Genomic DNA, 72,089 nt, shown 5'->3' with positions numbered 1-72,089 from the left:
AAAAAAAAGTAACAAAACACGTCAATCATGGATATTACAGTGCTTATGATGACTATATGGACGCTAGGAAAATGTAAGTTGTTCACAATAACCAATAATTTATAAATCGTTTAACAGGACAAGAAGGTTAATTAAATTAGTATACAACTATGTTGCGCTTGTTTTAAATAAAACTTCAATATTTTGTACGCATTCAATTAGAATATATGTCACATTTTGATTTGCTAATTTTTATTTTTTGATAACATTCTTAACAGAAATTTTAATGTCAACTACAATTTTACTTTTATTTTTAAACAACGTGCAGATTTACAGTCACGGTCACAATACCCCAAAACGATAAAACATAACAGTATTCAAACAAAAAGCCAGCAACATTAATCTGCTACAGAGTTTAAACGACGAGAAAATTTGCAAACAGCTTCGATAGTGACAAAAAAAGCTCTCGCTCGTATCGCACGTGCAACTCATATTACCGTAATAACCCCTACACCTACAGTAACATTCATTTGAAATGTAATCTCCGTACGAGCACTTTTTCTCAAACCGGCCGATAAAACAAACCTCAAAATCCTTCAGTGCGCATCGTATCGATGGGGCCGGAGTAGGATGGAAGTGGCATCTCAAGCACTTAATAGCTTCCTTCTTTAGCAACAAGGTCTCGAACCGGTCCAGGAACAACCTTTATCTTATGCCCGGTTCACCGATAGCACCGTTTTTGTGTGTCTATGTGGTTAATTATTTCAATCGTTACCTTCTGCCGGTTGAAGTTTTTACGATTCATTTTGCAAATGCTGATCAGCTCGGGCTGAAGCATAAGTCCCACACGGTGAAAGTTCACTCGAAAAGAGTATTGCGGTGAGGCTGTTGTTGTTCGCTGTAACCGCAGGCAACCCGTAGCAGGCGGTGAGATTGGGCAAAACTCTACCGGCATATGCCGGAGAAAAAAAAACACATCCCTCCAGCAAAAATAATACCATTTTAATGAATGAGAACTTATTTTTGTTGCCCTTTTGTGTATGTGTGTGTGTGTATGTGCGTGTGTTTTGTTTCCCTCTTTCCACCCAACTGTCCAAGTGCTTTCATATTTCGTGCTGTGCCGAGCACTTCTTGGCCGTGGAAAAAAGTGATCCAATTTACGGATCCAGTATCATAAAACTGCCAACCCGTAGTCGAGCCGACCCAAAATATGGTAACAAGTGACAAATTTGCAACTCAAATTGATTTAAATCTACATCTCACTTTTCCATTGCGATAAAACAAAAGAAACACACCCGCTACTGTGCATTATGTGCTTCGAATTGAGTAAAAGTTGGTAGGATAAGTGTAGGGCGTCGACAGAGTATAGCAGGATATGTTCCAGTGCGTGTCGGTATAGAGAAAAGAAAATTAAAAATAAGAAGAAAAAACCGTCGGCACAACATAACGAACTCTTTACGGGGTAATAACGTTGGGCATATGACGATGGCAAACAGAAACCAGCCCACACACATACACGCTGCCAGCGAGAGCTTTTTGAGCCGCGTAAAAATTACGTTCCTCGCAGCCGTACAACAAAAGAAACAAACGCGACTAACAAAATAAAGCAAAAATAGGCACGGAGCAAAGTAACTGCAAAACAGCAAACCCTCGAGGAACCCCCGGTAAGATAAAATAAAAATCATGTACATAAAAACATTAGCTACGATAAATCATTAAATATTTATGAGTATTGCGCGTGCAGCGGGCGAGAACCGGGCAGCACAACCCGGGGGTCAGCCAGCCGTGTGGTGGCGAGGTAATATTATGTACGCACTCTCCTACTACTATTACGAATCTTGAACGCTTACGGCCAAGCGGTATCGAGTGTGCACACGGACAAACGAAAAAAAAAAACCCTCCGAAAGTAGCACAAGATGGAGCAGCGCATCGAATGATAGAAGCGGCAGCGGCCAAAATCAAACAGCAAACATAATGAAATAATGTTTGTACCAGCCTGGGTAGGTGGTAGCTTTTTCGCGCGCCCACGTTACCCGGTGGCTCTGTGCAACGGTAAGCAAGCGTGATGCTTTCGTAATCGGCATCCACGGCAAACCCAGCTGCACGCAAACACGGAGCGAAAGAGGAAAGCAAAAACATACCAGCCCACCGGGTGAAGTGAAACGGTCCGAACGGACCTCTTTGTGTTTGGAGTGTTTTTGTTTGCTGCGCCAGTCGGCTCAATCCCCGACAAAACGTTAGATTGTCCACACGGGTTACTTACCGTAAAAACCTTTTCCGCCCAGAAAAGTATATCTAAATATTGCTTTCGTTCTCGCGCGTTGAATCATTTCGTGTGCGTGAGCTTTCGTTTTGTTTTTCTGTTTGCCAGTTCATCATGCCATCGTCATGCACAAAACAGTGCCCGGTGCCCCTGTATGGCGATGCCCGACTGCCACCTTCATTAACCCTACTTCAATGGGCCACCGGATTAGATCATATTTTTCGACTTATTAATTATTGTTTCCACTAAAAACGTAATATAACAGAACGTTCCGTGAAGAAAAGCTTACAGGCGTTACGCAGATTCGGCAAAAACTGTTGACTTGGGTTGAAGTGGTGGAAAATACAATTAAATTAATTAAAACCAGTAGCTTGCGAGGTGGTGAGGCACAATGGGCGTAAAATCCGGGATTTTTTCCGGTGGAAATTGATTTACGTTTCACCGTGTTCCCCGTTACACACCGTTACACATCTAAGTGTAAGCGGGTGAACGTCTTGAGTGCGATAGGGATGTAGAGATGACACAAAGCAGCAATACAAAAAAAAAACCCTGTGCATCATCGGTCTCGAGAGATTTCCACGCGCCGTTGATTCCAAGATGTACGTTCCTTAGCACATCCGCATCACATCCAGGCAGGCTTTGGTGCATTTACGCAGCACTCCGTTCGGTCGCTAAATTGTAGCAACCTTAGCAAGCTTTAAAATCGAACGCTTGTCGTTTACAGTCACCAGTTGAATGGTTGGGATCGGGTGAAATAGCCGGAGGGAACCGAAAGAAGTTTGCCGAAATTCCCATCAAACTGCGCTTCAGGCTTTTACTGCAAACAAAAAGGGAAGTTAAAGCCCTGTTTTGCAGTGTAACTGAGTCAACATTTGCGCGGCAACGGTGGAAAGTATGCATGGGTAATGTACGCAGGAAATTTTAAACCCCGCTCAATTATTCAGCATAAAGTTCGTGGCGAACCAACCCGGTGTCCCGGTGAATCCCGGATGGTAAAGTACGGCCCAAACACTGGCCAACCGGTTTTCGGCAATGGTCGCTTGGTCGGTCACACTTCCGTGTTGCCTAATGTTACCAAAAGTTTCATCTAACTGCTGTAGTTCGCAAAACTGATCCAACGCTTTAGCGGAACCCAGGGCTGGGACCGTAGAAGCGCGTTGCAGTGGGATGGGAATGTTGAAATGTGGTAAAATATTACCTTTTTGTGTTTTGCTAAGATAATTTTTGGGCTATGTATGATTATGGGTGAGTTTTGCAATATGCTTTACCTTTTACATTCGACAATTGAACTATACAAATCATAACATAACGGAATGATTCGTAATGAAGATGAGCTGGATGGTTTAACACCAGAGCGTCCTGTCAGGCATTTTGACTCGTGCATAATTTTGGGACACACATGAACCGTATTACGATACTACAAATCAAATATTTTTACAAAGCACTAGCCTTCAAACACTTCACAACCAACATAAAAGATCCTGTATCCTAACTACTGCCAGTACCAGGCAAAGTGTTTTTTGTGTTCTGGGAATATCGTGCGCAGAGTATTTAAATTGGCATATAGTGAAATTTTGTAACAAGTACCAAGAATTTATTTTCTATTATTTAAGAATGATGGCCCATCGCAAGTACCAAGAATTATCATCAGTTTAGTTAACGTTACTTGACCACCGTTACCTTTGCTGGTGAACCATTTGGTCATCTAATGGACGTCATTCGACAGGTTTTCGGTTACCTGAGCAGTCTGTGGAATTCCTGGAAAAATAATTAGCAACATGCACATTGAACGTACTTGCCCTCGAACACGCCATTTTGAATGATCCGGTCAAAATGGTAGCTTTGTTATTTCCGATCGATACAGTGTTAAATTCCATGAATTATAGCAAACGAATTATAACAGTTGTATTCAAAATCTATGGTGAATTTATTTACTACAACGTGTAGTATGTAGCTGCGTAGCATCTGATAGGTTTGAGCAATGAAGATTCACATTCATGATTGTTATTTGCGAATAATATTAGGGTAAAGAGAGTTGCCTTGAGACACTATAAGTATTACTAGATTGTTTTGAAAAAAAAAACTAGGCCTAAATACTCATGAAAGAGTGAAAATAGATTTGAAACAACTGTTGCCAGTGTGCAACTGAGTAGTTTATGGTTGCAGCTTTGGGAATGTGTCACACTGAAACGAAACCGAAAGGTAATTACAATTCATCTCTATTGATATCGTTTCATATGAAGGAACATTTCAACCGTTTTGTTGGAATTTTTCAATTCATTGGGGAATATTTTCAGTCAATATGGAATATTTGAAGAAACAAAAAAGAATAATTTATTCAAATATCTCTACATCGAATGAAAATATTTCCCAATGAATTTAAAAACTTCAAAAATTGCAAACGGTTGAAATGTTCCCTCACTTGTAGCGAAGCCCTGTATCTGTCAGATACAGAAGGTTCTCCTGTTCTGGAGAGCAGAGAACTTAGTGATTCTTGGAGCACTGACTATACCATAAGGACACTAGAGGGTTATTGGACTTAAGCACAAACTCGTATTTGTCATAGAATAAAATGGATAACACTAAGGATAAGAGAGTTTTTGATATTTTATTTTGTATATGCGCTTCGATGACTCCACTTGCCGAATAAAAGAATTGTTTTTTATGTCCTTCCTTTCTTCTTGTAGAACGTCATAGGGGGTTTCACCATCATCACACCATCATTGCCATCATCAAGTCATCTTTTTTTTACCATTTTAGGTGCTCCATGTATGTATGTCTTTCCTTAAACATATGTACAGCATCAACCTGATTTTAAGGCCAAAACTATGCTAAACTAAACTGAACTAACTAATCTAACAAACAAACCCTAAGGTACCTTCAGAATACTTCCTTTCCAAGAGCGAATTAAACTGCGTTTGGATTCACCATCTCATGGTTCATCAGCATGGCCGGTAGCCTTTCCTTGCATCTGTCATTCGAACTGGCCTGCACAGCCAAGCCAGCCTGTACACGGTGCATCAGGCTTACGTATTTGTTTGCAGCTAATTATTTGTGCGGTCGATGAATGCACAGACCGTTTGCATCCTGCGGTCATTTCAGAAATCCGGCCAACGACCGACTGCACCACGGAATGTAGCTAACCTTTACGTTACGGTGTATTCTGTCGGGAGGAAAGAGCAAAAAAAAAACAGCCCCAGATTAGAATGCGCTTCGTGAAGCAAATATTAAAGCATACCATGCCCTTGTATATGGAAACGAGCGGTTAGCTAAAAATGTACCAAACCATTTTTTGCTTGTTTTCTTTTTGTTTGGGAGACAAAAAAAAGCACACACACACATACACAAATGCCGCACACGGGATGGCCAGGAAGGCGTACAATGCATACTGTGGGGTGAAATGTTACTGTCCGCCCCTTTTTTTTCTCCGGAAAGGTCGAAGCAACCGAACGAAAGGAAGCTAATGGTGGATTCGCTTGGAATACACATCAAGCATGCGAATGTTCGCTTTTCTTTTGCGCCATTTCGGTAAAATAATTCTTCAACCAGCGTTACCCGGCTGTCCCCGTTCCATTACCCACCGTGCTGGCTGGTCCTGTGTTTTCGATTCGTTATCCGGCACCGGAACTCATTATTTTGCATCGTTCCCACGATGGAAGGGGCGCGTACGAAGGGACAGAAACCTGGAAAGCGCACCGACTGGTGTAGTGTGTTGGTCCATGATAATTTAAGCCCGCGCTTACCGCCGACAGTCGCGTTTCCTGCCTCTTGGATTAGGCTGTCCTCTGATCCTTCAAAGCAGCAGAGTAGTACCAGCAAACAAAAAAAAAAAAACAAAGGCCACACTGCTTTATGGCAGCTAACAAACACTTGCATGCATGGGAAACGAAACGGAATACTTAAAGGAAAACCGATCCTTCAGGATGATGTTTCTAGTCTTGTTTTCCATCTCGGCTGCCGGAAGATTATCATCATCAGAGAGTCATCGGTTTCCGTGGCCTACCATCGGAGCGAATGAACATCATCCTGAACGGAATCAAACTCAACTCAAACCACCTCAAGCTCTTCATCGCGTTCCGACCCGCAAGCACTGTTCGGTTCGCTGTACACGATTTTATCATACCCACTGTACCGCGCGGGTGAAGATGTGGAAGAAGTGAAGGAGGCCGCAGACGAAAAGGGAATGTTTTATTCATGGCTTACTGGTGCATTGGAAATTGCAGAGAGAAGATGAGGAGAATGGAAAAAAAAATCACTCACACACACTACTGCACCATCCTGCCGGACCTCCCCATAACGTAGGCGGAAGTTATCTTCCCTGCGAAAGGCCGCCCGGGTCAGGCGCGCTCGCGCGTTTCTTCTTTCTTTTCTCCCGTTGTTCGTCCTTCCGTTATGCAAATGCGGGCAACTAGACGGCGAACGTTACGGCAGGGCATGATTGTTACCCATGCCGGCGACCATACACGGCTTCCGGTCAAAGATGCCAAGCATTATTCGAGGTATTAAAATGTGAACAATGTGAAACACTTTTTACCACTCTTGCCCACCCTAATGCCATCCCATTCGCACACACGGCGCGGTTTGTGGCGGTGGATCACATGTTTACAAAAAAAGTTAAGCCGGGAAAACTGCAGAAAGCGTATTAAGCTATGCAAAGTTAAACATTGTCGGTGTGTGTGTGCATCCATATTTATGCCATATGTAAACGCAGTTGTATGTTTGTAAAGTAATCGAAAATTTACTGCTGGTTTGTAATATTACATTTGCAATTTAGCCAATGTAAACTGGGATGCAAAAATTTCAAGCACTCCCCCGAAGCACAGGGGTTGTAATAGATGGAAATGGTGACCCCAGGAAACGAAAATGTATGATGTTTTCCCTCCACTCGAGCGATCTTTGCCTGGCGAACGAATTTTCACTCGTCAACGCCGACGAGAACGGCTGGTTCGCTTCGCGCTTTGCGATCGATTACGGGCCGACCGGGCACGGGATCGCGAACGAGACGATGCACGGCTGCGGGTACGTCGCCGCGATTGGCTTCGGGTACCAGCCGCTGCCCGACGCTTGGCAGCTGACCGCGATCGGCTTCTTCCTCGGCGTTGGCGCATCGGTGATGTTTCCGATTCCGCTTCCGGTTCCTGGGCGGCCTTAGCCATCCGACGGCCACGGGACTGTGACCGGCCCGAGGGCCGACGAGAGCGACGCCGTCCCATTGATTCGTTCGGGTCGCTCGGTTTTTTCATACCCTGTCGATGGGGAGCACTCATCGCCATGTTCGTTAGCGTGTCGGCCGGAAAGGAGAAAATGCTCGGCAAATTGTTCTGATCAGGAAGATGGGCCTGTACGGAACATTATGGTAAGATGAGCACGGTGCATCAAATGGCGGTTAAAACTTTCAACAAGTGACAACTTACATCCAGATCTTCGATTACGGGATCCATGTTGGTTTCCAGTGTGTGGTGAAATGGACAACTGATAAATTCCAAAATAAAAAAAGGACGTCTTGCACGGTTGTTCTTCTGCTGTAATTCCGATAGAGTTGACTGGACGGGGACACACTCACTCGGAAGCTTCTGATTGATACAGCACACGTCTTTACGAACCAAGAACTGCTAGCGTAATGAATTGCGGTACCAATGCCGTGCTGTACTATATTGAAAGCAAATGTGTACTATGATTGATTCGGACAAAATCCTTGGTTGATTCGATTCGGAAGGCCTACTGAGATTTGAAGGTTGTAAACTATTGCCATGGTTTTTATTTTTTCTTGTATTCCTCTTTTTTATTTTGAATTCTTATGAAGTGTGACAGCAACGAGTAAACTTTACGCCAAAATTAATCATTGTAAATTGTTTGTATAATCGTTTTATTGTTAAGCATTAACGAAAAATATATCAATACGGTCAGAATCTTACAGAAAACCGATTTATAATAATCTATTTTAGCAAAGGATACGGGTCCTAAAATATCAAAAATAAAAATCGTTCAATTAAAAAAAAAAAGAATTGCATAAAACAGCTGCATTAGCTTTCTTGAATAATATTAATGTTTTTTGATCCATTTCAGTAATGGAGGTGGTGAAAAAATGGACAAGATAAATAAATTTAAATTAAAAGTAATGAATTGGTGTAATCGTCAATGTTTGGTGTAACAATATTAAATGCAAAGTACCATGACAGTACGAGTAAGTCTGTCTTTGTTAACCATGGACGTGTAGATCGTTCCGTCCATTGACATCTCGAAGGCGATCTTCGTCTAAATGATTTTTTCAACAGTTTCTTTGTCCGCGATTTCTACGTGCTAATGGGTGGCATGAATTGAAAACAGAAAACAGAAACTGAACAGTTTTCAGAAGGAAACGTTACTAAAACGAGATTCGAACAGTGCGCACGTGCACAGTGCGAGCAGTGCGAACGAAGCTTCGCGTACAGATGCCTGGTACCTGGGCTACCTTAGGAGAGCTAAAATAGGCGATGCATAGCTGAAATCACATCAATGCATCAAGGAATTCGCAAGAAAATCACAACAAAACAGTTCATATTTTGAATGCATATCAATTAATGTATATTAACTTGTAGTTTTGAATGCATAGCGAATTACTTACCATTTATTTAAATCATCGTTCATCTCTGCATGTTTGTTCGAAACGCAACTCTCGTATTTGTTACTTGTTTATATAGTTTATTCGAATCTGGTTTGGTTTGACCCATCGTGTACGGTAATGTTATTTAATTACATCATATGTTACAACTCACCTTTCCCATTCATTCGTTCTCCCCTGTTACATTGATTCACTAGTTACGCACGTAAATTGTTACGAAACACACGCACTATATGCGCTTCCCGCCTGTACCGTGTCACCTGTTTGCAAAACCATTGTTTCACGGAACTCGCCCCACATCTCTCGTGCTAGGTTTGCCTATTTTCCGTTCTATCCTATCTGTGGCTCACAATGTTCCTGCTTGCTGCCCACTGATCGTCAGGAACACCGGGCTCGGTATCTATGCGCATTGCCTTAAAAGTCTTATGCTCCCATGTCTCGCGGTAGTTCACTAGGGCCGTGTGTGGCCATAGTAGTGTGGAGTCGGTAGCATTTCGGCCCCAACAAAACTTTGTTCCGAATAAATTGGTGCCGTAATGTGTTTTGGGTGTGAGTGTGTATGCTTGTGGCCAGCTTAATGTGAAAGTTTGGAAGTAACATTGAACGCTGTGATGGGTTCATGCTAGTTTTTTTGGGATCTTGTATCATTGCTGTGTATGTTTAACCTTTTACATGAAGCTAACGCTATGTACAGTGTATCGTTTTGCTACCGTATCGTGTCGGCGATACTGAACATATGTCTAACATTCGAATGATCGTGCGAAACGAACAGGACACATGCTGTACATCGCTTCACAGAGAAAAAAAAATCGCCTCTCTTAACTTTCACTATCGTACCGTCCGAGCGAGCGTCATAGTGACCTCCACCTTCCACGAAGGTATGTATAATGGTTACCTTTTTTATACTATACTATAGTGTGAATTAACAACGGTCGTATCAATCCTGTTCGGTGCCGGTTTTGTCAAAGCGCTAGTTTGACATTTTGCGTGCGCATCAAGGGATGAAGTGGTAATTGAAGAATTATCCTACACATTACAATGTACAACGATTTGGGTTACTATTCTGTTTGTCCCCGGCAACATCCGGCTGGAAAATGTTGCGCACATTCTGCCAAACTACCCATGCTCGTGTGTGGCGACGCATGTCGACACGATTCTGATGCGGTTCTGATTGCATGTGATTTTTTGTTTGTTTTGCGCTCACAATCGGGGCCTATTTTTTCGTCTTGCAACTACATAACAATGTTGCGAAACGGTGTTCTGTTTCGCATAATGTTTCCAGTTAAGCGGCATTAATAAAAAAACAATGGGACGCAAATAATCAGCGGCATGTGTGCGGCAGCAAAGCAAGTGTTTGTTTCCGTTCAGTTGGTTTAATTAATGTGTTCAGTGAATAATTCGATTAAAAATGACCGTTTTGAGTTGGTGGTACTAATTGGCTTGAAGGGGTCCTACACAGTGTGGACGTTGGAAAAAACAAATTGAAATTATTGTTTCCCGAAGCATTAGACCCCGGCAATACGCTGGTAAGTAAATTAAATTGGTGTGTAACGAAATTAGTAAAGGTACCAGGATTAACCCACATGAAAACAAACGAAACATAACTGCTCAAGACAAAGTGAGCAGGCTGCCTTGAATCCTTCATCTCGTGTTCTTTACAGCATTTTGTTTTTAAGACCTTTTTTTCCTTTCGAAAGATTACTTTAGATTGATTATGGCCGACATCCAAACATTTAACATATTTTTATTTAACGGAAGTATTGTTTCAATTTTGAAATGTGGTCCTCCTTTTTGTGGTGGATTGAACATTCCATCAAGCGGGTTGACAAATATTAGAAGGACATTCAAAATATTATTACATTTTGAATAATCAATAGTTTTAGGCGAGACGACCAAGACGTTCTGCAATAAACACTCTTTTGGAAGTAACATTCCATAGGCTTTTCTGCTGGTCAATGCAAAATATACTTTTTGTTTGAAAATTCTCATTTTTTGTAGGAGTGTCTTGAGATCGTGTCCATCTACCCAAATTTAGGAAATTTTTAATTTAAGAATAAATTTTTACTATTTGGTGAAACAAATGTATTCTCAAAATTAGTTACAGCATATAACGAATGACATGTAACGCAACGTTTCCGTGAAACGAATGTTTCGAAAATGCAACGAATTTGGTTTCAAAGAAATCGATACAACAGTATAGTTATTTCAAATTTGACAGTTGGAAAGCATAGAAATCTAAATATATGTGGCTTGTATAAACTATGCAACAAAAAATGTTGACAAAACCAATTATACGTGTGTTACGCCGAACACGTTCATTCTCACACTCTCAAAACTACCTCAATTCGATTGAAGAGTTGTTGTCTAAGGAGACTTTTGAAACTTTCGTGAAATCATTTGCGGAAAAGTTTGCCATACCATTGGGTAGGTGTTTATAAAAGTGACAAGTTTTAAGTGGCAAAGTTTGGAGTAGCTTTTCAGTGGATGTTTAGCAGCGTAAAACGTTCGCCAGCTGAGTGAAGTATCTGCGAGGCTGAACAAGGAACAAAGCTAATGTGTGTGCGTGTGTGTCGAAATATTTTATGATGAAGTTATACTGTAGCATATAAACGAAACAGAGAGTAGCTTAGTGGTAAAGTAAAAAAAAAACACTCACACACACACACACATAATAATCAATTCGGGGAAAGTAATCGTGGCTTTGCGGTCTGCTTGGATATTGTGATTATGCGTGCAACCGTATTCGCGGAAGAAAATAAAGCTTTAGACTGATTGATTGACGCGATACGCACCCACAGAGTGGCTGGTTCCCGCAACTGGCTGATGACTGATAGGGCGATGGAATTATGTTAATCCCGTCTCCGTGACATGTGTGGCTAGGAGGGGGGAGGCCAGGGTTCTTTCCGTGGAAACATTAACAGTACCCCTTCGGGTTGATGAGCAGGACTGTGTGTGTGTGTGTGTTTTTTTTTCTTTAATTCTCCCATACTGTATCCCAAAATCCTGGAAGGACCATTGCTGGAAGAACTAGCACCCGCGTCAAGATCAGTACGAGCAGATCCATCTTGATCGATCCCTTTACGGAGATGGCGTTCCGAGCAATGCAAAATTGAAACCCGGTCGATGGAAAATGTCAGTCCACGTGTCTTGCTTGTTTTTTTTTCTGTATTAGTGAACAGAGAGCCACACGGAACAACGGGTTTATCTGTGCCATTCGGTCACACGCGTGCGCTCATGTGGGTGTGTGGCATGAAAGCTCACCGACCGTGCGGGTCACTAGCGGAAAAGCCGCAAACCATCGTCTCAGACCAAATCACCGCAATCGGTATGCAATCAGACCCGCATCTCGCTCATCGCGGCATGGGGCAACTGGGGGGGACAGACGCTGTTCTTGAGATTTTGGGATTTTAATTGCGTTAGACTATCTTGATGTTGCTGCTGCTGCTGCTGCTGCCCGTGCTGACCGTGATGGGCATGATGATGGGAGTGGCCGGAAGCGGTCATTTGTGTGTGTAGGGGACGGTTTTCCGGCGAACCGCTCGCACAGGTTTGGGCCGCCCGCATATGGATGCCGATGGCGGTCCCATTTGGTGGTAATTTAATTTGCTGCAGATCTAGAAAAAGCAATCGAATAATGGGAAAATGTAAAATTTTAGTTTACCGTACCGTTTGGCCAATTGGAGGCGCGTTTCGTTCCGTCCTGTTTGTCGGGGGTCGGGGGTTGTGTGTGTGTGTGTGTTTGTTTAAATTGTTTCCAAAGAGAGATGAATGGGAACGAAGAAGGGGGAACCGGGGATGAGTGTGTTGTATTTGTTGTCGGATCAGATAGGATTAGTTTCGTGTTAGCGTGTGACCGCTTTTACGGTTGTTTACGCTTTCGAGTTAAAACCGATGAAGAAGGCGTCAAACTCCACGGTGGTTAAGTAAACTACCGCCACCCGGTGGGGATAGTGTCGAAATGGAAGTCGGTGACACAAATTTATAAACCGTGCCCGATCGTGTACGACAACCGCTCGCACTAATCCGACTGATGTAAATTGGGCTTAACAATAAAAACTAACACAACCGGCTAGGTGTTCGGGGTGCTTCAAGTGTGGCAACGGAGGGTTGGAGGTGGTGGGCTTGTAAAACGCGTGCGAAAAGGGAAACTTAATAATCTTTAATTGGTAATTATCAAATTCGATTACTCAATCGTGTCGGGTGAAATGAACGAAAACCCGACGGGGTTTTTGGGTGTTAGACTGTATCGGTTTGCAAACAGGGCCACATGATAATTGGACTCGAACTGCACACAACAAAAAGCGACGGGTAGAATTGTCCCGGCTTTGCTAATTGAGCAGGACGGATGCTTATCAATAAATCAATCAAAATAATGAAGTACTGTGGGTTCGCAGCGTTGGCAGGATAGTGTTTCCCCGGGTACACAGATTACGTACACAGTAGTGATAACCGAGCGCGATTGTTGAGCCAGAAAATAATATCAAATTAAACGCTGCAATTAATTGATGCATCCAGTGCAATGACTGATGAAGATCACCGGTGCCTACGCCGGGGCGCGCGTGTTTACACAGTTTTGCGATAAAGTAATTAATTAATTTATCAGCATGTTTTCATATCCACTGACCGTCGGAATGTGAGCGCACTTTCAATGGGGAGTTTTATTTGGTGTATGAGATCACAATGTTTTCTCGTCTGAAGATGAGTGCATGGTTTCAATTAATTGACTCAAATTAATGCGTTGATAGGTTTGTTTTACTCGGGAAAAACGCTCTGACGTTATTCCCAGATTTTTCCAATGTATATCATGCTTCATCATATGACAATGAGAAATAGATTACCAAATGTGTATATTGTTTTAAATAAATTTTATTTAAAGTTAAATTACCGAACTTTAATCGATTTTTCTTAAATTGTGGTTACGTGAAAATAGTCCCTTATGTAGTTTTTTTTATGTCAAAATGTTACGTCCTTTACGAATCTGTACCAAATAGTACGGCCCGGCACCTAGATTGTTTGACAGATGACAGACAGAAAGCTTAAGCTTTCAAACCTATGGTATAATCTGTACCAATATTTGCTTGCAATAAGTGGAGGCGCCTAGTACTTCCTAGTACCAAGTGCTTTTACCACCTTTTTAACACAAATTTTACCTTCACATCTACAAAATACATTTCTGACTAATTCACAAGCATGTTTTCCAATAACTCAAATGGGTATGAATTCATTATTAAAGTTCTGTTACACCAAGAGTATGAAAATGTAAACATTTAGTTCAAGAATTCGATTACATTTCCAACGTTCTTGCTACAAAATATAATGCTGCATTTGAAGTAATTTCGAGAAAAAAATAATAAAGTAGTACTCAGAAAAGAGCATACTTCCGACAACCGTAAGCTTCAAAATGATCCAATTTCATAGAAATGTATGTAATTTGCTTTAGGGTGGGTAGAATTCATCGAAAGCACAATATCGTAGCGTTCGGAAGCATAAAAAAGCTCTTGCGTGAAACATTGGATTGTCTGCTACGCAATGATGGAAATGATCGTGTAGCGAATGAAATTTCAGCGGTAATACACCAGAAAAAGTTACTCTAGTCGCAGTGTACTTCACTTGCTCGGCTTAGCAGCAAATATCACACCAAGTACATATGTATCGTTTGTAAGGAACGCTCGATTGTGTGTGGGCGTTGTTGTTACATCCACCAACAAACGGGCTTGCAGTAGCACTTGAAGATAAGCACAATCATTTCATAGTCCTTTCCGGGGGCTTTAAAGTTAACAAGTTCACCGTCAGGCCGGATTCCGGCCCGGCCACCCATACGTACGTCTCCAACGGATGTATTACGAATTACCTCGAGAGTCTCGATTTTATCGTACTGGAAGTATTTAAAACAGCCAAAATACAACGAAAAAATCTCCCCCCCCCAAGCCATTTAGCATGGGCGGTCGTCTGGCTGGCGATGGGACGAGGAGTTATAATTCACCGCAAGAGAGCACAAATAGAAAAAAAATCGTACATTGGGCGACATTCGTCGCGATCGCACACATTCGGAACCACACCCAGGAAAGAAAAGCCCTCGAGAGACTTTCGCTTGCCTTGTGTGAGCTTGCCGCGCTTAATCCGGCTCCAAGGGGTGAGATAGAGAGACAGAGAGTGAGAGAGAGAGCGAGAGTGGATGTGTCATTGCCAAGCGTGGCGCTCGCGTGTACCATGTTTTAGATGGTACTGTGTTGTTGTAGCACCGCTTATTTTTACCTCTTCCTGCCAGCATCGCTTATGCCCGGAAAAGGAAATTATGTGTGCTTAAAACTGTACAAGGCGAGCCGCCAAGTGCCGTAGTAACGTAAAGGGTGCTGGGTGCACAGTCGAAAGTTACCTCGCCCCTCGCGCGAAATCCAACGGGTACGAGAAGGCCACAGATGTCGAGCAAGTGTTTTATTTTTGTTTTTTTTTGTCCCCCAGCTCCCAGCTGGATTGTGCTGGCAATAGTGAGCAGAATGGGAGACGCAACCACTTCTAAAAATTGCTGTCATGTTGTGGTAGTACGCTTCGCGCAGGGTAAGGTGGCAAAAGGTGGTAGGTAATGGGGAGTGTTGGGGAGTTTGGAGTGATATAGAGCAAAGGGTAATGGGCACGAAGGGTGATAGGGTGATGATGGTGGGAGGATGTATTTAATTTGCCTTTTGCACGAGTTTCGTACGCTTCCGGCGTCGACGAAGCCATTCGCTAATCACTTTATCTTTCGCGGTCGCCGGAAAAGCTGCCGGAAGCGGAAGCGGCATCGTTTAAGGATTTCCTGCCTCTATGCTCCCCTGCACCCGGCTTTTCTCGCCTGGCTTAGGAATGTGTTCCGAAAAACCCTTGCGTATATGCGGGCGTGTATGTGCTGTTAGTCAATAATACGCTCACTAGCTAGCATTGTGTGCATGCCACGCGCCACGATTATAGTGAAATAGTGATTTTGAATGGCACCAGGCACACTCGTACCCGTACCCTCGGTGTAACCGGGGGCCGGGATTGTTTTCTTTCGCAAGCCAGGCGCAAGAATGCAAAATACCGTAACTGGTGTGACGTGGGTTGACAACCGTACCCGCCTCGGGCCCTGAAAGTGTATATTATTGCGAATAATTGATACAGAATAATCGTCTTAGCGGATGGCGTTCCATCATACGGCCCCGCAAGGTTTTCCCGCCGTGTAAGTAAGCTCCTACAGTCCTGCGTTCCTTCAGGTCGTTTCGCATTATAGGGGACTGTGGGCGGGAATGGGTAGATGGCGATAAATGGAGGCGCACATATCATGACACTCCTGCAAAGCGACAATTGTAACTACGCGGGCTGCGTGTTAAGCGGTGTTTAATTTGATTTCAACGTCCGGGGGTAGATTGTTTAACACGGCTGCCGCACACTGAAAGCATTCAGCAGCAGTTCTGCGCCGTACCGAGGCGGGGGTCGCACTGTTGGGCACCGGGAGGACTACCATTTAATGCTTTTGTAACGCATGCAGCAGGTGTAATGGGTGGTGGTACCGCTGTGAAGCGGTGAGACGACAGCATTCAGGTTAAAGAATTGTTAATAAATAGTACCCACACGGACCCACATTGGTCTGGGAACCATGTGGTACATGTAGCGTAATGTATTCGCAAAACTGGTCACCATTGTTGTGTTAAACTAGGTTGCTCTGTGTGATTGTTTTTCCTTCTTTAGCGGGGATTATGACCGTACCGGATCGGAGACTTATTGACCAGCAAGCGGTACATGATGGACACACTTGAGGCAACAACAATGGACACCGTACGGGAGTGGAAAAATTGGAACATGGTCGTACGATAATGGGATCTTCCTGCTGTGGTTCCGCAATCAATCAAGATTAAAGTAGCTGATCTCATTGAACTTCAACGGTGCAATAATGTGTGTGATTTTGTATGCGTTTGTAATACAATAAATCATGCACGTAATGGAGTAGAAAGCATATCCATCATTGCCATATATCAAAAGTTACAAACAAAATGTATAGTGATTGTGGAATGCAGTGTACATATTTTCAGTTCTGCTTGTTGACAGGTTAATATTTAACCAAAATAACAAGGTTGCTAGATGGAATCAATTAGGGTAAGTGTACCAATGGTGGTGCTAGTATCAATAGTGGTGGAACTGGAATAAAAAGCCATCCCCACGACAAACTGAATGCAACAACGATATTTCTGGTAGTACGAAATGTTCTCTGGTCTTCTACAAGTCGTTTAAAACACAAACGGCCTAATTCTATGCTAAACAGATTATACATCCATCTTTTTCAAACAGACTGCAACATTATGCAGAACTGACAGGAAAATAAAAAAAAACATCGTATGAAGTCTTGATGAATGTGTTATAAAAAGATTGATCCTAAACGGGCTGCCCGATAACATCCTTATCGGGCTGCCCGATAACGTCCTTATCCAACCTAGCAGGATACAAGCCACCATCATTAATACAATGGAACAATAACAAAAACTGATTTTTTTACTTGCATTCACTATGTTTAATGGTGTTTTTCGTTGTTCCTTAAAAGAGAAACTTATTTTCTATCATATTTCGTAGGAACATCAAAATTTTCTCCTTCCAAACACCTCCAGCATGATTAAATAGTTGGCATGCTGACACTTACCCCAGTAGTGATTTGTTTGCGCAAAGCTTAATCTCTAATTCGTTCAATTAAACGATGAAGTTTGATGTGATTGATTTTAGCAGAAATACAAATTTAATTACAATGGAACTAAATAGCGGTAATGAAAACACAAAATAAATGAATGCCTACCACTGTCTTCCCTGCAGATGATAGAAGCACCATGTTCCCTGTGTGGACATATGTTTCCTACCCTTCATTTCGGAAATTGAGAGAGAAATTCCGCACAAAGTGTAAGATTGAAACGGTTTTTGTTCTTCGTGTTTATTTACTGATATAGTTTTTCCGTCCTCCTCCCGTATAGGTACACGGTTTTCTTAGCTTTTGTAACACACGTTTGTCCATGTTTTGTTTTTCTTCACCGACGGAACGTTCGGTTTTACAGACCTGATCTCGGACACTTTAACATCCTTTTCCTTATCCTGCTAGTATTGTTTTCACTGCGCTGCCCTTTAAACTGTCCCACTGTAAACTACATCTTACAACTTCACAAACACTGCTGTCCGAATGTGCTACACACAAAACCCACATCGTAAAACGGAAACAAACGTAACAGCGAACGAATTGTGGTTGTACAACCTAACGAACCTCCAACTAACAATCGAGTACACGTGTTTCGGCTTCGCTCGCGCTAATGGCGAAGAACGGATAACCTGCTGGGGAGTGGAGCCAGGGCGTGAAACGCGAACCTTGCTCTCTACCTTAGCGCTAGCGTGCGGTCATCCTCACTAACAATCAATCAGATAACGGATAATGAGAAAGCATAACGAATGGAACAATGGGGCGTCCTTACGAAAGAAAGGAAAGAAAGGACACTCTCTTCAGCAGATACACATACACACACACAAAGAACGGTACGGCCAGGAGTTTCTGCTTGAATCGTGCCCTGTCTTGCTGCTATCGAATAAGAATCATAATCGTCCTAATGTGTGCTCGCCCTTTCCGGCACCAGCTGCTTGTGCACCGCTTCCCTACTGGTCGGAGACTGAACGTGTCCCTAATTGGTAACAAGGAAAAGGCGCACTGAAACTAGTGCTTACCGCCATTGGACAATGAACGAATGGGATGGTTTGGTACGTTGTTTGGGGATCATGGAGCGGGAAATGTAAGGGGAGGAACTGTCTGTCTAATAGTGCAGAATATTGGGTTGAAGTGCTTCGGGCAATTCGGTGTACTAATCCATAATCAAAGCGTCCGCACGGGTAAGGATAAAATGCCAAAGAAAACAACAAAGACACGCCGGAAGCTTCTTCTTTCGATGGTGCTAAGGGTGTGCCCTTCGTGGTCATATGGTTTTGTGTGCAGTAGGTGAGATACGTCAATGGTGTTTATTTGTGGTGGTAGTAGTGGTGGTCCGTTTTCATATCGGTGTGGTCATGAAATCTAGTCTCGGTTTACCTGCATTGGGTCCGGCGGAATTTGCACTGTGCCCGGTTCCGCCAATGTTCCGCGGCAGCGTCATACACTCGTTCCGGTTGTAGCTCATCGGGATGTGTACTTGCTGCTGCTGCTGCTGCTGATGTTGTTGCTGCTGCTGCTGATGCTGCTGCTGTTGCTGTGAGCTGGGCTTCGGAAGTGTCATCATGCCGCTGACGAACGTGCCACCACCGGTACCAACGCCCGTACCGATAAAGGTGGAGTTTTTAATCGGTATTGCGATGTGTTCACTGCGAGGCGGAAGCTTCGTCGTGCCGTAGGAGGTGTTGTTCGCTTGCAGCGGCATCTTCGTCACGTTCGGTGCCGGTACGTTACAGCTGGTCGTGTCCCCACCAACACCACCACCACCACTACCCACACCACCACCACCACCACCACCACTGCCCAAATTACCACCATTTCCACGACCGTCCAGACCGTGGCCAACACCGCCGGGCGAACCACTCTTCATCACGCTGATTTGCATCGCGTTCGTGCAGATGTGCGGCGACTTGACATCGCCGGCCAGGATAAGCGCCCCGGTATCGTGATTCTCCACGTCCACGATCACGTTCGCCGACTGCGAATGGCCCAGATGGTAGTGCGCGTGCTTGATCGGATCGAACGGACCCTGCTGGTGGAGTCCACCGCCACGCTGCTGGTACTGCTTCTGGAGGCTTTTCACCTCGAGCCGCGTCTTGTCGCGCTGGTAGTAGACGCCGGCAAAGATGAGCACGTTCAGGATGAGCAAACTGCAACCGATGGCGATGGTGACGCTGAGCGCTGTAGAATAGGCCGCATAGCCGGCCGCTTCCAATCCGGCCAGCGTGTCGGTGGTAGCGTTCAGTATGGTAGCCGTTGGTACCAGCGCACTGTAGTTACCGACTGGCATGCAGGTCGTTAGTAGGACTGGTTCCGCCGTTGTCATGACGACTGTAACGAAGAATTGCCGAAGCGAGAAAAGGGTGTTGACATTATTATAGAACAACATTATAGAAACGTTAGGTGTAGTTAAATCAAAGTAAAGTGTGACAATCAGAGTCCTACTTCAAAACAAACTCTAGTAACAAAAGAAGATAATTGGGAATTCCAGATAAGTATGTTAGAAAGTAATTCTTGTAATAATCCGGTTCTTCTTCAACCAAGGCTGTTACAGGCAGAACAATTCTCTGATTTTCATGTTAATACTCAACCCACGACAGTCTCTTGCTACACCAAAGAGACTGTTGAAACCAGTTAAAATTTATATAACTGATCAATAGTATGCAACTAAAATATGCACTAAAATATCTTTAGCTATAATAACCGTTAGTAGTCCATTCTTCAAGACTAACGAAGAGCCTGAAAAGAAGGAGACTACAAATATCTTCATTGTTCTGGTATCCTCTAGAATGTAAGCACCATGTAGATATCTTAACCTTGCTTAAGAAAAGTGTTCCTGCACGTTATGTATTTCCCAGCATAAAACGGCACCAGGATCTTCGCCATCCTTCCGACTGCAAAGATAGTTGTGGAGCCACCGACCATGAGCTGGCAACGGATGTGGAAAAATCTAAACAAATGTCGAGTGTTGTAGGTTCAAATGTCCATATTACACTTGTTGGCGTGCAACAAGATTCAACGTCGTAAGCCAGCTTCAGTTTCAGCTCCTAAGAAAAGATCCTTGGGCACATATTTGTTAAGTGTTCTAGGGTATCCTATGATCATTAGAGCATGCTCACAGCAGACATCACTAATCGTTCCTGATCATACCGTGAACCGTTCTTAACGTGTTCTTTACCCTATTTAAGCAAAATTATTTCAAACCAATGTAATTCTCATCTTTTGCCAACTATATCTTCCATGTTGTTGCATACCCTGATTTATATACGAAGTATGCCTTATATGTTTTTGGAATAGTGTTTGTTACTCTTTCATGTATTTCCTATATGTTTTGCTACCATTTGTTAAATTCTACTTGAATTTTGTACTTTGAACTCTGTTTAAACGTATTCAGAAACCAACAGAGAACTTCTACAGCGATATAGCACCACCTAGCGAGTTTACCAAGACGCAGTTAGAATCCCGGGAAAATGTGTTTGACACGGGGAATGTTGAACATTTCCAAATAAATTACAACCGACCGTTTCATGGTAAGCGTAACGCCCGTACGGTTCGAACGCACAATTTCATCCACTCGCTCGTTTAGTGTTATGCGGTCAGCGCAACGTTCCTGACATAGCGCCACATATTGACTCCCTTCCGGCACACCAAAACCCCTCGGGAAACCCCACGGCCCTATAAACCACTACATTGTTGTTGTAGGCAGCGTGCGAAATTTAGCAAAACGTACCGTTGGCGTGCAGTGCGTGCCCTAGTTCACCGCCCGTTAGCATACCTCGCCGCTTGAGATTGTCCTCCAGGTAGTTGAGCCGGCCGGCGAACGAGTCCGGCTTGACGAGTCCCTCGTACAGGTCCATGTCGTCGTGGTTTTTGAAGAGATTGTGCCTCGCTATCACGTCCTCCATGCCGGCTTTGTGCAGCTCCGGTATTAGCCGCAACCAGATCGAAAGCTGATGCGCTCGGAAGTGGTTCTTCATCCGTGGTTTCATACCTGCCGGGAGTAAATGGGTGGTGTGAGTACGGCGTGCCGCTACAACCCGGGACCGAATTGTTCCGGTACGTGAGGTCGTGAGGTGGAAGAAGGAGGAGAAGGTGGCACGATGGCATTACCAATTTCCAGATATTTCTGATGCACCGGATCGTACTCCTCCCAGTTGATGCTGCGGAAGCGGTTCCGTTCGCGGGACGCTGCCAGAATCGAGTCCTGCCGATGGTGCTCGTTAGGGTTGCTAGATTACGTTGGGAAATGAAAGGAGAAAAAAAAGGTTTAATGATGTTAATTGAACTAATTTTGAACGGGGTTCGGGACGAACGAAGTACCTTCCGGGAAATGAACCTGTTATTGCGTTTGGTAGGGATTGGGGTGGATCGATGGATGGATGCAGGGAATTGGAGAAATGCAAGGTATTCAGGAATTGTGCGCTGGAAATGGAATTCCCACGAACATGGTAGAGGCGAGTGACACTGATGATGACGATTGCCAAATGGAGGTAGTAGGATATCACCTTTCCACAGGCTCAATATTATCAAGGGCGATGTTCGGTTGGGTAAATTATGTGAACAAATTCAATTGATTTCTCTCATTACATCGGTGGTATTGTGAAATCGATTACATTGATGTCGCACCGTTTCTAAAGAATGCTGCTGGACGTGTAACACATTGTCAAGCCAAGTGTAATAGGATCATGTAATTGTGTGATGTTGCAGGTGGAATTATGAGGAATTATTGAAGATATTAAACGGAAGGATGTTGCAGAAGGTAGTTTGGTTCCCTGGGAACCGTTTGTTGCAAGGCAACCCCCCCTCCTAGTTACACTTACCCGGTTCGTGCAAAATTAGCCCAATACACCATAATCGCTTCCGACAGGGCCACCTCGGACTTGGTGTAATTTCTCGGAAAGTGATTAAACCCATCTACGAGCGGTGCACCGAACACGTACGGCAAGTCCTCCCCATGCACCGTACCCATCCGCTGCGGGTAGTCACCGTCCTTGGTCTGGTAGTCGAACACGTAGAAGAAACATTTCGGTCCGGACGGTTCCTGGCCGGGCAGTGGCGGTGGTGGGGCCAGCATGTCACCGGTGTGTACGAGCGGGGCTACGAACTGGGCATCGGACAGTGCGGACACGGCCGCATCTCGCATATTGATCGGATGCTGCACGGTACGCTCCCAGTCCGTGTATTCGTTCACCACCGTGTAGAAGATCTCGCTCAGATGGTAGGTGTACGCGTTGCGCACGTACGTCCGCAAAATCTTGTCGCGCCGTTCGCCCTCGAAGCCGCTCTGTATGTCGGCCGCACTGAAGCGCCACAGGGCTTCCCCGGTGACGACCCCGAACAGCAGATCGTACCGACCGGCCGCACCCTGCGAGCGTTTCGAGGTACCGCGCACCGGCAGCTCGTCAATGTCCTGATTGGAGCGACCGGGCCGTATCACGACGCCGTCCACGGATGGGCCGAACGCGCTCAGAAAGCTCGGCGGTTGAATGTCAGCCCCGAACAGCTCCTCCAGCGGCACATCCCGCAGACAGTCGACGATCTGCTCGTGGTTCTTGATCAGATCTTCCGGGATGGAGCAGTTCACTTCCTTGGCGAGCTTTAGCGCATACACGACCGGGTCCTCGACCAGGGCCCAGGATGAGTAGGCCGAACCGGACAGCAGGATCGCACGATGAAACAGCCCCGGCACCATCGTCGGGGAGGTCATGAGAAAGTTGATGCAGGCCGCACCGCTCCCGTGGCCGGCGAGCGTTACCGTCGCTGGATCGCCCCCGAACTTGGCAATGTTCTGCTGCACCCAGTGCAGTGCGGCCATCTGGTCCATCAGGCCGTAGTTAGCGACGCGTGCCCGCAGCTGTGGACTGGGATTGGCATTTAGAAAACCTGTCGAGTATACGATCAGAGGGTTGGTGGTCGGTTAGCGTGTGCCACCGCAGTACTTGCAAGAGAAGACTTTCTCGTTCAAAGGGAAATGTTTCCACGTATATGGTCGCTTTCGTGCCGAGAGTTCCGAGCATCCATTAGCCAAACGCATGCCTAGCACGCTATGAGTGGCAGAAATCGGTAATGCCGAATGAATAAGAAATGAATAATCGATTAACTTAATGAACGGTTACGATGATGGGTCGAAACTGCAAATGAAATACAAAATCAGCAGCGCAAAAGCCCGTTTCGTTTGATGTTTATCAATAGCGTGCCCATAACGTGCGGCGTCCAAACCCGACCGATGAGCGTTCAGGTTTTTCAAAAGTGAGTTGTATTATCGGATGAGAATATTCCTTGCATCATCTCTTTGGCACTGGGCGAATAAGAGAAATGTTGTTTTTGTTGTTGTTGTTGGCCACCAGGGGTTAGCCATGGGTGTGGGGTGAAAGGCGCCATAAACTTAGCCATGGGGGTTATTCATCATCCTGCATGATTGATGAACGGATACATTTGCTCGGAGTGGTTTTTGATGGTTGGGAAGCGTTGGAGCTGGTCCGTGGGAAGTGGGCCATCGGCATTCAAGGAATCGAGCACAACACTCCACAAACCGTTCGCTAGAAAACTATTCACAGTGCATGGCGGAATGGCGGAAACTTACCCAATATACCTAACCGATAGTTTAACGTAACTACGACTAAATCACTGTAACTGGCTAGCACGGTTCCATCGTACGGGTTGCCGCTGTTCCACTCGAACGATTCTCCGTGTAAAAATACTATAACAGGCAGTTTCTTGTCACTTTGAGTGGCTGTCGGCGAGTGTGCGGAATGAGATAAAGAAGAAGAAAATGTGTGTAAGCGTCGGTAGAACGGTGCTGCATGCATGCTGCAGCATGAAACTGCATCCCGGCGCCGCGTACTCACCATGAACTGGAGCGAATACATTCAAATACAAACAGTCCTCCGATTGGTTCTGTAAAAAAGGTAGCAAACGTTTCAAGTACTCCAGTCGTCCTTTTGGCATCTTATCTAAAGCTGCTGTTTCGTTATTTACATTCGGCAGTCGCTGGGGACACACCGGACTAAACTTATCCGCTATCCGTATGCCGTCCCAGGGTGACGGCGTACGAGTTGGACTAAATCTGCAAAGAGAAGAGCAAGCGTGATGTGTCAGAGAAAAGTTTACCCTGTGTGAGGGAGACGGAGACATGCCAGTGTAGGAGAATGTTGGATTGAAACGATCAGTACTGGGGGTTTTCTTTGTTGGTTGTATTGGTACGAATTGAACGAGCATATCTATTTGAAACAAGAAAACACTCTGCAACTCGGACGGGAATTCGGTTTGCCGCTCAAAGCTGCCATGTGGAAACAGATAGACCGTGTGTAGCAACATGTCCTGATCGGTTCCTTCGGTCTATTATAATCGGAATATCCACCCTCCCCCCCCTCGCCCCACCCTCGAGGGACACTGGGACCACTCCGGCGGGTGGGCGGGATATCGCACCATAAACAGAAATCACATCCACCGAAACCCCGAAATAGTAGTTTTGATTGGTTTGGAATTTGTTTCTGAACGAGTTCGTAACGAGCAGTGGGGCAGCGCCTTTTTCCGAAGCTGTCAGAATGTTGCCTTCGTGGCAGGGTAGGCCGTTTGCCCAGTTGTCAAGCGGGGCGGGTTTTTCGTTCTAGGGCGGGTTCTAGGGATGGCACATCATTAAAAAGCTACTGCTGGCCGGGTGTGTGTGTTTGTGCTTTGGGATATAGAATCACCATCTGCGGTAGGTTGTTGTGGTGATTTTGGGGTGAAAATAGTCAATCGATTTAAGTAGCTCACATAATCTGCATAGCGCATGTTGATATTTTCGGGTGGCAATGGGTGGGAAAGTTGTCTGAGTGAACGTGTTAATTGAGACATTATTTTTAACTAGTACCAGTGTGTAAATGCGGTATAAAATGTTGAGATTATCGAATGTTATTGAGCCAAAGTAACGAGTATGGTAAAATAATTAAACTTACACAAGTTTAATCAGTCATTGTACGAAAAACTGGGGAAAAATTGTGTAGATACATAGCTGCCGGTAAAATTTAAAGCCAACATAACATTTTCATTTCCAACCGAGCTTGTTAGTGGTACAATGATCTTTAATCCGATGCAATTAACAACACATCATTATTTTTAATTGACGATCCATAATTCATTCCGCCTAGCACAAAGTTTACCAATGCATTTTGAGCAAAAAAAAAGCAGATAAGCTATTCATATAAAAAAAAAACGCTAAATATGTGCCATACATGTATACGAGTTCTTTGATGTTCTGCATTCTATAATCGAATGATGACGTTCTTCGAGCACGTACATCTAATGAGATGTTGCTGCTTTGTTGTGATGATGCACGCGTTGGTGCAACATAATGGAACGCGCTATTTTTATTTCATTATAATAGCTTGAATTATTTGCACCACGAATTGATTGAAACCTAGCTGCAACAACAAAAAATGAAAGGTGAAATTTATTTCCCCCCAGTTTCAATGCTTGGCAACGGCATACAAGGGGACAATCAGCATAAATTCAACTAGGTCAGCCTTTGAATAGCTACAAATCAATTGCACTTGTTCGGGTGTTTGGGTTTTTTGTTTGCAATAGTGTACTGTCATGTTATTAGTATGGTACATTATGGTGAGTAATTTGGCATAACGAATTTATTTTTCATTCCATTACTGCAAAAAAAAATCATCTCTCCGACAGCGTTGTCGATAAGGCGTGACAAGCGGAAAAGTGTGATAAAACAAGAGTGGAATTTAAAACGATTTATAGTTATAGTTTTACTCAAATACGGTACTGCAGGTTCGAGAGAATATATACTGATATTCGGATATATTGCTACCTAGCATCAAACCACGATAGCGATTATATGTTCCGTGGGGTTTGTGGCACTGTTTGGGCATTGTGATTATGAAAGAATATTTACGCGCAGTCGAACGATCACGCGTCACCATTGTTCAACCAATCAACCAATCTGCTGCATATGTTGCCGGTTTTGCGGATACAACTGCAGTCAAATTGATGGAGTGTTATGGAGTGTATGAAGCTTTTTGACATGCTCTGCTCACGGTTTTTGGCGTACGGTTTGGGGCGGAAGTAGAAAATAAAAGGGAAGGGGGAAAAAACCACAATGTAGCCAACCGACGGGAGATTCGATGCGGGGATAGCTTTGCGATGATAATGTTTTGTTGTGTACATTGTTAATGTTGTTCTTTTAACAGTAGCATTCAAAATAATTTCAAATGCTAAATAAGTATTTTAAATTTTTTTATACTATAAGACCTACTCCGCGAAAAGCGCGAAGCAGTAAAGTTTCCTGCGGGTGTAGAATTTGATTTTTCCAATTTCCAAAAAAAAATGCACGAAGGAAATAAAAAGTTTTAAATTTTGATAACTTTGAATGTATCGAAAATATTTTAAAACACTACAATTGGGATGGCCAGAAGATTGGTTATCGCAAGAAAAAAAAGAATTCTCCGGCCCTTACTACCGAAGTAGATGTCAGAGAAAAGCAAAACATTTTTCGCATAAAGGATTAGAGAAACTTAGCAAAAGTTATGGAATAAGCAGCAGAGAAAACTGTTCTATCAACCAAAAAATACTACTAGTTGAATAAAAAACATCAACAGATGTGCAGCGCTTGTTTCAGCATCATGTGACAAAAACGTAAAAAAAAAAAACAAATGTATTACGAATTACAGTTCTATAGAAGTTTAAAATTACTCTTTTGTTGTTTATTCTTAACTTACTCTAAGAACCTTGATCTATTGATTTCGTATCAACAAAGCAATAGAATATTCTAAGTACAAAAAAGCGTCACCCGCCTTCGGGGTGCGGAACGTGTCGTGTGGACAAAATCTCGTCATTTATTCATAGAACAGCAGTGTGATCCACAATAGAAAAAGCATCCGAATAATTCTAAACCATTGACCAACTGTATGGAAAAAATAAATATAATTTCCTCTTATGTCTCCTCGTTTGCTTTGACGTGGTTTCCATCACCAACGCCTTCGCCCGGCAGGTTTCTCTTGGGTGACAAATAATTATTTTTATACGGTTATTACCATTATGATAATACCCATCGCAAACATCGAAGGTCACATGTCACCGGTGGCGTCACCATCCGGTTGCCGCGACGAGTCAGGTTTTGCTCGTTTTTCGTACACCCGCGTGCGAGTGTGTTTGTGGTTTTCTGGTTTAGCCGGGCTGACGCGAACTCGGGTTGCTGGGTGGATTTTAGCTGCAGTTGCCACAGACATGAGTGAACATCATTAGTGCGCGCGAGGGCACCGGGGCGGGAAGTTATGCGCCGGAATGCGGTGGAACGGACCGGTCGGTGAAGATCATCAGCATCTGCTGACCCGAGCAAATCCCGTAACCGTGAGGCTAAAGCCCACATGACAGCACAGAGACGAGTGTCAAACGAGTAGGATGTTATTTGTGAAATGACGATGTTGTGGCCGGTTTCGTGTCATGCTAGTTGGTGGTGATGGTGGTGGTGTTGTTAGTGCCACCTAAATGTGTCGATGTCGACCGGTAAAGTCACTTTTTATATCCATCATCAAAAACCAATCCCCCCTCCCGGTCCGGCTTGGATGTAATTTAGACGTGTCCATAGGCCGACAGACGGACGGGCGGTTTGGGGAAAATGGTAGGTAAGTGTTTTGTGATACAGACGACACTACCACCACCTGCATCAAAGAGAAAATTAGCGCACCACAACACAACGCCCCGGGGGCAATCTTCACCGAGGCAGCAGCTTTCGCACGGACCGGAAGATCTGCACGTAAGGGCGCTTGTGATTTGGGCCGCGATGTCTTTGCTATCATCCGTGTTATGATTATGATTATGGTGGGAGCATTGCAGAAGGAGCAAGCAAACGAAAGCCGTCTGAAAGATGGGCAGGTACAGGCTGCAAGTGTGGGAACACTCCGCAGCGGGAGTGTTGCCTTAACGCACCTTCCGCGTGAGTGCCCGGTGAATTGATAGATAAACCCACGTTCGAAAACACCCCAAGGCTTTCGGTGGTGAATGTGCCTAGTGCTTGGACGTGGATTTTCTTTTCCTGCATTTTACGGATACAATTTGGGCCCCGTACGGTGATGTTTTATTTTATTCTATCATCAGGTTCATTTTCCCATTTCGTACATTCTTGGCAGTCACCGGCGTTTGCGTCTACCAACTTGAGAAGGCGCTGTTTTTTTTTTGGTTTGAAGGGACACAGTTGGTATTTGGAGATTGAAAAGAAATGTGATTACTGGCTAAACGACGCGGCTCCAACCACTGCACACACCGATGGATATGGAGTCGTTTCAAATATTATAAAGCGCTATCAGCTTTCACCAGCCGTGGAAGAGCGAGCGAGGATCTAAATAGCAGCCGGCTGACATTGAACTGAAAGGCAACAAGTAATTGAAATAGATGCTCTCGCAATAATTGCAAGTGTAGGAGTCTAAGGCTTAACGGTGCTAATGGTAGAATATTTATAGAAATCTAAGCAACCTACGCAATGTTGTCATTATTTTTAAATTGCTAGGATAACGAGAGAATAAGTGTTCTTTTGTCTGGTTCTGGTGGTTCTGGTTGGAGGAGGAGTGGTAATATTTGAAGAATTAATACACAAAGCTAAATATTAACATTCACGATGAGTATCTTGATATAAGCCAAGTGACATCAGGAATAGTAATATGCAGTGTTCTACACACCGTGGGCGCACAGCGTTACTCACCGTTACTCGGTTCTGTCAAAATTAAGTAACCTTCAACATCAATTCTTCGAGAAACATAACTACACCAGCCGCTTCACAGCATAAATATGGCATCGATATGTGTTGACAAATATAAATTCCTAAGTTGCGAAGTCTTTGAAGTCTTAAATTCGAGCTACGAAAAGGTGCAAGGAACGTGGCGCATATTAAATTCCAAACCATTGCCCGTTAGCATCAGTTATCCCAGGCAATGCCTCTAACAGACAGCATTGGCATCGAATAGCGATGGTGCAATAAACTTAAAACCATATCTCTAATTTCTGCCACAGTTGGAACCCGAAATTGATGATCCGCACCCGAGAGACCTGGGATCTGTGTTTCTGGGATTGGTTTTTCCTTAGCACTTTTTTTTTTTGGTTTTGCTCCCCTTGGAACACGTTACGGCTGGATGGAGGATATGTTGAAAGAGACATTCGAATTTCGGGAAAAACGATAGTTTACGACCCCGTTACGGATTTCGATCTGGCACCGGTTTATTTTTTTTTTCTTCGGTACGTCCCTTTTCGAGTTCCCAACTCGCAACACAACACCATGGAACGTTCCTGCAACCTTATAGCACCGGTCAACACTGCAAGGTGACGCGTTGCCGAAAAGGATTAAAGAAAGACAATAACGAATAACTGGCGGCGCAAACCCGGAAATTGAAGTCGAAAAGGAAAGAAAGAGAAAAGCTTTACTACGCCCAGCTCGTAAATAAATGCAAAACTTGCAAAGTCTTCGGCAAACGTCGGCCTGTTCGTGGCAGGAAGTAAATAATTTTGGGACACAGCTGTGTGTGCGTGCGTGTGCGAATTCGGGAATTTGTGTGATTCGAAAGTGGCACATTGAGCGGCACTGGCACAAGGTAAATCGTTAGGAAAAAAAAGCGAGACGAAAGAAATATAAAATGTACCAAATTTTGCAAAGAAAGCAATAATTGCATTCGGCTGTTGGTGGTGTAGATGTAGATGTGTAGGGTGTGATAACAGCAAAAAAAACACATCCCCCACTCAAATTTCCGCCTTATTCTTCTCCGGGGACTTTCCTGATGTAAAGATGTGCTTTGCTTCACTGTGCACTGTCAGTGCTTTCGTTTATTGTTTTTTTTTTGTTGCTGTTGTCTTGAGAATGGAAAGCCTTTCTCTTTCCTATCATGATCATTTTGGCAGCACGAGGCAGCAAAAGGGTCGACCGTAAATATGTGAGTGGGTGTGTGTGTGTTTTTTTTTGTTGTGTTTCTATGTTTTTTGTTACCACTTCCCGAGCCTCGTCCCACGCCACAATTCACCGGCCGGTAGCGAAGGAATGAGCGAAAGTTTCAGTGGAATAAAATTGCCTTCACTTTGGCCCCGTTTGGCTGATACTTTGACGGAGGTTTTCTTTTACCTAGAAACCTAGCAGCAAAAATGTGAACTGTGTGTTTTATACATATATTTTTTAGCCCGCTCGGTTTCGCTTTACCGTGAGATGGTATGTTGTGGCAAGATAATATCCCGCTTTGATTGGAGTTGGTAAATTTCTGGACTAAATGCCCTCGGTTGCAGCGGGCAAAAACAAAAGAGCTATTTTTATTTTTGTATCGTGCATTATGCTTTCGTCTCCTTTATTTTTCGTGCAAAACCTTCACTTCGGGGTTCTTTGGGGTTTTTAAACGATTGCCATGGCAGTGGAGGACAACGGTGGCCAACCAGTGGTCCACCGTTGGGTAAGATAATCGTTTGGCACAGTTCAAAGCGGTTACGGAGCGCGGGCGAAATATTTAACATAAAGCTGAAGAATGAAGAAGGCGAAAAGTCAAGGCTGAAGCGCAGCTAAAGTGGATGCTGGTTGTACGATATCAAAATCAGCCCCTAAATTGGGGTAAACTTTTTCGTGCTACTGCTGCTTTTTTGCTTAAGTTTCTTATGGCGTTCGTGTGTTTTTGCTGTTGCTGAAAGCAGCGACCGGCCCAGCGTATACTATCTCTTCATCTTCACCGTGCCGCCTGTCATATGGCCCCGAGGCCATGGGGAGATTGATCTTGTTTGTAAAACATATTGGGAAGCGTTTTATATCCTTTCCACCATATGTTGATGCCGTACGAGCGGCTCCGAAGGCCACCATCGGATTTAGGGTGATTTGCTTGCACAAGTACTTCAAGCACCCATCCAGCCTGGGTCATGACAAAAACAGGCTTTCCCTGCACGAACGAAAGTCTCGGGACCTGCTCGCGTGGGGGTGTACGACGCTTATGTATACGTTTGAATTGTGCATTTTCGATTTTTGCTCAATCCAACATAAGCTTCCATTTGGGGTGGGCTGGTGTGCCGACATCCTTTTGATTCAAAGTGGTAATAATGTATGTAAACGTGGCAGAATGTGAACAAATAGAGAAGTAAACCGATGGTATTAAGCAGATAAAGAAATGCGATAAGAGGGCCACTGGTTAGAGTTATCCGTTTGAAATCTACTCAACGTGAAACAATTTGTCTAGGAGCAAAGAATGGATGCTGTGACTTGAAAACGCATTGGCATTGTAATGGATTCAAAACATGTTTAAAGAATATTTTATTTATCATTCAACTTAATAAGTCGTTCTGCATATTGTTGTATGGAATGCCCTTAAGGCTATGGTAATGTAGTATCTTGATATATGTATTAAATGGTTGAACTAACATTGCCATACGCGCATTGTCATTGAAATTCATAGCAATCAACGATTCTATATAAAACATGTGCCATCAAGGCTATGAAGGTCGATTTGATAACAATGAATCCTAATAGTTGAATGTAATAGATTATTAATAGATTCGTCTGTGATGAAACCCTTCGACGTTCTATACATGTGGACATCCTATGGCACAACAGAAGAGAGTTAGGACAACAAAGCATGGAGAGCGTAGAAGGTTCAACCACGCGTAAGAGAAAAGAACAAAAACGCATATAACGTTGGAAGACTATAACAACTCAATATCACAGTGTATAACATATGAAACGGTGCTTCAGAGCCGTGTAATATCGGAACGATTCTAGAAAATCGATACAATAAGCGGGTTGAAATCCATGTAAATTATGTCAAGATGTAATAATAGCCATGACAAGTAGCGACAATCACAATACACGTTGTCCCATTGTGGTTAGTTAGTGGCTTCTGCAGAAATACACAAAATAACTTGAATCATAGTGCCCTATGAATTTATTCACAAGGGTTGCGATGAACAGGATGCGATGATTGTAGATGCCTTGTGAATGATTATAATAACTAGTGGCGGATCTAATGGCGGGCGGAATAGGTGGCCGCGTAGAGCCTCGCCGTGTGAGCGGCTCAAAAAAAATCATAGTTTCGTACGAAAAACTGTATGAATTATGCCAGAAAAGGCCTCGGAAAGCAGTAATTCGTACATGTTCGACAATAGACGAATGCCACTTGGGCAAGAGTACTTCATTGGTCGAATCGGATCGGCGAATCTCGACCAACACGGCGTGAAATCATGAAAATAAATCGTACAATCATGCAATCACGAGGCGTGCAATAAATAACAATCCCATTGATACCTGCAAAAGAAGCCCAACGTCATCGACGAATTGTTCATTACTGTGCAGCAGTTGACGCAAGTCTTCGTTCCAGTAAGTTACAATGGAAAACTGATTGAATTGAAAGATGTGCGAAGGGAATCAATGGAACACCCTGGCCCGTGTGAATTAGAGTGTCACATTAGATAAATGGATACAGCAGAATATCACTAATATAAGAATGCGCATACAGCTATGGCGTGCAAGGACGCGTTTCATCGAAGCGTAAAGGTTTTGAAAATAACACTCACGCGACTGTGCAAAATTCTCGTAATTTAAGCTTCAAACAACATAAACATCCTCCCAACTACAAACGGTTCGGTACTGTGCTCCAGAAATGAATGGATCCACGTCGGGCAGCAGCCAGTTTCCAACAGTTGCGGAAATTCATTCCGGCGAAACGGGGGAAGGGAGGGAGCGCGCATGGTGAATTGTTAGCACGTGCAAACAATATGGCCCATATTAGAAATTCTAAGCAAACATCGAACGAGCGAACAACACTTTATGCTGGCGGGAAATAGTTTCATGTTTCCTAGTGCGCCCGCCCGCATTCAGATGCCGTGCCCGCCCGTGTGGCTACACACGATAGCTGATGGCATCTTGCACGCGGGTTTTGATGGGACCCTGGTCCCAGGAAAATAGTATACAACTCGCTTCCCGCTAAAGCGACAGGATGCGCTGCGCTGTACGCACCGGCGGGAACGCAAAAGGGCCATTTTCGCGTCGAAGCACGCGTGACAGCGAAAAGATGTAATTTAGCTCATGTGTCGTAAAATGTGTGAACCTCGGCATTAGTTTGCCGTTGCGCATGGTAGCGGCAACACTATCCGCACCGCATTCTCCACAAGCGTATTGTGCGCCGATGAGATACAGATGAGACTGGTTGGAATTTGGTTTCGGTGCGAATTGGCGCTTGCCATGTTTGGCTGCTCCTACCAGTCGCAGAGAATCGTGCACGGTCGAAATGTACTGCCAAGTGCCGGATGATGGCATTCCGTCTTGAGAATCTACACTACCCGCATGATGGCCGCGCGAGCATCCAAATTGAAAACTTCACATCCACTGCAAGATACGCGGCGAGAATCAGCATATACACCGGGTTCGGTCGATGTGACACCGAGTGACAGCGGCAAGGTGTATGTATGTGTTTCTCGGTTACGGTTGTGTGAGCGCCCGTTGATTGTTCCCGGAGCCCGGAGCTTCGTTCCTTCGTAATGAAGAAGTAGGATTCGATGGTTTTGACGTCTCTACGTTACCCGTGTGCTCATCTGATTTTATTGGACGTTGATGAACAGCAACAATGTGTGCTTTGTTTTGGGGGCCGCGTGCCGCGGACAGAAGACTTAAGAAACTTCCCGTGGCGGATGGCTGGCAGATGCTGTTTAATTGAATAACAACAACATCGGTGCAGTTATGAACGGAATTGCATGCTTATGTTTATTGCATCTGTTCACGGTTTCCTCAATGTGGTTTATTTGCATCGAATAAAACGTAACGAGCTGCGAATGGGTTTTATTTCAATTGCAATCACGTTTAAAGCTCAGCGCGACCGTATTGGGCTTGAAAAAGTGTTTAAAGCAAAATCTAAGCTGAATAAATCAATGAACAATGCTTGACCATTTGTTTGACTATGTTCGACAGTGGTCGGCAAAGTTCGGCTCGCGATTCTTGGGCGACTCTTACGCACTTTCATTGTGACTCTTCGTCGAAAATGATCCAATCCATGCCAAACTAGTTAATATTTTACCACAAATTATAGCTATATTTACGCTACTTTAGGTAAGAAATTTACTATCATTAAATCTACTAGAAATAAAAGATGTGTAAACTACGGTAAATTTGATGAAAATCTTCAAATGTGAAAAGCGATGTGCCCTGATTTTTGCTCTTTTTCACAATATTTAAATATAAGTATTAAATTTAATATTTCCGATTATTCCGATTATTCCGATCGCTGTACTACGCCAACAGCATGGAAATTGGTATTTTATATGAAATATAAGTTAAAAAAGACTTTAAATACGTTGAACAAAAATAATGATTCATAAGCGACTCAACCACGTGCTAAGGTATCGCAGGTATAGAAGAAGACACATGACTCTGTAACCCAAGGCCTAAGCCACATGGAGTTTCCACTAAAGAATCTTTCCTCCTTGCCACGTTGCCAACATCTTCTGTTCTGGTTTTCTTTACTCAACCCCAACCTCAATGTGACGTTGGAAAAATGATGTGAGCGAACATTCCCCCCCCCCCCCCTCCACCCTGCCCCCCCTCCCCTCCCCTCTTCCCATCAAAATCAACGTCAACAAAACTCCACCATTGTGAAGCTCGTTTGTTCTACCGCACCAGAGATACCATTTGTGGTCGCCGGTACGGTACGGGAGCAGCTAGGAAAACCGACAGGTATTTATTAGCTTTTCACGCCCTTGGGGACTCATCAACGCGATGAGCGATGGGATGCTGATGGAAGAATGCCTAGTTCATACATCAAAAGCCCCTTTCGGAGCACGTCGCACCACGCCGTTGCGTGTCTGTTTCCACACGTTTTGGCCGGTGTGGTTCGCCGATCGAGAGGTGATAGTTTTTGCCGAAGGAATATTTAAACGCAGACACACGTAAGCCGTAAGTCAACACGGTACGGCGGACGGGTGACAGGAAGTGCGGCTAGGCTTACATCACGAGACACTCGCTAGTTATGAAAGCTAGTGTCAGCCGTCCATCATGTGTTGGAATAGGCGTTTGTTCTTTTCCAGCCATTTGTTTGCTTCACAAAAAGGGCAGAGCTATTCAAGAAAGTCGGTAGGACGAAAAAAAAACAGAAACATTCGTAGTTTATTGAAAAATGTAAATTGACATCATTGATTGCTAAAGCATTCCGCAAATCATGTTTTATTTGCATTATTGGCTTCTGTTTCAATTCTAGTCCTGAAGGTTAACTCACAAGCACAGAACCGTTCAAAAGCGTTCTGTTTGCTTCTACCAGCTTCCAGCACAGTACGCAGCAGAAAGTGAGTCAGAACTGCTTGCCTAAAGAAAAGCGAAAATATGGCTGCCCTTTCAGTGGTTGTGCTTACTTTGAATTGCAAAAATTTGTGATGCATAAATAAACGAAACGTTTCATTAGCCTAAGCTTCTCCGGATGGGTCCAGGCCCAACGATGGTTCACTAGCTTTAACCAAAGTTCGACCGAAAATCGACTCACAGTCCTTCCCATCCTCCACCGTCGGCTGTTGGTTGGTTAGCAGCACCGAATTCAAATTAGTTCAACAGCACTTTGGCACACCCACCGACAACCGGGATCGATCGACCGGGTCCGAAAAGTAGAATGGAAATCAGTGTAATCGCTGGCCTGAGCGGCTAGAAAACAGCACACGCGCTGGTCAGCAGTTTGCCCCGGGTGGCATAAGGCTTTGCGAGTTCCAGGAATGATTAAATTTTCGCCCATCGATAACAATGATTTCGTCTACTCAACTCAATGAAAAAATAAATTGGTTGAGATTTTTGGTTTGGAGAAATTGGTTGGAGGCTTGAGAACTGAAAAGGTTTACAGTTGTCCGTGAAGCTGAGACGGTAGTTTAAGGTGTGTAATTTTCGGTCTTTACGGCTTGCTCAGTTTAGTATCATAGGAAAATCATATCAAGTAGTACACTGCACAAATTATTTTTTAAAAATCCTGTTACAATTTGTCTTATCGTCAACTTTAGACGAAGTATGTGAGACACTAAACAGCCAACGGCTGACAAGCGATACACTCGAAGGGATTCAGTTCTTCAAACGTGATTGTGTCAAGACTAGGTTTTTAAAATTGGTAAACATTATACCTCAAAAACGTTATAAATAATGGTGAATTGAATATTTGTATTACAAATTTGTCTAATGTATGTAAAGTTTTCTTTAAACAATATCCAGAAGACCTCTCTGTTTATTCATGCCTGCAGTATTATACTACCTGATTAATTTTTGTGGGATGTTTTGGGTCTCCATATTATACAAAAATAGTTCATTTTTCTTTGATTATTATTCATTATACGCTTCAAATTATGAACTCTCACATCTGAACTACATCTAAACGCCATAAACTTCTCCAAAAGTCCCGTAAGATATTGATTCAAAACTTCAACCTATCAAATTCAAACGCTATTCCTATGCTAGTAAATGTCACTCTCAGGGTAGATTTCACCAAGTACATTAGCTCAAATAGCACTCACTTGGTACGGAGCCCCATAATTCATTCAGCTCGTTAAGCATGGCAATTGTTTCAGAACGCCGACACCGAATGTACGTACGTACAATTGCTTTCGTCACGGCGCCGTGCAGCAAAGAAAAAGAGAATGTGTGCGTGAATCATGCCAACCCATGAGACCAGGTGCGATAGGTACACGGGAGGCTTGATAGCGGGTTGCCTCCCGTTCCGATAGCACGTGTCGGGATTTGCTGACACTTTACGGTACCACTGGTGTTTCGCAAATCCTGGACAAACAGCCATGTTGATCGTAATCCAGCAATGGGTTGTGCAATAATTAATGGAACTTTACAACTCGTTCTCCGATTGAACCAATCTCTGGTGTGTTCTAGTGTGTGTGGGGTGGGGGTTACGTTTCTAGCTCAATCACAAGACAAACGAGCTATTTTTCCCGAGCTGCAATAAAACCCCTGATACCTACTGTTGGGCAAGATTTAGTACCGTGTTTGTTGATGTAGATGAAGTCGAGCAGTGAATGTTACTTACAGGATATGTGTGTGACAATAAAACGATTCTAGTAATTTAAAGTAAATTACGACGGATGGAATTGATTACGGTGGAAAATTTAACAAACCAAAAAGCATAATTCAATGTTTAGAAAAGGATTTCTAAATTTTTGAACTTAACCTTGAAACAAAAACAACTTTTCTCGATTTCCAAGAAATAGCTCAGTGGAAAGCATCCATCCGTTCCAAAACCCCGGTAATCGGGTCTCTTTTTCTTCGGGTTTGATCGATTTAAAATTGCTCTATCGGATTGCGGTTTAATGGTTCTATTGAGGCGATGCCCAGTGGCCACAGTCATGTCGAGACGTTTGCGGTTTCGAAGCAGAAGCGAACGAAAAAATTTCCTGCCCGAGAAGAAATCGATCGAGCCGGGTGAAGCGAGTGCTGAACTTTCTGACCGGAGGGCTGCAAGAACTCGTCGAACCCCGGTAACCTCAACCCCAAAACCGGCACATAATAGCATTAGCGTGGAAACCGTCCACACAGAGGGAACCGATCGGTGAAAGTTGCGGTTGAAGCAGGAAAATGATTGCGGTGCGGAAGCGGTCGAGCTTGAACGAGGGCTTTTTGATAAATATTTATTCGTGTTTTGTATTGTGTTTCGGAGCGTGGTTTAAAATTGTGTGTTGTGAATGGGTTGTTTGTGAACGAGGAACAATATTTTTGGTTGGGATACGTTATACCTTTCTTTAAATTCTCTATTCTAATTTGCAGTTTTACGTAGTACACTTTTAAACTAATCTACTGCGTAGTAGGCACTGACGAACGAGATGAAACATTCCATTGCAACATTTATGAAAGCATGACGCATGCAGCAAGAAACATAGATAAAACGGTAGCAAAGAACTTTACGCCGCTCGTCGTTGCGCACGTACGAGAAGTTTTATACGGAAAATGTTGATCGAGACATAGTACGCATGTACCAACCATCCGGCAAGGGATCATAAGTTTGATGATATATTCATCGCAAGACTTACCGTGAGCTTTGGGGCACACTACACTGAAAGCCTTTGATTTGAGGAAACGATATGTAGTGGAAAAGTTTCTGTCGCACCCCCCTCCCCTCAAACCCGGCAGCCAGCTGTTCGGCAGCACTCATTCATGCAAAAGATTAAATGAGCATAAAGTTAAGGGAAGTTTTTGGGGGCTAACGTGTGGCTAACGGGTGCGGGTGCCCAGGTAGCGAAGCAATAATATTGATGAAACTTCCGTTGGCGAAATCGATGTACCACTGCGGAATGGGTATAATGTTCAAAAGATTACCCAAAGTCATGGACCTTCCGGCTACCGGAGAGCGGGCGTGAGAAAGAGGTGAGTTAAAAGCTGGTCGTCGGAAGATAAGAGTTGTTAATGTTCGAACTTTAAAACAGCATTAAACCTGTGGCATGCGAGTGCAGAATTCCGTGAAGAAGTTAGCATGCTAACGGGGAAGTAATAATGTTTTCTTTGATCAACTTCCTTGAAGCATAATGTCATTCAAGCGAATACGGGCAGGGGTAGATTGTCGTGTTTAGCAGGGTTTTTAATTATCTGGTTGAATATTATTGCACACAAAACCAAACGCATTATGTGAATGAAAACACGCATGAAATAATAATGGAACAATTCAGCACAATTACTCTTACCGTTGCTACATTTCCCATCCGATTGTTGTGCCGGGATTATTTGTCGAAAGCAACACCCCGGGCAAAATCATTTCATCCTTTCAATTCTATGCAGCGGCACATATTCCGATCACGATCGCCAAATTTTATTGCCCACACACACATAATTCGTGTGCTGTGAATATCAGCAAGCCTTTTTCTCTTGCGCAAAAAGCTGCCCTATGTGTTACGGTGAATATGTTACACCCTGTCTGCCGTTAGCGTTAGAAACACACAGAGTCTGCTGCTCGGTGTGCGTGGTGCTGGCGTTGAGAAAAGTGCGTGTGAGTTAAATGGCATTTTTTGTTTTCGATTCCGGTGCCGTGGGACGACGATTGTGCGATTTGTTATTCACGTAGCTACACCTACACAATGCGGTCGAAATTGTTCTGTTCAACGGTGAGTGTTTACTGTACCGGTTTGGAATGCTGCTGAACTGAGCGGAGTAAGAGAGCGTGGGACTTTTCTTGAGAAGAATGTTTTTGAATAAGAATTTTTACAGCTAACAGGCTTACAAGTAATACCACGCAATCAGCTTTTTCATCCTTATAAGGGAAAATGCCATACATAAATTAGACTCAGCATTCAATGACTTGCGGTGTCATAAGCCATTGGCCATGTGAAAAATTACTAATTTCATGCCTACTTGATACAATTGCACTTTACAGGAATGATACTATTGATGTTTTTTTTTTGCGGAAAGTCATTCAAATGAATTGTCAGTGCCTCAAAACATTCATTAATCCTAAAAGAACTGTGGATCTTAAAGAAAAAAATACCATGAATTGTTTTATTTTATAGAATGTTGAAACATTCATGATTCCTCAAAGATTCGTGACATTTTAAGGAATCATAATATAACGCTTTTCTATTTTTATAGCGCTAAAACAATAACTAATTATTTATTTATTTATTTATTTCTTCCATGATGACGGCGTTTGCCGTATTATCAACAATAACTAATTACTAATTAATAATTATTTATATATATAAAGGTACTCAAGTTCTGCTGGGTTTGTCCAATAACTATAAGCTGCATATAAACTATATTGTTGGTTTACAAGATAAGTCTTACAGAGAACGCGTAAGAAAATTTACACCACACTGTATGTCAGAATGTATACAGTGTGAATATTCCAAATAGTCTAAGTAAGTTGTGGAAAATTGTTACATACTACATAAATGATGAAGTATTTCAAAGTTTCAAACTCGACTTTTACAAATTATTTCATATTTGTATTTGTTACGATATTTGGAGCTCTTTGCGCTGCTAAGTTTGCCGACCACTGGAATTGCATGATAACGTACCATAAAGCAAACTGGATTTATTGTAACAGCTAAGCTTTTTCCAAACCCACACCTCCTAAACCCTCCAATATACTTATCCAATCCCAGTGGAGTAGCCTTTTTCGCTCCCATACACCAAACACTAAGCTGCAAAAGGACGAATGTGCAACTGTACAAATAAATAATGATTTATGGGTGACACAATGGGAACCGCACTACGGAATGAAGCATACCAGCATACCAGACCAACGTCTTGCTGAACCAGTATTCGAAGTAAATAAAGGGATCCGTCAGTCAAGCCGACGGCTTTGCACTGCGTGAAAGTCGTACTGCCTGGGTGTGGTGTTACTTATCGTCCGCGGGTAGAGGGACGAAATGGACGTGGTGAACTTTCGGTAACCTAATGTAGCGAATTTTACTGCTACAGTTGACATAGAGATTGCATTCCATAGGTTAGTTTCTTCTGCACTGCACTTGTTAGGATGGTAAGGTTTACGGGCTAAGGCTTATCCCATGCACGGGACGACCAAGGCACCTTTTGTTGCTGCAAGTGCTGTAGCAATAATGAGTGACTGCGTGAATCGGACGCATCGAAACGGAAGCGTAATTTCGCAGACGTGCAAGTGTTCTAGCGCACGGACACTCTGTGATTAGTCCCAACCAATTTTGAACGGAGCTTGTTGAAATCTTTCAAATGGATCGGAATGTGTACAGGATGGATGTAATTATCCTGGTACGGGATGGTACAGTGTAGCGATGCAGGATGCTACATTCGGGGGAGAGGGCAATGCTTTTACGTACTCGAACTCGGTTTGATTGATAGTTTGCAGGAATTTCAAACCCATCTCAGCAGAACCAGGAGGTTGTAAGGGAATTCTCAAAACCCTACAGCACGGCGCACAGGAGTGCAGTGACACAACACATTTGTCATCGTGTTAACGCGTACAAGGGCTCGTGTACAAGGACAAGGTAGCTGACCGAAAGACATGAAGATGTCGCATAAATTAAAACCGTATCACAATGGTAACCATGGTAACCGTACGAAGTTTCAATGCGCCGACACAGCAAAACTGTGTGTCCAGTTTTGCACGAAAAGATCTTTCGTTTTACGACGTGCTCCTATCCCATCTCCAACGTTTTTGCGCACACCTGGCTGGATTGTAAGCGAAACCGCCGGTAGTGATGCTTTCAATACCCGGTAACCCAACCGGGACGAGCAAGTTGTATCGATCCGGATGTCGGAAAAGGTGTCGTAACCATATGGTCTGACCCGAATCTGACCAAGAAAAATGAGGAAATTAATTTAACCCGTGCGCAACACTCGTTCGCCTTTCGGTTTCCAGCACTCCTAATTACGGTTGCTTCCAGCACACATTTGCGTTCTTACACCCAAAAGGCATCATCTGCTGGGTTTTGTGTGTGTCAAAACCATGCATTACCGCATATACGCCCGAAAAATCCTACCCAGCGCCACGGTGAGGCTCCTGCAGAGATTCGGAACTTCACTCGGGCCGACTAGGTGGAACTTTTGGTTTTGAAAAATAATTCGCATGTGGTTGTAGGGTTGGTGAAATGGCAAAGTTTCACCAAGCGGAGCCATGAACGCTTGTTGGAAAAATCAGGCCGTACCGCTAGTGTTGGAGCAGCAGCATGAAGGCCACGAACCATGGCCAACCAAGGAAAAGAAAAAGTAATTTACCCACACTCGTTTGATGTGCAGTCATTGTTCAGGCGGAAGTTTCGGTTGCGTACTGCTGAACCGTAGCGAGTGACGTAAATGGTTTGAGTAACTGCTGAGCATGCTGTTTTGCTGCAGTGGTTCATGTTCCGAACGTGCCTGTGCATCATGGATGACGCGCTCGCTGAATTTATAATGCAAAACGATGCTGGCATTACTATTAGTGAAAGTGGAAGCACTGCATGGTTGATTGTTCTGTTCGGTGTTTCTAATGAAAGTTGGGCGATTGTTCTGAGAAAAGGCACCACTAGTGCAGCGAATATGTATATTTTCCCAAACTAACCGAAAATGTAGGTAATTTCTAGTTAGCTTCAAGCAGTGACCGTTGCCGAAGAGTTTGTTCAACCATTTGCAAAACTCTCTTATACGCTGAAACCAGAGCTAAACAGAGTTGGTGGAAAAATGCTACCAGTTAGTAGGGATTTTCACCATAAAACATCTTTATGGTTATCATTATCTATACTGATTGTGAATCATAACGCTCCATCCGGTCAAAGGTTTAGCTGAGTCGAGCTCCACAAAGGCTTGAGTAGACAAATACCTTGTGCTGTGTCGTTTATGAGTACAACACCCTCGCAGGGCAGTCTCCGTGCCCCCGCCATGAAGCACAAGATATCGTTTCGATAATATTTCGCCTTTTGTAGTCTTCTTGCTTTTTGTACTCCTAGAAAAATTTAATGGTGAAACCTCTGTCGTATGGTTGCAGCATTTGCCCACTGGCTCGTCTGACCTTGGTCGCCTTAATCTGCTCACTCCGGATCTAGCCAGTGGTTGCCTTAACGTTAATTATCAACCCAATAGGCAGTCGGTAGTACATGTACTAGTGCCAGTAGTTGTGCGAGTAATTTCACGTAACGCTCGAGAGGCTTTTGTGGTAAAGAAACTACCGAAAGATGTCCCGCGTTGGACGTTGCGTCCTTGCGGTGGGTCAACTGAGCTGGAAGGTATTGAGAATAAACTTGAAACAGACACTGTACGTGTTCACTCCTGAACGTTCCGTTTATTTCTAATTTCAATATGTGTACCTCTCTGACAGATTACAGTGTCACACAGCTAGCTCCCACTGGTCATGCATAATGACACTTCTGATGTTGTACATGCCAACACTCCTCCTCAACATCAGTTACTTATTTTTCCAATCCACTTAGCTTTCTAAGATACTCAATGCGAATGCGCGCAATTGGTTTGGTAAGCATATCTGCCAACATATCTTCTGATGGACAATATTCGTACTTGATGCTTCCTTTTCTGTATAAATCTTTAACAAAGTTGTACTTTGTGTCTATATGCTTCGTTCTGTTGCTGAATTTTTCCGCATTTAACATTTTCAAACACGATTGATTATCTTCTTTAAGCTTTATAACCTTAACATTCTCTCCTAAATCCGTAAACAAACGTTGAAGCCAAATTGCTTCTTGAGTAGCTTCTGCTAACGCTATAAACTCAGCCTCTGCTGTTGATAAGGAGACACATGTTTGTTTGCGACATGCCCATGATATTGTACCACCACAAAACTTGAATAGAAATCCGCTATTTGACTTACGATTCGCTGTACATTCAGCCCAATCAGCATCTGCATATCCTACTAATCCTGATTTGTCCAAGCGATTACTTATTCTCAGTTTAAGATCTACCGAACCTTTCAAATAACGAACAATTCTTCGCAATTCATTCCAATCTCGCTGTGTAGGATTGACGAGTTTACGACTCAAAATTGATACTGATGCCGCAATATCAGGTCTACTATTACATGCAACATATAATAATTTTCCAATGAGCTTCTGATATTCGAAATTATTTGGAAGTGGTTTATCTTCTTCAGTTGGCTTCAAATATCCCACATCGATAGGAACTTGTGATATTTTCGCATCTTGTAATCCTGTTGATTTCAATATATCCTCAATATATCTTCGTTGAGAAATATGATAATCTCCATTTTCATCACATTCTACTTCTATACCAACATAAGTTTTAACTTCCCCTAAGTTAACCACCTCAAAATATCTATTTAGTGTCTTGCTTATGGATGCCAAATTATTCTCATTTTCACTTGCTATTATTAAATCATCTACATAGATTAATACATAGCACCATTTGCCATTTTCTTGCCTTCTGTATAAGCATTGATCCGCTTCGCACCTTTTGAACCTATCACCTTCCAAAACTTGATGCAATTTGATATTCCAAGAGCGAGCACTTTGTTTCAAACCATAGATGCTTCGTTTTAAACGACAGACCTTGTTTTCTTGATTCTTTATAATATAACCTGGCGGCTGTTTCATATATAACTCCTCCTCAAGGTCTCCGTTTAAAAATGCCGTCTTTATGTCATATTGTCGCACAATCATTTTATGTTTAGCTGCTACAGACATAAGTGCCCTAAACGTCGTTTGACGAACGACCGGTGCATATATTTCCTCATATTCAATGCCATATTTCTGATTAAATCCTTGAGCTACGAGACGAGCCTTGTACCTATAAATCTTATCTTTTGACGTTTTCTTTAATGTATACACCCATTTACAACCCAATACCTTCTTACCTTTTGGGACATCCACTAGTTCCCAGGTATCGTTACGTGTCATGGCCTCGAGCTCTTCTTGCATTGCCTTTCTCCAGTTGCAGCTATCAGGACTCGCCAGCGCTTCTGCTAGATTTTTCGGCTCCTCCTGAAGCGTAGTTTCAGCTAGACAGACATACCGCATCGGTAGTTTTCCTTGGGTAGCACGCGTTGATCTTCTCAGCATTTCCTCATCTGCTACAGGAGCATCTTCCCAATCGTCTTGATCATTAGTGTCTGTTGTTGCAGTATCTATTGACACATCAGTTGGATCTACATCTGAATCGACAGTTTGCTCTTCGTCTGTTGTTGACTCGAACAACGGGATGGAAATCTCGTTATCTTCCGACATTGCATTTGTATTATTATGCAGTTGTGTCTTTTCGTTGCGCTGCAAAAATTGTACATCTCGACTAATCGTTATTTTTGATGTCAACACGTCGATCAAGCGGTAGGCCTTAGAATTTTCACTGTATCCCATAAGCTTGAGTTTTCTTGCCTTTTGATCAAGCTTACCACGTTTTTCAGCTGGGATATGGCAATACACATCAGCACCGAAAGGATGTATATGACTCATATTTGGCTTAACTCCATGCCAAAGCTCATATGGTGTTGCAGATATAGTTCGAGATGGAAGACGATTTTGCAAATAATTTGCAGTAACTACGGCTTCACCCCAATATTCATCCTTTAATCCTGCCTGGAACAACATACAGCGAGCCATTTCAACCAAATATCTATTCTTTCGCTCCGCTGTCCCGTTCTGTTGCGGCGAATACGGTGCAGTGAATTGTCCAACAATGCCGTTCTGTTTCAGAAAATGTTTGAAATTTTCTCCAGTATACTCTCCTCCATTGTCGGATCTGAACACTTTCGGCTTCTTTCCAAATTTGGTTTTAACCATTTCGACATACTCTCGAAATTTATCTAGTACTTCCGATTTACGATGAATTACATGAACTATTGTGTACTTTGAAAAATCGTCTATAAACGTCAAGAAGTATCTTTTTCCTCCTAATGTCTCCGTACGCATGGGACCGCAGACATCCGAATGAATCAGTTCCATTACTTCTGTTGTCTTGCTGTTCGACACCTTTGGAAATGTCACGCGATGCATTTTTCCACGTATACACACTTCACATACATCTGAACATTTACATGGTCTGATGTTCATTCCCGGAACCGTAAAGTTCTTTAACGCAGCAATATCTCTATGACCAAGTTTGCGGTGCCAATCATGAATACATTCGGTAACAGCATATGATATACACTCATGCAGCTTCAATACGAACAGATTATTAATAGGTTGTGCAATCACACCAATCGTCCCATCTCGACCGATAGTTGCACCTTCCGAATTAAAATTAACTTCGTATCCTTTCGCTACTAACTGCCGTACCGATAGCAAATTCGCTCTCATTTCAGGAATTAGGTACACATTATCAATTGTTATCGTATGAAACTTATTGTTCTTATCGATTGCAATAAATTTGCCCGATCCTCTTCCAATTGAAGTTACTTTTCCACCATCCGCAACACAAATCACTTCCTTCACACTGCTGTCAAAAGTTTCGAGAAATTCTCTTCTGTTCGTTATATGACACGTTGCACCAGAATCCAAGATCCATACACCAGAACCTATTTCGTCTGTAGTAGTGAACGCCCAATTAGACTCTGTACCATGAACAGCACTATTCACTTTGTGATCGGATTTGCTGCTTTTCGTTTGTTGGCCATTATCTTTCCACTTTTTCCATTTCACACAATTTGCCTTTTTGTGTCCAGGACGCTTGCAAAAATAACATTTTTCATCCTTGCTTGGCTTTGATGCAGCATGTAAAGCAGTTTCCATTTTCACTTCTTGTCGGTTCGAGTGCTTTAACCACTCATCGATCAATTTCCCCGAAACCAGATCTATTGTTAAGTCCGCGTCGGGTCTCACTTCTAAAGCCGTTACCAACGTTTCGTATTCTTCCGTTAGGCTGTTAAACAAAATGGCGACGAGCCATTGTTCGTCAAGCACGGCGTTACCTTGCACATTGTTCAACTTTGCCACCAAGTCAGTCAGATTTGCAATGTGTGTTTCCATATTACCGTTTTGCCCTAACCTAGTCTGACATATTTTTCGCATTAGCGACACCTTTGTATTCAAAGTACGTTTCACATGCACTTTTTCCAAATTGTTCCATGCCTCTTTCGCTGAAGCAGCGTTTCTAATATACGATAGTTGGCTATCTTCAACCAATAAACCGATCGTGGCCATTGCTATTTGGTCTTTCTTTGTCCATTTTTCAGGTGCCCCCTCTGGCTTTGCTTCACTGATCACTTCCCAACAACCATCCTTTATGAGGAGCAGTTTCACCTTGAAACTCCAATTATCGTAGTTGGTAGCATTCAGTTTCACAATTTTGTGCTCTATTTTTTCACTCATTTTGACGATATTAAACAAAACTGTTTCCTGGAACCACTGCTGGGCCCATAACCTATTGAGAATAAACTTGAAACAGACACTGTACGTGTTCACTCCTGAACGTTCCGTTTATTTCTAATTTCAATATGTGTACCTCTCTGACAGATTACAGTGTCACACAGCTAGCTCCCACTGGTCATGCATAATGACACTTCTGATGTTGTACATGCCAACAGAAGGGATTGGATGAGCCCAATAAGAACAGCAACAAAACTTCATCTAAAATTACCAGCGTGTAACAGTGGTTGCTCTTTTGTGTCCCACCGTTTGGGTGGAAAATCTTTACCGAGCGAATGCAGTCGGTAAGTTTTACGAGTTGGCGATAAAACCAGAATGATCGTATCTTGAAGTGTTATCCAGTGTCGTTCAGTCGGTACGGTGCCCGGGAAAAATGGGTGACCGCTTGTTTTGCAAAGATACTTTTGCCAGTTATGCCAGAGGAGGGATTTTCCGTTTTCATCATCAAAACTAAATCTATCGTTCATGCAATGTCTGTAACAGGTCAGGTGATTCAAAGCTAGCTTAGTAGTATGCAGGGTTAGAATTGCAAGCGATGAACGAAAATAACTAAACGCGTGTTGTGTATGCAAAAGTTTATCAGCAAGAAATATTTGATTTCCTTTAAAAAAACGAAATTTGGAATTGAGGAAAATGTTTGTATACGATAGTTAAATGATAGATAGATTTTACTATATATTTCTACACAATATTTTTCAAAGGTATTTACAATGAATAGGAGGTTGTCAAAGTATTTGATTGACCTGCCGCTCAATCTGGAACGGTGCTTCGATCGTGTTAACGTAAGAGGGCGCCACCATCAGCAAAGATAAAACGAGTTGCATTCGAGGATCGGGGTTTTCCATTTGTAAACCGCACAAACAACAGTTGTAGTTGTAGAAACAATGTAGTTAGAAATAAAATGATAATAAACCTGAAGACGTGTGCAAAATAGAGGTGAAGTAGGCCATTAAAGTTTTAAAACTTCACTATAACATTTTCAAAACATCAACATGCGCATTTGGCATCTTAGAATGTTCTCAGCAGGCTGTACTGAAAATCCATACCTCGTGATGGAAGAGTGATGAGATGTTTACAAATATAAGTTGTTGGTAAAATTGTTGTTTCACATCTTCCAATATCTTTGAAATATGACTAAATTTCACTGCTCACTTGCGGGGCATGTGAAGATAATAAGTGGTTTAACCTAAGTTTCATTAGGCAGGATGTCCAATTAGTGCTGCATTCGCATTGGATTATCACTGTACAGTGTGTTCCGCAATCGTACGCTACCGGGCTTAAAATTATTCAATTCAACATGCTGGAAAAGTTTGAAAGTTTCATCAAAAAGCTATTTCAATTTCCACGATTACTGTATTCAAAAGCAAACATTTAATCGTAAAACATCACTTTTCCATTGGTGTAAAAATAGTTAAACCAACTTTTTTTTCTTCAAATATTATTCAAACGAAACGGCAACGGTACGAGTAATGGAAAAGGAAAAGCATAACGCCAAGCAGCAAGATAAATAGAACACTCTATTTTATGCGGTCTTAGTATCGGTCTTTACCTTTTGCCACGTTCGCTTTCCTCCTGTGGCCCGGCCGTTACCATTATGGTTTGTGCCTGCTTTCTACCTCGGTGGGTGGCAAATGAATTTCCACGCGGAGCTTTAGTGGGTAACTAATAAAATTTTACTGCTCGCCCTCATTCCTGCCCACCGCATCACCACCATTCCCGCAGGTGTTTCTACTCGTGTTGCGACGATAAGGAGAAATGGCAAGCCGGGCAGCTCCAATCAACCGTCGGCACTGCAAACGGCAAACACGTTCCGGAGGGATAGGGAGACAGGTGTACACGCCTGCATCCTTCCCAGTCAACCGAGTTTGTACCGAGACGCGTTCCGAGACGATTTCCAATTCTCCCGTCGTGTGTGTGTGTTAGACTTGTGGGTTATATTTTACGTTAAAACCGAGCGTGCTGGAATTTTATTCCACAACTTCCCAACACCAGCAGGGTTTGGGAAGGGGAGCGCGAGGGTAGTAGCTCGTACGAAACATTCTTCGTCAGGTGTTGCCACGCAAAAGGATCTGCGGTTGAGGATCTCACGGGCGCCATCTGCCTGGTGGTTAAGGGGGTTTTTTGTTCCAGAATTGCTCGTTTCCAGTGGTCTGAAATTCTGAAGAATGGTCCGAACGCTATGAAGCTTGATGAAGCAATATTAAAGAAGCCAACCGTGCAGGACTCCTGCCCGGTTTGCTGGGTCCCGGGGCGGGTGCCGCATGCTTGTGAAATATGAAATGCAAATCAAGCGCAGTGAGCCATTTGGTGGGGTACTGGAGTGTATGGAGGGAAGGCACGCTCGGAACGACCTCCTGCACAGTGTAGTGCAGTTCCAGCCCCACCGGTGGCACCATTGCTATGCCGGCGGGCGAGGTTTAGTAATTAATTTACGGAAATATTAATCCTATGAAATTGATTTTTCCTCAGAACGAGGTTTCCCGGGGGGTTTGGATGCCGTCTGTTGCACCTTCGTGTAATATTTTTGATATGCGGTAAAAAGCGAAGGAATACGAGTACGAGTATATATATTGGAAAATAAAACCATTCGATTATGGCAGAAAGAATCGGTGTTGGATGCGCATTGAATATTTAGTTAGTGCATGCCTGTATGCTTGAGTCACGCAAAGCCCATCTGCCGATGCTGGGATGTACTTAAATCACGGCAGTAGGGCAACTCCCACCGGCAGGACTACTTGCAGTATAAAATTTTACGACCTTACCCTACATTGAACACCTGCTCTAGCTCTCCAATTGACCTCTCATTAAAGCTATAAAAAGCAAATTTCGATTGCGCACTGCATCATCCCTGGGACATTCCAGGCATCCACGGGTGCACCGTGCGGGTCCCGTGCGTCTTTGTGATGCCGCCTTACCGAACCCGAGGCATTCGGGAGGTCTTTTCTTATCGTTTTATGGTGACGAATGAAACTTCAACATCCATCAAACAATTTTCTCTGACGACCATTTTATTACGTCCCCCCTCCACCTCCCATTTTTTTTTTCTTTTTGCCCTTATTTCTCCCAGTTCGTGGCAAATTCCGTTCCACATTGGATGCTACCGGACCGGTGCCGATTTTTATTGACCGCTAGAACGACATCGGCACGAGTGTACGCTACACGTCAGCGATGGAAAGGATATGGATTTTTAGTCCCTCGGAAATGTGGGGCCCGAAAGGCACCGACCGAAAGGCGTTCACTCGACGACAGATTGGAAGGAAATGGCCATGACCCGGTGGCACTAGTGGATGGAAAGAAGAAAATCGAAAGCGAAGAACAACAAAAAAACTCGTGCCCCCCATGTTATGACCGTTTTCCATGCCATAAAATCTTGCGCACTGTCGAAACATTCGCATCGAACCGAGCTGGGTTCACACACACTGTGTGTGTGTGTGTGGGTAAAAAAACCGGGAAGACCGTCCCTAACTGGGAGATGCTTCTTTAAGCTCCCATTCTCGACCCCGCCGAAGGGTTGAACGGGTGTGTGGGGTGGTGGGGTTTTATTTTCTCGGCCGTGCATAAAGCTGTGGCCACAGGAAAACGCACAGTCACCCTGGGAAATAACCGGGCGCTGCACGGCAAATGGTTAAGGAAATGCGAGATAACGGTTCAATCAAGCGTTTGCGAGTTATTGTTTTATTCAGTTTAGTTTAGTTTCCTCTGCGGGGCATCCTTCTGGCCAGTTTCAACACTGCCACCCTTCTGCGCATCAAAGCGCGATCTGGCCTGAGATTGCCGTTAGTATGGGCGATGGTAAAAGTAAACGAGAGGAAACAGTTATAGTCGTAATGTTTATTTGGTACTTAAAATATACCGTGCAGCATTCGTCCACATCGTCCATGAATGTGAGAAAAGTGCCCACACTTCAGCAGCAGCAGCGGCAGCAGCAGAAAACGAGCGGGTCATATGTTATTAAATACCTTGAAGGTTTCAACCTTCTTTGCGCTGGTGAAAACCGACGAACTAGAGGAAAACAAAAAGCGAGCGAAATGTTCATCTTGCATGAGAAGAATGGTGTTTCGGTGTTCCGTGTCCCAGCGACGAAATGGTTCCCGCCCGCGGCGCACTGCTGCGCCGTGCACACCGTGCAGAAGGAAACTAAAGGGCAGCAATGAAATTAAAAAGTTGAAACGATTAAGTAAATTTATTCATCAATTACTACGGCAAAACGTTTGGCAGGCTGCTGGTATATGCTGTGTGTCCCGGCGAAGGAGCGCATTTTATTATCACCTTCCCACCAGGGAGCTAATGCTTGCCGGTGGGGATGCGCACACCCGGGGTACCCGCAAACGGCACCGGGACATCAGCCCATAAAATAAACGTTTTGTGTCAGAATGCATCGTTCTTGTTTTTTTTTTGTATGGTATTTATTTTTTTTTTTGAAAGTATGCCTCCGGTGCTTTAGGCGTTCCTCATAACCATGTTCCATCAGTCCCAAATGGGTTCTCGCTTTTATTTATGTTGGTAATCGTTGCTAAATAAAATGGTAGCTGACTGCATGCAGGGGCAGGGGCACAATTAAAACCGCTCAGATGCAGGTTCCGTTTTAATTATAATCAAAATGTATCGCTTGTTCGGGCACGTTTGGCAAATTTCTTGCTAATGAGTGTGTGACGTACGAAGAAATACGATTTGTTGCGGTGTCTAGTTAAATTTAAGAGAAGCTGTGTAATTAAAAGCTTGCAGGGAAGTTTCGTTTTCGCGATAATTTAAAATTAGGCCTGGTAAAAAAAATGTCAAAACAAATACACCAACACTTGAAAACTGACGCGTTTGTGGAGTTTTGTGGGAAGGGCGAGAAGGGAGAGACAAGGGCCCCATTACGAGCCGGCGCAATTATCTCTGTTGTTTCGAAAAAAATCAATTCGATAGTAGAGATTTCGAATAAATTTTGAGAGTAGATTTGACTGAGTTAGCTACAAAAGACAGAACAATTAATTTGAAAACAAATGCTATGAAAAGGTCGAGGGAAGTTTCGATCTCGATCGGGATCTTCAAGAAATTTTGATTATCGAGTTGAAAGTTTTTTTTTTTAGAAAAAAACGCGTTTTAATCTTTTCTTTTCAGGGTTAAATTTGAGTTTAGCCAGAGCACTCACAGAACTCTTTGCAACCACCATAAGTCTGCGAGTAGCTTGTCTCCTTTCGAATCTTGCGCTATAGAAGGATATCCGCAACTAGGAGCTGAACACTCCGAAACACATATGCTTTAAGTCAATTCAGATTCTGGTATACGCTGATGAAGTAGATATAATTGGTTTTATGGCTCTCTAACATAGCGGATGCTCAATATGCGAGCTGGTGGCTGAAAACCTCCGGTTGGAGACTAACAAGGTAAAACCGAAACTAATAGTAGCACCATCAGCGGTTCTGCTAACAAATACGGACTTACGCTAGTTATGACGCACAGCTAATCCTTCTTCTTATTCTTATTCTTACTAGAAAGGATATATCGCCCCATTGATTAGACTGTTGTCTAAACTCCCACCTTCTGACGTTCACTTTCTCTATTCAGACTTCATCTATCTAGGGTCTTCTGGATAGGCCTTTCATGCCGTCTAACATGTCATCTATCTTGGCTTAAAGGTAACGCAGGGAAAAAAGGTCACTGGCTGTCCAACGGTGTTTCTTCCCCTACACTCCGGTTGAGGAAAATACTCTATACAAAACACCTTATGAATCAATCGAAACTGGGACAATGTTAAATTTGTATAGTTCCGATATTAACGTACGCCTCGAAGTCATGGAATTTGCCCAAATATGACAAATTTCTTTTTAAAGTCACGAAGTAGCTCAAGAGGAAGAAGTCCAGAATGATTTTTGATTCTATTTGGCCCTGGGGAAATGACATTCTATAAGACAACACTCGCAATCGTGCAGCGTATTAGACTCGCCAGTCTCCGGTAGGCTGGTCATGTCATAAGAATGACACCGGACGAGCCATTCCGTAAAGTTCTTGTAGGTCGTCTACATGGACAGAGGAGGCGTGGTATGCTCAAATTGGGATGGAATAATGGCGTTGATGCGTGTTCTGGGAAGATTAGGATTTTTGATTGACAGACGATGGCGCTTCAAGGGCTCCCGAGGCATGAACAGACCCCGCAGTGCTGGTTGAGGTGGAAAAGTAAGTAAGTACTTAAAAACATTCTTCCGCACATCCAAATATTGGATGGGATCAATTCTTCACCAAGCGGTGTAGACAATCGGGATTGCATTGGTTCATGTTTTGCGGTGAAAGTATGTGAAAGGCATAAGCCCAATTTCCAAAACCCACCTCCCCCCAAAACAAACTCAAACGTTTTAGCAAAGCTGTTGGGCAAAAGTTTTGTCGACATACAGTAGAAACAACCAGAAAAAACTCTGCTGGATTAAGCACCACTCCGAAAGGGAAGTTTCGTTGCACCGTTGGTTTGCTGCCTGCGTTACCATCCCTTATCCTTTCGGGGGACCATATGGGAAGTCAATCCGTGATGCGTATTGTTCGGATGGTGACTTAATCCGTCGGTCTTATCGATTTGAAGCACCCGCCTAAATTTACATTTTGCAGTGGAAATTCTGATGCACGTAACACTTTTCTTTACACCCACAGGCAAATACTTTCCCTGTACCTGCGCATCCCCACATCGGACTTTTCATTTCAATTAGCAATTGCAAAGGTACCAAAAAAAAAAGAACCCCATCATCCGGAATGTGATGCTTTGCAAAGTAAACTTTGGCTTTTGTACGTACAGCCTGTTTTTGCCTGAATGCTGGTCGGATGGAGTGGAATTTAACTCGTCAGCAACTTTGCCGTGCAAAAAGGTAGGAAAAATGCCGGAGAACGAATAAGGTGTATTTTGCCGCTTTCGGTAAATATCATATCTTCGGATTAGCCTGTCCCATAAGCTGGATCTGTATGTGGGCCGTTGAATGCCGGCAAAGAAGCAACCCCGTAATGTCCACTCATCCTCGGCAAGGCAGGCTAGAAATGTGTGGTTCAAGTGGTTAGTTTTTAAGCAGCGATTAATAACAGCGTCAGCGAACCTGCGCGCGTCCAACCGTTTGCATACGAGTGAACACGTGAACAACAGCGATTAAGCATAATTTGCACTTCCTCTGGTGTGTGCAAAAAAGAAGGTCGAAATGATAGCATATTTCCCGCCCCAAACCCGTACGTGTGGCTGTTCTTCCTGCCGGGTAATCCTTGGTAGCGGCCAAAACGTAAACCTCTTTTCTCACCTAAATTTGTTCCGGCTTCGTAATCATCATCACGGGTGGAGAAGCTTACCGTTGTCTAGGTATAGGCCCGTCCCGGAACTCATCTAAAAATATTGTACCCAGGTGCAACATTTACCATGATGTACGAGCTCAGTGTGCGCGCGTGTATGTGGTGGCTGGTACAGTTGTTTTCACCCGGCACAACCACCAGCGCAAAAGATCAAATATATTTTCCCTGCCGTTGGTACACGGGGTTTGCTGGTCGGGAAGCTCAGCTACATCCACACCACGGTAACGCTAGTCCGGGCTGCTCCACGAGGCTGATCTTTAGACACGCGCAGACACGCAAACAATGCACAATGTTCTTTCGTTTGAAAATTTAAACTTTAGCACAACAACACCGTTGTAATGCTTATCCAACCAGCTTGCGTATTTCATTAGTACGTTCCGGGTCCGCAAACGGTTGAACGTACGTGAGGTTGGCCTGCTATCCACTAGCACGTCTAGTTTTAGCTAGTTAACTCCTTCCCGAACCCTTTTTTCGCCGAGAGAGGGGCTGGATTCAACCGGACTTGTGTTCGGGGGGGAAAATGGAATAACAAATGGGGTTGCTGCTAACCCGCTAACACCATAATGATTAGCTTCATCAGCAGCAGGTGTGCGTGATGGGAAATTATCCAGAAACTCACGGACACGTCTACAAATAGCACTAATCAGATCAATGTTGCGCTTTGGAAAATCGGATGATCTGCATGGTTGTTTTGCAACTGTTTTTGTTTTTACTATTTCCTGAAAAGCAAAAAAAAACAAATCCTATTCAAATTATATTTAATTTCCTGAGGAAAAATAGTTAAAAAAAAAACACACATCAAAGGCACATAATTTTACCTCAATGTTCCTATCCGATCCATTGCGCAATAACGATCCTTTAGCATCGATCAGTGGTGCCAAGACTACCTCACATCCTCGGGACTGGCTTCATTAACTAGACACCCATTACCGTTGCGGCCGTGGCTTGCTGTGACAGCGCTGTAAACCTCATTAAGGTACCGACCCTCCACATGTCCCACATGGCTTATCAAACATTCATCGAAACACTACGCTTCATCAACGCATCGCGCCGCGTGCTGAAGAGCGATTTGGTGGTATGGAATTCGCCGAAAACCATCATTATTTTCCCAGCCCAGCCTTAGCTGGTAAATTCGGTACAGTCCATGCGGGTGAGTGACTCCCGCGTATTGGAGTGTTGTATCTCAACAGCGCAACAGCAAGATCAAACCACGCAATCGGGTGGGCCTCCCGAATGGAAGCTCGCATTGTAAAGCGATCACATGTCACCCACATGTCGGCAGGGTGTGTGTGTGTGTGTGTGGATGTAATCTGGAGTAATAGTAGTACCACCATCGTCAAGTTATGTACATCACCGCCGCGACTAGCGAACGCTCGCATTACATCGCACCGCAGTGGTGATACTTTTGCTGTCGGGTGGCTTGGTGATGGTATCAGAAAATGTATGCGCACCACTGTTGAACTTTGCAGTTACCTCTCCCCCCCATGGAGAGGAGCTTTGATAGGCGAAGAAGAGCGAGCAAAAAAAGGGGCATCCACTCACATCGTCAAGCTCAAGTTGCATTGTGCGTTAGCATTCCGAGGTTTAACGAAGGAGAAGATAACCCCGTTAGATGGTAACCGGGATGACACTTCTGACACTTCGCCACGGTAACCGACCCGGCAGCAGGGGTGTGGTAGAGGGCAGACAAACAGGGGGTTGATTACGAGCCAATGGCAAACGAAACGAGCAGCATTTTCTCGCTTATGTGCGCACACACAATATTTTTCTCCCTTGCAACAAAACTCCTGACGACGAATAAATTAGAAGCGACTGCTGCTGGCGGGTCCTAAGCGCCGATGGCTTCCAATTGCAGCGATGAAGGCTTTACGGGGGAGGGGCAAACGAAAATTGCGCCACCCTGTGTTTGCCATCCGACTGTCATTTGAAGCATATTACGTTGAACATTCATGACAAAATTGTGTGTGTGTGTGACGACGAAAAACGAATGGCGCATTCGCAAATTCGTTACTATTCCATCAATATCTTGGCGAGTGTATAAGACATTGAAATGTTGTCCAATCATACGGTGATTCGAACCATCCGCGGTGATGCCACCACCACTGGTAACGAAAACAAAACAAAAAACCCGTTCAAGTACGCTTCTACGGATTGCAAATTGTGTATTGAAATGAATTCCGAAGATATCAAAACGGTTTTCAGCGAACAACAACAACCGGTCACCAAATTCCCACCCATTGGTCCCGCATTGCCATTCAGCAAAGGTTTCGCTTTTGCGTACGATGAAATGTGCGGCCAGCATTTAGCACAATTGAATGGAATCCTCTTGGTGATTTTCGCCCGGTCCGGTCCGAGTCTGCCGGTTCGCTCCGCAGTTCAATGACGGTTGGTGTTGCTGCGTGCGGAATGCAAAATCAGACACATGATACTGCGGCATCGTGCACGACTTTGCCACGGCAATGGATATTGGACCGGCATCACGATATGCATACGCGGGCCGCTACCCCCAACTACTTGCCTTGTTTCGTTTGACGGCTATCGTGGGCCGACGGATCGGTGTGTCAGGGACAGATTCATTGGTTTCGCGATGGCCACCGGGGACCCATCAAACGTTGCGGTTCCATAATTGATCCGCACTTTCGCCGTATTTCGCAAAACCTAGATTCAACTTTCAACAGTTTGCCTAGCGTGATTTCTACGCGTACGTGCGAGTTTTCTTTATTTCTGTTTGTGAACTTTTTTCCGGCTTTTCTCCGACGTAATCATTGGTTACGTTGTTTCCTTCAGCCGGAGGATAGCAAACGCACCCACCCGAGGTCAACGGCGATTTATTTTCGTTCGGACAGACCGACACACACACTCGAGACGGGGGTTGTTGGTCCCAATTTCCCTGATCTAATCGGCAGAGCTACCACCCAAGCGAAAGGACGAAAGGGCGAGATGAATGATAAAGAAAAACAGGCTACCTTGTTCAGGCCGAAAGAGTTCGGTTGGGCACGTGCCGGGACAAAATCACGTCCGGGCGCGCCTTGACGGGACACGGTCGGCTTGGAAAGCATTGCCGGCCCGGATATGAGGTTTGCCGGGTTCACACGTTATGAAAACGTAAATAGGAAGATGGCCCCACCCCCCGGTGTTTATCGCCTCGTGAAGAAAGTCAATGCCGAAAGCGGTGTGGGATTTTTCTTCCATGCAAAACCATTAAAATTTCTTCACGTTTGGAATAAATTTTCATTAGACACACACACACACGTACACAAAACGGTGAATGTCACGTTTTTCAAGACGCACGCAGTTGTGGAGTGTCGGTGTGGACCTTAAAGAAAGGACAATGTTTTGCCAAAGCCTCCCAACGCTTTTAAAGCCCTGGTGGCGATGTGTATTTGTTTTGCAAACAAATCACACCCTCCAACGCTTACATCCAGTCTTTATACAGCGGCACTCAATCATGTTACGTTTGAAAGAAACACTGGCAACGATTATTGCTCGTGTTGAATTTGAAAACATTTCTGCTGAATGGCATGTGTCGATTAGACGAACACCTGCCGTTTATACACGTTCTGTGCAGGCAATGGTACGACCGTAAGTTCAATAGATTATTCCGCTTAGCTCGTTTTCTTCCAACGCGCTTTACGCAAATCCACGGCATCTCGAGAGCGACTGTCAATTTCGTACAGTTCATTCGCAGTGTCAAGAGCATTCCACGTACTCCAAACATTAGCATAAAAAAGCACACGCAGCATCCTTAAAAAATGTGCTTTAAGCGCAATGTGGAGAAGCATGTGTATCTGGACCATCCTACGCTCGCCCAGTTTGGTCCGCGCTCCAATTCATTCAAGGTTAGCAACTTCCCATTGCCTTCCCCAACCAGCTATCTTATGACCTCGTTTCTAAACTAACGCTGCCCATCTGCTGGAAACCCGGTTCGGTTGTTCCGCAGTATAGGAATGCCACTAGCTCTCTTGCTGTTGCTCACCCATACACGTCAGTCAGTTCTTTTCATATATTTCCCCTACCTTTCACGACGTAAGCTTTTGCCCACAACTTTTAGACACACACACATACAAAACACAAACTCACCCTGAATGCATTCCATCCACCATGGCTTTCGGGCGTTTTGTGCTGCGGGATCTATGCACCGCAAACTTTCCATTCATTTGGACGAATGCTTTTGTGCTGTCATTTTTGCCCCTTCACTTCGCTACAAACAAGCAGCCACAAACAAAAAGAAAACGGAATGAACAAACACACGAAAAAAAAAAAAAACTGCACCGAAATGCATCCCATCAGCGCTCGGTTCTGCGCGGTGCGTCAGATGAACGGGGTGAGTGCATCTTTTGTTCCGTATGCCATCTGGCTGCAATATATGATGCGCCACCAAGCAGAAGAGGGTACTTTTGTGCTGTTGCCTTATTTTGTCGCCGTATAGCTGTTTTTTTTTTTTGGCTTGGTACAAATTACCAAGGCTAACACCTTTCCTAGTTGGGAGGTAAACAAAAATTTGCTGCCTCATGTGTGGTGGATTAATTAGTGAAAGAAGATGGTGCCCTGCTGTTTTTGCCTCCCCCTTTTGAGCGCATAAAGTAATACCCACCCGACATTGCGATGCTGAATGGTAGACATTTCTCATTAATACAAGCCCTATTACATTCAGCTGCAAGTGCATTGCACAATAGCATTGCAACCCGCCCGCAGTACAAAGCTTTCTCCAGAGTGCATCACTAATGAAGTGGAACGTTTCGACGTACGTTTAGCATAATGGTTTGCGCTAGGTTTAATTTTAACATAGTATTTATCGTCTGTTTGGTGAAAGCACGAAGCTTGCTTCAATAAAATAAAGCGTATGTTTCACGTTTACACGGTGCTGTTTCCTTACCGTGAAGAACGGCCAGGTAGATTTGCTTAAATTTATTGGAATTTCAATGTAAAGTACAATTCACATTAGTTTGCAGATACTTCCTTCTCCGAACAGTGAAGGGGCACCTTATCCCGAGTATACTCGACCGACACTTTAGTGATTTAACGATTTGCGCGCTTTGTTTACAATAATAAATGCAATAAAAGGATACTTTGATGGTTTCAGCATGAAAAATTAACTTCGTTTCTATGGGCACAACGGCCTCAAGAGATCAAGGCTTGCTATTTCGGGCTCTCTTAAACTTTTTTTTTGTATTCATCCGTAGCTGGATAGCCAGTTCTGCGTACGGGGGATTAGTCCGGATGAGAGTTTGGACCGGCACCGCTACAAATAAACCACTGGGCCACCCCGGATAAAATTAAAACAACATATTTCTATTACGTGTCAATGATTAATTGTCAACCAGGGGCGGTACGATGGCTGATTATTGATAAATTTATATGCTTATACACAATAGATTGACTAGAATGCTACTGCTAAAAAAATAATGCTGAAGGAACCATGCGCAGACATGTTTGATTTTGAGTAATATTTCGTTCTCAAAGGATGTTTTTAATAACAATAACAACTAACTTAGTAAACAAAACAGATCTGATTACAGATTACACTAAGATCTGTTGTTGGTTATTTTAGAGTAAAGTTTTTGTTTGATCTTCTGTTGCTGTTGGAAATCGAAATATCGCAATAAGAATAATGTAAAAAAATGTGAGCTCCGGATCCAGCCTATCTCAAATATGAAGGTTTTTTTTTAAACAAATTATAGGAAAAGGAGCAATAAAAAAATTGTACAAATTTTCGAACAAAAAAACAAAGAAAATAATACTACCTAAACCTTTCTGGCCTCATACAGTGTGGTAAATTTCCACCATTACTCGCACAGTAAACAACACGGAATGTGTTCCATTACATTTCACGATCGGCAGCAGTTCCCTGCGAACCCAGCGCGCTAGCTCTGGTGTACGATTATTAAACTTTAATTTATTTCCCCAAAATTAACGCCTGGTGTGTGGTGCGTGCATCCGTACAAGCCTGGCAATAATCCGGCGAAACCGCTTGGAGCGAAATACGTGAAAATGGGTTCACGCAAAACTGTGCCAAGCGCACACGGGGCCTGCGAAAGATGCTATCACGTAGCAATCGTACATTAGTGGCGCAGGGTGTCTACCCTCTGATAAATCGAAAACGACCACAACCTTTTCTCGAGCTCGAGTCCAGAGCCAGCTCGGCTCAATGGGAGATTGCGTGTCACACTGCTTAACAGGGGCGATAATTTTCGACATATCCCGCCCGCAAAACCGTACCCGCGGATTGGCCACTTTTGGGTGCGGCTGAGGAAGGGAGGGGTTGGGGTGGGGGGGGGGGGGGGGGGGGCAGTGTAGGAGGTGGAATGGACGAAGCAATAAGATGGCGAAGGCAGGGGGAAAGTGGTTAGCGCTTTCGAAGCGATAGTAGTAAAGCGCGAGGCAGCATTTACATACCGATGCCATTATATTCGAGGTAGCAGACATTAGAAGTTAGCACGGTCTCTGTGTTGTGGGTCGTGTTCATGTGTGTTCGCTATGGTAGTTTCGAATGTGGGTTTGCGGAATCTCGGTCTGATTCGATATTCGGGACCTTCGAGGCAGGAGTTCCCCGGATTGACTGTATAATTGCTAATTCTACAGTATCTCCGAATGAAATCATTTGGGCGTTCGCTCGTTACGACTCGCACACACTACGCTCGGTCGGTGGCTTACGCCCTTGCCACAGTGGTTATGGTTTTAGGGCGGGTTGCGCTTCAAACAGGCGTACGGGTAGTGTGCCTGTGGGTCGTGTGTATGTGTGTGTATGTGTATATGTGTTGGCTCGCAGCAAAGTCCCACTGCCGGTTGAGATTTATCGACAATGCTGAGAAGTTCGATTCTGATGGTAATTTATTTTACAGTCCAGCGTGTCCTTACCCAACACGAAACATTATCGACACTTTCCACGACTCCCGGCCCAAAAACCTTCCGCCGCTCAATGAAGGGGTTTGGTGTGAGGCTAAACGTGGATGGGTGATTGTTCCAGCTATGTGCCATGTTTACAAACACGCTCACAGTAGTCCTAATTTATGTGCAAACATGACGTTAATTATGTTTTGAACCACTGCGAGACAGTCTCAGCTCGTTTGGCAACGTTCGAAGCGTGTTGGGTGGTTTGAAGTTTGGTAGATACTCTTTAGGACGTACTCATGCTTATAATAGTTGCCGTTCTGTTTAATATTGCCTGCGGGTAGTTGCAAACACACCGCGCGACGCGCCAGATAAGAAGGTGAATTGATAAAACCGGATCAATGAACGCTCCGTGGGGAGTGTGATTAGCATGTTGGACTGATTCGCCTCCCTCTCGAGTGGAATTATTTCAAGATAGTCATGTAAATGAAGCCATAAGTAATTGTTCTTCGATGTCTGGAGTGACTGGAATCGAAACTGTACGGCGGGATAATATATTCTTATTCGAGCTGTTGCTTTCTTAAGTATCGATTCCTCATACGGCTCCTTAGCCTAATTATCTTTATTATCGTTGATTAAGTTACAGCAAACAAAGCCACACATTGGTAGCCCTAAAATTAGACCTATTTATATTACAAACAAGGATTCTCAAGGAACTACGAAAGATAAATTTTAATTTCATTATATTAAACATCATCTAAAGTAGTCGAATATGCAGCATTCAAGATATTTGTGAATGAATTGAATTAAGTTGTTTTTTTTTGTTACTTTCACTTTAAGTAATTTAATGTAAAGCAATTGTACATCTCAACGATTTACTGCTACAAAACGATTATTAGTCCTTATTAGTTCCCCAAACGAAAATGAAATATCTGAGCTTTAACTATTGTTCTTAAAGTAAGAAATGTATTAGCACCTTGAGTGAAGTTGCAGAGTATTCACAGAAGTGAAGTAAACCGTAAATGTTCATCAAACAGTCTAATAATTTCCCCAGTGTGTTATAGCTGGAAGATAAAACTCAATTTTCTGCACCCTTCAGGCTAAGAACAAAGGCTATCGAATGGAACAAACATTGCTAAACTGTTCTAAACCAAAAAAGTTTTGATGGCTGCTGCACGAACGACGCAAAATCCACAAACCGGCCTCAACACATCGACCCGACTTACGGCTAGAGTCAAATAACTTCATTGGAAAAATTCTGCTCCGCTCATCCAAACCAAACTCAACTTTTACCAGTTCACTGAAAGCCGGTCCAAATCGATTGCAACCGACTCGATGGGATTGACGGATCCCAGAGGGGACTCGAAATGGGGAGAAGGAAACTCTCACATAGACACACATACAAAACTTTCAATGCGTCAAGTTTTCGATTACCGTCACGGGCTCGTCACGTAGGTTCGTTGCAGATTGAAAGTGAGGGAAAAAAAAGTTCACCGTCAAACCGTTTTCCGTAGATTTGACGCCCTTTCCCCCCTCGGTAAGCTGCACTTTTTACCTTGCCAATAGTGGATTTTGTTTGATTTTCCACATACCTGAAAGCGAACATGGAGAGCAGGAGGAAAAAAATGAGTTTGGGAACTTTATTTGCCGAGCGGCGGTGCTTGTTCGTGAATATTTTAATAATGCATGGGCATTGTCTAGGATTTTGTAAAGAAATGTGCTTTGAACCGCTCATGAATGGAATCCTTTACAACTGTTGTAAAATTGTTGAATTTTTCAATTACGTACTACACATCTCATCGAGACGCCGGGAATTTCGGAGCGTTTGAAAATAGTTGTTTCATAACGAAAGTTGTTGTTTGTTGGTACACTATTGTATGTATTGTATGAAAATAAATAAAGCATTTTCGCAAATTTTGAGTAAAATTTACAAGAAACAAATTTGGCTTAAACTTCAAGTTAGAGATTCTTTTCAATGCTGATGTTGATGACTTGATGTTGAACCATCGTACCGGTTGTGAAGCTCGAAAGAAGTGAAAACTCACACAAAAGCACAATTCAACGTTGTTTAAACAAGTTTCCCGAAAAGCGATCATTACGTTGCTGGTGTGTGTTTAACTAACAAACATAATAAGTTGCGGAACACTCCCATGTCTCAGTTGGGAAAGATGGAGTTGAAAATGTTACCGCCTTAAAGGACGCCGTATGTTTGACTAGCCGGAAGGGCGCACAGCTAGTCATAATGGAACATTTTCATTAAACATTCGCCGGTGCTGCAAAGTTCTAGCTCTGACATAAAGGTTGCTTTGACCAGTAGGCGATAGAGATTTGTCGTGCTTGATGGTACAACCTTGAAGACCATCCGTTTTGGGATCTTTTCTCAGTTCGCAGACTTGGAACGAATGTGGCTTTAATAGCTAATGAAACCAATAACTACACAGCACACATATGGACTACAAATGCATTGTGGAGCTGAAACAATCACACACATAAAAAAAAACTTTCGTGAAAGACCATGCGTCTCCATCGAGTTTAAAAATTGTTAACAATAGTTTCATTACATATGCTCATATAGCATTGAACAAAATATTCTTTAAACAATAAAACCTATAATGTTGAAACACTGTCTCCTCCAAAGGCTTGTTTTGATTCCGTAAAATTAATGATCCCATACATCCATTTGTCACAGCGAGAACACAGCAAAGCTGCTGCTGACCTTGTGCCGTCATGGCCCATCTTCTTTCCGCAGCAGTATTGGTTGCAGCTATTGATGGAAGAAATTGCACGGACGTAGAATGAAATGAAAAATTGCTTCATTGAAACCCCCGCAAGGGCCGTAACGGCCTTCCCATCATCAAACTGACAGCAGCAGTACCAGTTTGTGTCGATGTGATGGTGGAACATGATGCTGGGGTATGGGCTACACCATTACTTGGCTAAATGCTTTTTCGTCTCGTCGAAACACCATTCGCCGGGAGCACAGTGCCCGGCGATGTTTACCATTTACAGTGGTTCTGTTTTTCCACGCCTGTAAGCCTCGGTGAGCTTTTCCAGCTAAAAGCCTTTAGCTTTCTCGTGCTTTCCGTTTCCTTTGTTTGGTTGCCGAATGTTGCCCATTTAGACGTCAGTGCCTGTGTGTGTGTGTGTGTGTGTGGTTGTGTGAGTATTTGGTGAAACTTGGGGCTTACTAGTGCCACTTTCGTTCGTGTGATTGCCGATAGCCATTGGCGCCATCGCTATTAGGAGTGCTTCACGGTCGATGAAATAGGCGGCATTCGAACGGTTCTGTGGTTTGACCGCTACCAACAGCCAAGGAACAGGCAAGGACTACTTGGCCGTTCTGCCGACGGTCCGATCTATGCCTACCATGATTCGTTGGGAGTTTTGTTTTATTTTTTTTGTGATCGAATTTATTATGTATAATCAATATTTGTGAACATTCTGTATACGCCACCATTGGATTCAATTTTCTATGTTAATTTGCAGCAAACGTGAGATAGTTGGTTTTGGATGGATTTCATTTTCCTAAAAAAGCGAAGATGTTATCAACATATGTAAGCGCTCGGATGAGGCAACCGGGCACGTTCGTCTGTTTTGCAGCAGAAAAAGTTAGTAAAACATTTGATAAGCTACTGGGATTTACCTTTTTGTTTCAGCACCTCGATAAGGTAAGCAAGGTAAAGCATTTTTTTATTTAACCGAAAAGAATAAGGATAAGCCTAACATTTTAGTACACACGCTTTGCAACAACTTTCCTAAAATCGCTAAACACCGACTAGACTACCAAAAATTGCAGTGTCAATCGTCAGGAAAATTGAAAAACTTGTCTAAGTGGATGCGGAATAATTTCCGCTCGAGAAATGAAGCATAAAAAATGGCTCATATTTTCTATTGCCTTAGCTTCGCGTAATTTTGCAGCAAATCGGTTTCTTCGCTCTGCCACCAGCATTGTAGAACGCTGTCTACAGCGGCCCTCATAATAGCGATGGTACGTTGGTGAGCTTTGTTACTTGCTTCGAAAGTGAGAACGATACGAAGAAAAAAAAACTTGCAAAAGTGTCAGTTTTTCCTTGTGCCACATTTGTATAGAAATAAAAAAACAACAAACCGAACCAAGCGAACCGTGCGGCATTGAGTAACAAGCGCATCGGTCCCGGGCAAACCATTAAGGGCGAAAGTAAGGCGCCTGATTTTTCACGAAACGACCATGGTAATAGCGCGGGGCCCATAAACGTGTAGTACTGCGAGTATGACCACGCGTCCAGTTGTGAGTCGCCGTTTGGGGGAACATTGGAAATAATTTCAGACCTTCACACACGGTCGGCAGGGGATGGCATGGAAGGTATGTTCGCACGGAAAATTGCTACACTTTTCTTCTTACGACATGCTACGCGGCACGATGCATGATGTACTTTTTTGTTTGTTCGTTTGTTTGTTGGCCGAACAGTGATAACAACAAACTGTTTATGGTCAAGCGAACAATATTGAAGTGCTGTTCAAGTTCCTTTTCCTGATTCGCAAAACGCGTGTCCATAAGTTTATCCGATGGGAGTTTTTATGTGATACAGGTTGATTTTAAGGATGATAGGGAATTTTGGATACATCGAAACATGTAAAAGTCGATTTGCTTACTGAGAATGTTACCTACTTGCTATTTCTACCGTTGGCACTAAACATAGACGTCTTATAATAATTGGCTGCTACAGAGGCATTCAAGATTTCATTAAATTGTGATCATTCTTTTTTTTTTGTAAACGAAATGTTTCTTCTTTGAACAAACCAATGTAGACATGTTTTTTCCACAGGGGTTTGTTGAAAAAGTCCATAAGTACAATTCATAATCCCAATTAGTGTAGGTTTCATTTCGTCAATTTGTGTAGGAATTTCGTTCCCCGCACCAATTAAAGATATTAGGATCTATGATATTTTCAACACGCTTTTTTGTGTATTTGTTACAGCGTTTGAAAGCCAACTCCTAATGGACAAATATATGCAAAAAGGCTTGTAAACAGATTTTTTACATTTGAAAGAACGTTCATTCTACAGTACGTAAGAAAAGATTTTGAATAAATTGACGATTCTACTTAGCATTACACGCGTACGTAAAAAAACATGGTAATCTAAAAATCAAACACTATTTACAAAGGAAATACTTAAACCTTGTACTAAGAAAATATGAAACGGCGAGTATTTCAAGTTGAAGAACATTTTTCCGAACAAACGGTTTTATTTTTTCGTGTCATTTCTTTAACACTCCGACTAAGGTGAGAGAAGTTCAAAATTTATCACTGGTTGCCACTGGAAAAGGGTTCGATCCTCGAAACACAACCCTTTTCATCCTCACTGACGGTGGCGCCCTCTTCCGTCATTCGTTCCGAACTCCGATCCTCCATGATGGGCAGCTTGTGTCAACAACTTTGACACTTAGTTTAATTTTACATGATATTTTCATACAAATTCTTCCAAACATTACTCCGACGGAGTAGTAACAGTAGATTAACAATTATGAATCGAATCGATTCGCTTGATATTTGTTCGATTGTGTGACAGATGTCATGTCAACATTAAAGCACTTTAACTTAAAGGTTCGTAGACTTCTTAGGCTAGAATTATTTAGAACGCGTTTAAAAAAAGTGTCCTTGCGTGCTAAGTGTTTTGTAGAATTTTCCAGGAAATGCTCTTTGTTTGGGGATATATTTACAAAGCGAAAATTCACGAAACGGATTCGCATTCCACAGGTCATGGATCACCTTTGAACATGCTTGGAAGTATTGTTTTTGAACTGCTCTGGATTCCTACAGGAACACTGTAATGCAAGGAAAAGCGACACAGAGTACAAATAATAAGTGCCAATCAGCACATTGCGTAAGCGACCGTTCGTCAAGCATAAAATTGAAAGTGTCCTCGCTGTGTAGACTCACGCCAAAAAAAAAAAAAACGCCCAAAACTGCCATGTCTTTTTTTTCGTGTTTAGAGCAATAGAGAGTGAAACAAAACAAAAGCACACTTCCATGCGCTGATTTTTGTACATGCAAGGTGAGCGAACGTGACCGATACAAAGTGTTTCGCATTCATAGGGTAAGTCAAAATAAGACCCGTGTTGCGCGAAATGTCGATGCCATGTTCGTGCGTTTGACAAATAAAAGAAACGTGCTCCATTAGCTTTATCAATGCTACCCCTTGGTATGCTACGATTGATTCGCATTAGTGGCACCATCCGGGGAGCCGCGTGATCGGGGAACTGGGATTGGGAGATTAGCGCGTGCGCGGCGTCGGGGCGGTGCGGGAAACGCGAATGCAAATCGATCGATGTTTGGCGGTTTGTGCAGTTTGCCTGGCCCAACTTTACATGGCATATTTTTATTTCATGCTTCATGGTACCATCCGAGCGTTTGCCAATTTTGTTTGTGGGTTTCTTTTTGTTGCCTTGTGGGGTGGTGGCCCGTTCGGAAAATGGGGTACTAAATCGTCAATCAAACTACTTTATGTGAAATTTTATCGATTTCTATGGTTTTGATTTGGGTTTCGGTTGGTTTGGTTTTGGTTTTGAGGACATTGTATCGGGTTGGAATAATATTTCTTCCTATCAATGCACGATACGCGCGAGGGTTTCAGCTATTTGACTATGGAAATAGGCGAATGAAAAAACTCTTTGTGATTTACTTGTAGCGTAGTTTATGAACATTATAGAAGCAAAAGTTAAAAAATGAATTACATTTTCCAAACATTGTATCACACTGTGAAATGGCACACCGGCTTCCGATCATAATTTAAAACATATCACCAACTTTTCAACACCACTCAATACAGAGGGCGAAAAAGCAATCCGATTCAAAACTGGCACAGAAAACCAGCTGCTTGGGAAAGTTTTAGCAAAGGACAGCATACCCGTGCGTATCGGTACAACACATTGTGACACAACGTTCGGGCAGCTTTTTTCTTCCCCCTTGTATGATCAGCTTCTGCCCTTTGGCAAGAACTTTATAAATAGATTTGCTTCCGGGGGTTTAACGTGCACCAAGTCTTGCCTTTCACTCATGTCATCCCATGTAAAGTTGATGTGTGTGTGGGTGTGTGTACTGTAGCGTACTAGAACTCCGAACCCGGAGATTCCCATTGCTATTCCACGGTAACAAAGTTATCAGTGTGTTCAAGGGGGTTTCCCACAAATGGTGCTGAAAGCATGTTTCACCTACCGCAAAGATTCACTTGACAGTGGTATATGATTATAGTTGGTACTCGGAAACATTAGCTGCAGTGCGACTGCATTGATTGGATTAAACTTTTGGTTAATATTACATTTCCAACATGCTCGACAGCTGTAACCGAAGGTGCGTGAAAATATCGGGGTGAGGTTTATCAGGGTGGTTTTTTCACTTTTTCCTCACCTTCATTTTATGTTACATAAAGATTGGAAATGTTTTCGGGCCGTTCCATTCCAATCGTTTAAAGTGAAGCGAAGATCGTTGGAAAAATGAGCAACTGTTTACGTACCTCTGACTAACTTCTGTCAAACTCATGCTCAGTTTGTGTTTAGCTTTCACTTTGCGTGGTTTAGCATGGAATGGTATGGTGTTTATCTTTCCTGATGAATTCATCGGAACTTTGTTGGCGTGTGTTAAGTCTGTACAGCAAAAATGCTTTGATTCGCTTCCATGCAAAGAATGTTACGTATCATATCATTTCCAAGCGTGCCATTCACATTCTGCTGTCCGATGGTTTCATTGCAACCTTTTTGTCTCGTTCCATTACCTGAGAATCAATTAATGTTGTAAAGCCCAATCAATCGAGCTCAAATTACAGGTCTGAATGGGATGTTTAAAATTCCCACTATGTGCATGCTGTGGTAGATTAATCAAGTGCCTAGCACGATCGTACCAACTTCCGTCACCATGTTCGTATGTCTGACAATCAAAAGTACAATGGATAATTTATGTGACAGCAATTCAGCGGCACAAGTTTTAATTAAAACTGTCGCTATTCGATGTCCACCAAATCGACTTACCATCGCAGGCGTCAGTTTTGCATAAAAATTGGGCATGAAACGACGTGACGACGTTCCGGCTCTAAGCCTTTTTGCTTCGCTTTTCGCGCACGTTGTGGTCAATTGCAGGTTTTTTGTATTTTTTCTTTATTTTGTACCAAGTTTTTCTACTTGAAGCACCAACAAAACAAAAAGAAGGGAACCGCGAATGGTGTTAATTGATAAATTACATCATTTATCACTTTTTGTTCCGGCTTTACTTAAAACAAAACCGACAAAACTCGCTCACTACAGCTTTCTTTCCCAAAAAAAGACAGTATGGAATGTTTGATGGAGAATATGGTAAAGCTGAAAGTATGAAGATACACAAAAGGGGAAAAACAAAAAATCTTCCCCAACGTTGTAACGAAACCCTTTTCAATCTATGTCAAAATGAAAGTGCCGCTGCTTTGTCGGACGGGAAGGCAAACGAGGCTTAGTTTAATTTAATAACAGTTTGGGAGAATAAAAGTGACAGTGTCATGAAAGATTGCCAGCTGGCCGGGAGAGCCGTGTGTGAAAATAGGAGCAAGAACGAAAAAAAAAAAAACTGACTGCAATGTTTTTTATTTGATAAACAATAATATAATTCACTTTATCAGGGCGATGTTTTATTACGAGTGATTTAAGGATTACCACACATTGTATGCTGTGTACCGTGATTATTTCGATCATTCATTTCATAACACACTGTTTTATGAGGAAATTGAAAATATTCAGCAAATTTCAACTGTCGGGATCATGGGTTATATTCTCACAACGAATAAAATGTATTGTTATTTATAACCATCTGGACATCCTATTAAAAAAATATTTAAATGACACTTTACTAACATAAAATTAAGAAAATAATCTTCTTCTCGGCATAACGACTTGCTGGGTAATGCCTGTCGCTTCTGGCCGATGTCGCTACCACATATGGCTATGACAGAGTTATCTTGTCATGTTCGTCTTTATCTTAGGTTGCCTCCACACGGACCGCGGCCACAGCGGTTTATCACAAATTTATCCCAAAAATGTCTGAAATACTATATTATACAATATTTGGTAAGAGTAATGTATATTTCATTATCGATAGAATGGCTAAAGGCATTGCTGAAATTATTCACGACCATCTCACTGGCTTCAGCGGGGAAAATATTTGGTAAAGTTTCCATGCTAGAACACGTTGTAGTTATTTTAAAAAATGTAGCTGTAACCAGCTGCTTTAATGTTAGAACTTAGGAAAAAAAAAGTTGGGCATATACTGTTAACGAAACAAGTTAGAATACTTAATGAGTTCTATTCCTTCTCAATAACAAGTCATTTTCCATAGCACGGAATGAAAATCAATGGAGACGCCTGGTCATTTGTGCGCTTCGCGAATTCATTTAATTTACTTCGCTCAACCAGTAAAGTTGTGTCGTTAAAAGCAATGGGCTTAATTAAAAGTATTAAGTAATGGTGTTTTATAAACTGGGCTAGCGACAGGGCAGGGCGTTCACGTACCTGTTCATTTTAGTTGGCGGTGTGGCGTACGGTACGCCAAGGAACGCTTCGATGGGTTTGAGAAATTTGTAGCCGTCCAATGGCAGCACCAATCCCTGCAGACGCCCGTACCGGGTCTGCACAATCCGGTTGCCGAGGCGCGAATTTTTGTACAGATCCATCGTGGCACCGTTCAAGAAGCGCACCAGCAGAAAGTAAATTATGCAGAAGTATTGAAATTTCACGAACACCATTTTCACAGATAGATCGCTAGCCGGAATGGTTTTGGATGTGTGTGTGTGTGTGCAATTTACGATAATTTTTGTCTGCCTTCACTTCTCGCTGCTAGCCACTATGTGCACGAACGTTTGATGCTCGTGCTCTACTGTGAAAACTATGTACAATCGGACGGTGACCTGCTGCAAACGGTGTCAGTAACGTTTGCCTATTCGTATTCGCCTACTCGGACGCCTGTTCGTTTGCTTTATCGGTTTGCTAAACGATTACTATCGCACTGTATTGTTCCTTTTTTTTTGCTTTGCTTTGCTTTGCTTTGCTTTCTATCGTTAAAACATTAATTCAACTGTCAGCTAACATGAGATGGCTGTTTGCTGAGTCAATTATCCACCAGCGATTGCAGCGACGGTGGCAGTGTTTGCACTTGAGCTAATGTTTGCACATTTACCCGTTTTACGTGTCTTTATGAAACGAATAAACATTCCGGAACCGATTGTGTATGCGTGTTATCGAATGGTGGTTGGGTTTTTTCAAGTTTTATTCCCACGATAGACACTCTCCGGCGAACGTTAAAATGTGTTGAAGCTGCAACGATTTTTTTTTCTTCGAGTTACTATCCAACCACTCGATCGCTAATGGCGTTCGAAGCTTTTCGAAGCGAACATGCACCGCACTCGATTCGTCTCACTGTGTGGGTGAGTATTTTTGTTTTTCGCTCACAGGTAAGGAAGTATCTTGAGAAAACCTTAGCAAAAACTAGACACCACCATCGGTGCACACCATTAAAAACAACATTTTATGACGATGCTGTGCAGAAACTTAAATCGTTTTCGTTCACTACCATTCGTGGATCTCGTTTTTATTCCCGCTTTGCAACCACTTATGCTCATCGAAAAACACTTTTTCTCTGCCGTTTTGCTGCCGCACACCTCACCGACGCTCGCCGCGGTCGTTTACATCGCCTGTTCGA

General features: G+C 43.3%; 2 protein-coding genes across 2 annotated transcripts; both read right to left on the bottom strand.

Moving 5' to 3' along the window:
* Positions 1 to 7,164: 7,164 nt before the first annotated feature.
* LOC128709228 (uncharacterized protein DDB_G0287625-like) lies at positions 7,165 to 7,683 on the bottom strand. Its single transcript, XM_053804214.1, has 2 exons — positions 7,657 to 7,683; positions 7,165 to 7,581 (listed from the first exon to the last, which is right to left on the bottom strand). The coding sequence occupies exons 1-2, from the start codon at positions 7,681 to 7,683 to the stop codon at positions 7,165 to 7,167; spliced, it is 444 nt and encodes a 147-aa protein (XP_053660189.1).
* Positions 7,684 to 12,176: 4,493 nt separating this feature from the next.
* On the bottom strand, positions 12,177 to 71,136 carry LOC128708403 (neuroligin-3). Its single transcript, XM_053803380.1, has 8 exons — positions 70,904 to 71,136; positions 24,375 to 24,592; positions 24,110 to 24,259; positions 22,347 to 23,409; positions 21,637 to 21,755; positions 21,257 to 21,517; positions 18,907 to 19,857; positions 12,177 to 12,457 (listed from the first exon to the last, which is right to left on the bottom strand). Exons 1-8 carry the CDS (start codon positions 71,134 to 71,136, stop codon positions 12,177 to 12,179), a joined length of 3,276 nt encoding a protein of 1,091 aa, XP_053659355.1.
* Between the last annotated feature and the right edge of the window lie 953 nt (positions 71,137 to 72,089).

Source organism: Anopheles marshallii, chromosome 2 (assembly GCF_943734725.1).
Source record: "Anopheles marshallii chromosome 2, idAnoMarsDA_429_01, whole genome shotgun sequence".
Classification (NCBI taxonomy): domain Eukaryota; kingdom Metazoa; phylum Arthropoda; class Insecta; order Diptera; family Culicidae; genus Anopheles; species Anopheles marshallii.
This window is presented reverse-complemented; position numbering and strand designations above follow the sequence as displayed.

What these genes read in the sequence shown, in the direction of transcription:
- LOC128708403 (XM_053803380.1), bottom strand. Translation starts at nt 71,136, where the DNA reads ATGGTGTTCGTGAAATTTCAATACTTCTGCATAATTTACTTTCTGCTG. An exon ending in TCAGAAATATCTGGAAATTG is followed by an intron (nt 21,518 to 21,636) that starts GTAATGCCATCG and finishes TACTCCCGGCAG; the next exon opens with GTATGAAACCACGGATGAAG. An exon ending in GCACGCACTGCACGCCAACG is followed by an intron (nt 19,858 to 21,256) that starts GTACGTTTTGCT and finishes TCTTCGTTACAG; the next exon opens with TCGTCATGACAACGGCGGAA.
- LOC128709228 (XM_053804214.1), bottom strand. Translation starts at nt 7,683, where the DNA reads ATGGATCCCGTAATCGAAGATCTGGAT. An exon ending in CCGTAATCGAAGATCTGGAT is followed by an intron (nt 7,582 to 7,656) that starts GTAAGTTGTCAC and finishes TGTTCCGTACAG; the next exon opens with GCCCATCTTCCTGATCAGAA.